We start from the raw sequence: 72,089 nt of genomic DNA on the forward strand, positions 1-72,089 counted from the left end.
CACTACATGTCCATGTGTCCAAAACAGTGATAGAACATGATAAAAATTCCAAATCAAAGCCAGAAATTCCAATCACATGTGAGGAACAAGCATGTCAAATTTCAAGCCAATTGGACAAATCATGAGCATTTCACAAGCAAATGAATGCAACATATCAACATGGCATCATGTTCAAACAACAATTCCCAATTAAAAATCCAGCCACAAGCAAATAAGGAAATTAACATCAAAAAAATAATAGACATCAACACAAGCATGTGAAAAAAAGTTTGGGTCAAATTGGATGAATCTACTAATTTTTATGATTTTCCAAAGTTGGATGAACAAAATGAGATAATATGGAAATAATGTGGAAAATGGAATTCAAAAATAAAATTCACAAAGTGCATTCAGCAGGATTCGAACCAACGCGCTCACAGTCAAAAAGAGCGCTCAAAAAATAAATGCTGAAACATGTAAATGCCAAGGCTCGAACTCAGATGTGCTAGGTTCAAGAAGTGCTCAAGATTAAATGAAATCAGAAATATCACATGCCAAGAATCGAACAGGTGCACGCATGGTTCAAGAAGAACGCTCAAAATAAATTCACAAACCACACGAGGCCAGGAATCGAACACAGGAAGCAAGGATCAAGGCGCGCTTATGAAACACACGTTTCACTAATGCGCTGGCATCCGAATCAGCGTGGTCAATGCACACGCAGGCTAGTCAAAAGGATCCTGGGCAACAGAAATGCCACGCGAGCGCACAGTAAGCGCTGATAGGGCAAAAACCCTAGCGCACAGTTGCAGAGCCGACGACGGTGGTTACAACCGTCTTCTCCGGCCGTGTACACGACGGAGAAGCAAAATTTTTTCCAGATTTTGTCGTACCATACATCATTCGAAAGGTCTCGCCACGAGGATCATGAATATCATAATATCTAAGCCTAATTCATCATAAATCAACTGGATCGAACGAAAACATTATGAACATCAAAAATTCAAATCAACATAACATGCTTGTTTCTCAACCAAATCAAGATCTAATCATATCAGAATTCTCAGCAAAGCAAGATCTATCTAATCATGTACACGAAACAACAAATGGTGAAGATCGAATTTCACTTACTTGGAACTTGCAGTGTTCAAATTCACGTGTTCAAGCCTCCAAAACGTCTAGATCTTCTTCTCTACTTGTATCTTGAAGCTTTGTGTGCTAAATAGCAATTGAATCACCTTGAATCCAGCTCAATTTGAAGCTTCCATGTTCATGTTCAAGCTTTGGATCTGCACGATTCTGGACCAAATTCTTCAAACCAGATGATGATTCTTCATCAATGATGCATGATAAACATGATTATGCAAGAATTTTGTGGAATTGGATGAAGAAATTTGAAAATTGAAGAGAGAGAAAATGGAGGGAAAGATGAATTTTCAGATATAGAATATGTTGTTATGGCAAGTTCTGTTATGATTAGGCTTTTATATGGCTTGGTAATGATGTTGTTAATCACAATTTGCAAAGGCTAAACATGATTAAGGAAATATGAGGTGTAATGTAAAATTGCCAAATACACCTAGCATGGCCAATGCATACGTGAACAGTGCCATGTTATGCTTCAATTCCACTTAAAACCAGCCAATAAACATAATGGAAGTGGTATTTTGTTTGTATAATCAACCAAATTCAAATTATGGATTTTCCCTCCAAAAAGCACATGTGTAAGCCAATGATCATATGAGCTTCTTTCACGCAAGGCAATGGTTGATTTGGAAAGTATTGGTCAAGACAAGCATTTTGCAAAAAGAGTGGACCAATTTGGAGTTCTGAATCAAAAGTTATGCCATGTTGAACTTCCATGTACACTTTGTGATCATTTGGCCATAACTTCTCAACCAATCATCATATGATCATGATTTGGGACTTTTTGAAAAGGGAAGAGAAAGATCTTTAACTTTCATATTCACCAAAAATCCACTTGAAGCTTCTTTGATGTTGATAAGTCATGTTGAATGTGGACCAGAAACTTGCCATTTTTGGAAACTTTAAATTACAAGTCACTTTCCATTTTTGGAAACTTTTGCCATGACTTCAAATTCTTCAAGATAGATGTTTGAAATGACAAATGGACCTCTTTTTAACATGATTGAGGTGTTGAAACTCATTTCCCCACCTCACAGCCCTCAGTTGACTGCACAGTTGACTTTCTTGGTCTTTAGATGACCTTGACATGCCTTGATCAACTTGAACCTCTACCACTTGGGAAAAATGCTTACAGATGAAACCCTAACTCATGTAAGCTCAAAATAATGATCATATGATCCTCATCATCAGCAAATACCTTATCTTCTTGAGAAACCATGGCTGAAAGAATGGCATTGATTAGGGTTGACTAGAGGTCAAAACCCTAATCCAAAGGAAACTTGAGCATGAATCATGAAACCCTTGATGATGATAGAACCATGATGATGGTAATATATCCTTGAAAACAAGATAATGCCCAACCTTCTTGAAGAACCAAGAAAACCCTAATTGAAGTCCATGCCCTCAGATGGTTGACAATCAATTCATATAAACCCTCAGGCTTGAATCATGTAACCTCTCCATCTTCTGAAAAGACTTTGGAGGATGATCTTCTTATTTTCATATGATATGCAAAATGCAATGCCTAATGTCCTAAAATGAAATGCAATATGCTAAACTAGTCCCAAGAAGAGGAGGGCAAATTTTGAGGTGTTACAAAAACCTATAAGGATTGGCACGAAATACTACCCTTTGCACTGCATGGATACCGAACTTTTGTCCGCACTTCAACAGGGGAAACTCCATTTTCTTTAGTATATAGGATGGAAGTTGTTCTCCCAATCAAAGTGGAGATACCTTTCCATGAGAAACTTGATGGAAACTAAGCTAGAAGAGGCTGAATGGATCCAAAACAGATTTAACCAGCTAAATCTCATAGATGAGAAGCGCATGACCTCTTTGTGCCATGAACAGTTGTACCAGAAGTGGCTCAAGAGGGATTTTGACAAGAAAGTACGTGTTCGGGAATTCAGAGAAGGAGACCTCATGCTCAAGAAGATCTTGCCAGTACATAAGGACTCACGTGGGAAATGGACTCCCAATTATGAAGGCCCATATGTTGTAAAGAAAGCCTTCTCCGGAGGTGCCTAGATTCTTACAACTATGGATGATGAAGAGCTCTCACACCCAGTGAACTCTGATGCAAAAGTTAGGGATAATAAAAATGATAGCTCGCTAAGTTGAAAACTTGGAAGGGCGACTTAGGCAAAAAAGAGCATCCTGGTGGATTGAAAACCCGAAAGGGCGATCCAGGCAAAATTAGGGACAAAAGGCGTAGCTTCATCTGAAGGAGAATAGTGATCCAAAATGCAGCGGAAATTAAAAATTTCTCCTTTAGTGATCGTTACGAATGGGCATGATCAGTGATAGAATCATTACCTCTTGTGGTGATTGAAACCCTTGATACAAATCGAAGGAGTGATCACGAATGTTGAATGGTGATAATGCCTCTACTCAATCTACACGAACAGATTCCTTCAATCTCAGTGCTAGCTGCTACGAATGAAGGCTTTGAGTGAGAGAGAGAGAGAGAGAGAGAGAGAAACAAAATGTTCATCTAATCAAATGCTTGTGCACAAAGGTTCTATTTATTGAACCACTTGTGTGGGCTGAAAGCTAAAGATCCCACTTAAGTGTATGTGGCCCATGTGAGGGCAAGTATGCCTAGTCCTTATTTTAATGATATCAAACCTTTCTAATCGCCCATAATGTGTACTTTGCACAATATCATCATATCATAGAATGCATTCTCCTCTAACATGTTCAAAATATAGGTTCAACATGTCCAGACATATAGGAACATATCATAGATGTGAATCATGCACTTGATCATAGTAAATATCCTAGGTTCATAAGAGATCGGTTTAAATTGGTCAAAATACATCTCAAAACTCATTTTTGGGAGTTTAAGACCTGTGAGTCGACTCATGACTCGGAGTGTAACTCTCCGATCTGATAAGGTTGAGTCACAGGACGACTCAATGACTCAGAGCGTAACTCTCGGGTTTGAACAGGTCGAGTCACATGTCAATTCAATCATGGGAAAACTGAATGAGTCGACTCATCCATATGTTACGTCGACTCAATGCCTATTTTCATATGAACCATGCAGTCACAGATCTGAACAGGTCGAGTCATAGATCGACTCAACCCTGGAAAAACTCTGTTTGAGTCGACTCATCGCCTATTTTACTTGAATAATGTTGCCTCGGGTCCATACAGGTCGAGTGACCTGTATGAACACGTCGAGTGGCCGCTGCTTAGACTTAATTTTCTGTTGTCTAATTTTGCAAAATAATTCTGTTATGTCTGTTAGTTGGTTCATGCATCATATAAATATTTTAGATTCTCTTCTTCAACATTCTAAGAAGAAAAGTGAAAGATATACACCAAAGTGTTCCTCATCTTCATTCTTCATTGCATTTCTCAATAATCACACATAACAATCTTTGTTGAGCATTGTACATTGCTATGGTGATAACGTTCAAATAAGATCGTGGAATCTTAGTTTAGGTTGAGGCTTTGTGTGAGTTTTTCTTGAATAAAACCATTGGGGTTTTGTCCTCCAAAAATTGGGGGGTTTTTGCACTAACCTTTACTTCGCAGATTCAACCGAGTGAAAAGTTTGAAGAATGGAGGGTCCGGTCAAACAAGTAACGGTAACTAGAGGATTGTGAAGAAATCTTAGGGTTCAAAGTACTTGCGTTCGAAATCAGTTGAGCTGAAGTTTTAAAGAAGGTGGCGTTTTTGTAATAATGGTAGCTGTAACCGGAGGTTTGTTCGAAGCATTTGAAGGACTTGTTCTCTCTATCTCTTATCTCTTCAAATTCTGTAGAAATTAAGCTTTGTGTGAAATTAATAGTAAAATCAATATCGCTGAATTATTGTGCATAGTAACTGTTCGATAAATTGGTTCAATCACCTTGATTGCAACTGAGTAAAATTCTGCACTTTCAGTTTGAGTGAAATTGATACTTGGTGTGAAGTGCACACCAAGTGTTTGATAAAACTAATCTCACATAAATCTATTAATATTTTACTTGCTCTCTTATTGTGTTAACACATTATTAGAGGTAACGATATTAAGGATTATGGTAGTTAATCGACTGAATTAGATAGTGGATGATTTTCTCTATCGTATTTATTCCATTCGATTTCACGCATATCCGATCTTTCCATTAACTGACCGTTTAGACGATTAAAATCTAGGGTGCTTCCACAACTGTTGAAAACACTTTTAAAAAGCACTAAATTTCAAAGACTGGTCTATTCAACCCCCCTTCTAGATCGGTACTATCGTCTAACAACCCATGTCTTATGATATGCCAAAATCACTTAAGCGCGTGGTACCTTACCATATTTCATATTCTACATAAGTGCATCGTACCTTACGATGTTCTACAATTCACTTAAATGCACCGTAACTTACGATGTTCCTTATTTACTCCATCTCTCATCAATCCGTCCTTTTGTGTGTGACCCCGTAGGTTTTCGCGACATTGGTAATTATATTAAATCACGTATTTAACATAATAAATAGTGAGCGGTATCTAGCAACACATAACTGCTACCCAAGACACGAAAATGTCATGTGATATGACAAATCCTTTTGTGATAATACTTATGTGTACAATTACCCTTTTGCCCTTGTGTCTATATTGAACACAAGGCATATACCGTGTCATCCTTTTCCAGTTCAATATTGGGCCCTTAGACATTTATCATGTTACGCAGGATGGGCAAATTCCATCTAGGTCACTCATGTTCTTCAACATGCTTTGTGGAGTACCCATCAACTGGCTTTATGATCATCCAGTTACGGATAATGTTTAATCAGCAGTAAGGCACTCGACTCTATATCTAGGGTCCATAGTGGTTTCAGGTTGAAGGGTGGTATACACCACTATCACCATGAGAATAACTTATGACACTTTGCATAAAATTCTATATAGTATTCTTATAGCGGGTCAATCAATATAAATGTTACTCCTAATATTCATACCTATGTTTAAGACTTGATAACTCCTTATCCATGATCCATGATATGTGATCATCAGTCTATATACATAATAGTCTTAATGCTTTAATATTATCCCACTTCACAACAAATCTTGACTACATATACTTTAAGAATAATGTCCTTATGTTTAATGGGATCTCATGATTAAGTCACACTTGATACATTAAAAGGACTAGCTATTCTAGGGACTTTATTAAACAAACATAATAAAGAAAAATGCCTTTTATTATTAATAAATAATTCGATACAAGTACCAAAATTATTGGCCTCTAGGGCATACACCAACAACATCAACTTGTTGTTGATCAACACAGAAGAATCTGAGGTAGAAAGTCAATACTATTACTCCCTCTAGAAGCAAGATTTTGGGGAGTCATGCTATTAGGGATAATAGTTGTCATTGGATTCAATATAAACCTTTCCTCATTTCCATTTTCAAAAATTGTAACATTCCATGGAGCTACACCATTTGCGTGCTACCATTCTTAATAAAATACAAGTTTTGCCTATCAATCATTGTTAATTGTGTTCTTTTATGTTTTTCTTTGTTATGCAAAATGTCATTTATTTGTTAATAATGAAATTATGAAACTTGAAAAGAATTAAAAATGTATTGAAAAGAAACAAAATTGCTTTGATATATATGAAAATCAAGAGAAAATCATATGCTTTCTTGGAAGTCTCAAGGTTACAGAAGTAATTCTAGATCACCAACAGAAATCTCCATGGAGCACAACTTATTAATCCTCTGAAAGGATCCCCTTGGCTAGTTGCATCTGCCTCTTGATATATTTTCCTTTGAATGTGCCTATTATATTGCATTTGGTTGAGTTATTGGTGTTAAGGAATCATGACCTCTATAAGCAGTCCCTACAAACTCCCAGTCCGCCTAGCGTTAACATTGCATATCATGATCATTCATATATCATGCATAAAATCAAAATCAAGTCATGCATGGTCCAAAATGTACTTTACGTCGCCCCTTGGTCTCGTTGTTGATTTTTATCCCTTGAATCCAAGTCCAGTTGCCACTGGCATTCCACCCAAGGTCCAATCATATTGGGAATTCTGAAGAATCCAGTCGTCACTGGTGTTATTTCTAAACCCGATTGTTATTTGTATGTCTGGTTTAGTTTGACACTAATATCTTGCCATAAATCCAATTGTTATTTGGTACCCTTAAAATCTAGTTGTCACTAGTATCATTTCAAAAGCTCAATTATCATTGGATCTCTAAAAATTCAGTTGTTACTGGCATTATCTTCAAAAAAATCTAGTTATTACTAGTATCTTCTCAAAATCCCATTGTCATTGATATCTCTAAAAATCCATTTATAACTGTCATTCTTTTTGAAAATCCAATCATAATTGGTACCTGAAGTTTCGGCTGTCGCCAATATTATTTAAAAGTCCAGTTGTCACTAACACTCCATCTAAAGTCTAATTATTGTTAGCATATGCAAAGAGTTTAATTACCTTGTCTTTCCTGGTTGATTCCTATAAAGTCATGTATGACTCGTCATTTTAAGGAATTCCCCAAAGCTTGGATGTTATTCTAGTTAGAAATAACTCCAATGATGTTTACCTTGATTGATTTCTTCATAAAGAGTCATCTTAGTCTTTTACATGGATGATCTTCTCATAAAAAGATTCCTAATATGTTGTGTGGATGATTTTCTAATAAGAAAACTCCAATGTATTATGTGGATGATTTTCTAGTAAGAAAACTCCCATTTATTTTTGTCTTGGGTAAATTCCATATTGGGAATCTCCAAAATCTTTGATTGGATGAATTTATTATGAGAAGCCTCCAAGAATTGTCAGAAGTATTCTAAAGGGGTAGGTCATGTCTGAACCTGTTTGATAAAACATATGTTTATATTTCTTATAAGAAATCTCTAGAACTGTCAGATACATTCTAGAGTGTCAGGTCATGTCTGAACCTATTGATAAATCGTACTTTGAATGTTCCCCAATGTCTTTTCCCCAACAAATTATCATTCTTAACGAGTCTTCACACATTGCCTTTGACATTTTCTATGGATTACCGCTACCGCATTTACATCATTTCCCACAGGTATGTCCATCACCCATTATAAAAATCACGTTAGGGTTCACCATATCCCTAGAAAACAAAAAGGGTACTTCAGCTCATAGCATGACACGTCATTTGCATCCAGGGGAAAAATTTCAGGTCTTATATATTTAAATACCCTTCACCTTGACTTTATGAGGATTGTCATTACTCATGATATCAAGTGACATATTTAAATAGGGGAAACTGTCATACCCTGAATTTTGTCCCACCTAAAATCATTCATATGCATTTTAGTCATTTATATTCACTCATTGGTATCCATTCATTTGCACTCCTGATTCACTGGCATTTCACTTTGCATCATTTCTCATGACCATTACATTTGGTCATATAGATGTTTCCACGCATAAGTTTGATAATCAAATACTAAGCAGCCCTAGGTGTCTCTGCAGTATTAAACTTGGATAGCTCATGATTCTTTTGGATGTCATTTTTTGTTTAAAGGCTTGACTTTCAATCACCTTTACTTATAGTCATTTTTGAACTTTGTGATTCATTCATTCATGCATACACATATACCGTATCATTCATATAGTTGTTTTTCTTCATGCATTATTTCTATCGTGCATCCATTTGGAATTCCATTAAGTGCTCTTTAACTATACTTTCATTGCATTTTAAATTCAATTCAATTAGGATTTTGTTTTGTTTTAATTCTTGTTTTATTTTATGGTTTGGAAATAAAGTTAATGTGTTTTATTTTTACAAATTTGAATTGAAAAATAATCATGATTTAAATTACATGGCCACTTTTAAATTACAAGTTTCATGTTATTTACAAGTATGAAAATGTGGACCTTTGCATCACCTATGAGAAGGGCTTCAACTTGGATGAAATCAACAAGTATGCCACTAGCTTTCATAAGTGAAAATGAGACAATAATATTCACATGATACCATGAGGATTAGGAGACTTACAATCTCACTTATGAAAATGACTTACTTTCGAGACAAATTTAGCGCTATGTTAAGCAATCGTACTTGGACTTATTTAGAAGTCACAGCTATCTGAGGTCGGTCAATAATAATGTTTGTGTTAATACATGCTAGAGAAATGATATGTATATAATTCTCCTAAAGCCACACCACACAAAAAATAAAAGGGGAATGATCAAGCATAAAGGCTAGGAGGATGGTCCTTTACTTCAATCCATACTTCATGATATTTAGGACAAACTTATGCATAAATCCAAAGTATCTTAAATGATCCATGATCAATTAGGAGGTAAATTTGAAATGATGAAAGTTCATCAAGCACCAATCCACACATCATGAATAAGATGGACAAAACCTATCCAATTGATCAAGAGGAAAGAAAGAGATGAAGAAAAAGAGTACAAGAGAGATCACACCCAAATTGGATCAAAGGTTTGATCAAGTCATCATCAAAATCAATCATCCATTTTGGTGGATTAGAGTTTTCACCCCTTCAACACCCAATCCATTGAGCTTGATGAGACCTATGATTAAACAACCATGATCCAAGACCAACAAAAGTCAACAAAGATCAAAAAAGTATAAAAATACAAAAAGATAAAATAAAATGCATCAAAAACATTTTAAAAATGAATTTTAAAAGGGAAATAAAAGAGAAAATCCATAAAACCCTTCAAAACACCAAAGAAATGGCCAAAAAAACTATGGAAGGTTGTAAATAAAATAAGAAGCATAAAGTAATTGTTCAAAATTTTTAAATGCCTAAAAATATTTTTAAACCAATCAAAACAAAGGAAAAAAGAGAAAATCCATGAAAAATAGAAAATCAAGAAAATAAAATATGGAAAAATAGAAATTAGATGAAGAAAAATAAAAGAGAATTTTAGAAATTATTTTGGAATTTTTTGGATGTAAAATAAATTTTATAAGAATTTTAAAAGAAAATGCAATTAAAAAAGAAAAAAAGAAAAAGAAATTAAATCAGAAAAAACATGGAGTGTTGTATCTGACCTCATTAATTGACGTGGCATATCCAATAATCCTCAGGCTGGGACCCACGGTAGAAATTAATCAAAATAAAACACGAGATCTAATTCAAATTGGGTCAATCAAAACATTTCAAATGTCTAACGTGTCCAGCCAAACTCAGATGACCTGAGATAACTCTGATCATCTTCCCCGATGGTCCCTCACCGGAGCTTCATCATTTGGTAAATTTAGAACGCGAGACCACCACCAGTGTGATCGCCTCCTCATTACGAATTCAACCCCGTGCTCCAAATTCATTTATCTAAACTGAGCATGGGGAATTTCAGAAAAGTTTTAGAAACAAGCAAGCCACGAAAAATTAAATTAAATGATGAACACAATCAATCAACACCAGATAAGTTAGGGGAAAGCATCAAAGACTGAATGACTACATTGTGGTAACTTATTTGAGTTCAAATGATGCTCATAACTATCTTGTCCAAGTAGTGATAAGAAGTTGATGAAGCTCGGCCTGGTCAGAGCACTTCAGAAGATCCTAGAGCTTGGGAACTATTGCAAAATCTTCAGAGAAGACCGAAGGTGCTAATGGAATCAAGAAATTAGATTGAAATAAGATGGAATTCAAAACACGATAGTTGAATTTTTCTGGAAAATCTCAAATTGAAGCAAGGGTTTCTTGGCTCTCAAAAGCTTGGAAATGAATGCATTAGCTTCCTCTATTTGTAGGGAATGTGTTTGGATCTAAATACGTGTGGAATCAAGCTTAATTCTTGCAAAATGAATTTCCTCATGAAGTAAGAAAATTATGACCTCTAATCCACCAAAACTCAGTCAAATGACGTGTTTTAAGAGTCAATTAACTTCTGGAGACTTTGTTAAATATGTTTAAGTCCAAAACACGTGGTAATTTGGCTTGAAAATTAAGATTAGTGAAGTTCAAATTTCAGACCATGGTGATTTCTTCAGCTCAAAGTCACCATGTTCAACTCAATGGGGCATCTTGCTCATGGGGCTTTTTGATCCCATTCTTCTTACAATTTGTTGACATCATATCAAAGATCAAAATGTGCCAAGAAAGGTTTCATTTGGATGCTTGAGCACAAAGTTATGACATGTTAAAGTTGGCACGAAAATCTGGTCATGTAACTTAGAAAATTCTATGTCCCAAATGACTGAAAATGACCTGTAATGTCTCAAAGAATTCCATGGCTTTGCAAGAATAATTTGACTTTGATACTTGAAGAAAACTTGTAGAGGTAATCACAAATGATATTGTGCAAAAAGAATCAGCCTCAAATGTTGAAAATTGAAGAAGTTATGAACCTTGAAAGTTGAGGAAAAGTCACTTGAAAATAGGTCAAATTTAACTAAGTCCACAAGTGACCTATAATGTCTCCAAACTTTTGATGATCCTCCAAGCATAATTGGCTCTTTTTATGCAAATATAAGTTGTAGAGATATCGATAAGTGTCATATGCAAAAAGAAGCATTCGAAAATGTTTAAAATTGAAGGAGTTGTGATCCTTTGATCTTTGACTTTAAATGTTGACTTTTTGGTCAAACCTCTTGGAACAAACTTGTGCATTTGGACTTTTATAGCATTTCAAGGTACATGGATGATCATATGAACTAAAAATAAGGTGTCCTTGAATGTATCTTGATTAATTTGCTAAAAGCTTGAGGTAGCTTGTTGAAGAAGGCATGGAAATAAACACATGAACCTTTGACTTTTATTGAGAAGCAAACAATCAAGCTTTGAGATACTCTTGATCAAAATGAGATTGAAAGATGCTTTAGGAACTTAGAGATCATGTCTTGAGAGATAAACCCTTTATAATTAATGGTTGACCATACTTTGACTTGAGGAATCAACAAAACCCTAGCTGAGGAGCCATGCTTGATGTTCTTGATGAAAAAGCCATACCTTGCACAATAAAATTAAATAAAACAGGACATATTTTTGGTATTTTGATTAGTGATTAGATAAGCAATAAACATATATACACAAAGGTAACACACCAATAAATAGGTGCTTGATAATCTCTATAAAAGAGGCAAACCCAAAGATGAGAGGGAGAGGACAAAGATGTGACATTGTTTGTATGCAAGGATTCAAATGATATATGGGATCTTAGGGTTAAAAATTAGGGTATGACACTGTCAAACAAGCTCTTACCTCACCTAAATGAACTCAAGCAATACAAATTGAGTATAATGCTCTTATGACAAACAACATTTGGACTCTAACGTCTCTATCCACTAGAAAAATTTCTGTAGGATGTAAATGGGTTGTTCGTGTCAAAGAGAAACCGGATGGCTCTGTGAAAAAATACAAGGAAAGACTTGTAGCTAAGGGTTACCTTCAAAAGTATGGATGTGACTACACAGAAACCTTCTTACCAATTCTCATGCCCATCACTGTTCGAATTATTCTAACCATTACCCTTACAAACAATTGGCCTCTCAAGCAAGTTGATATGAACAATGCTTTTATTAATTGCTATCTTGATGAGGATGTTGTTGAAGCGGTAAAGTAGCGAGCAAAAGTAATTATTTGTATTTTTATCGTTTCCACATGGATTAGTGTGATATCAATGTCGTTCAACGGTCTCTACGATTTTAAGCTTGGGTTTGTAAAATTTATTTTAAATATGAAAAACGAATGAATAAATAAATAAAGCTTCGGAGAGATCTGAGAGCTTTAGAGGATTCAATTTCATCCATCATACGAACATATAATTTACCAATCAGTTATGCATAATCTAAACATCCATCAATATCACCACGTATCGCTCACAATAAGGTTCATGTCTAAACTTTCTTTGAGAGTTCTACCGTATTATTTAATCGATAATATCTCAGCCTATCAAACAATATGGAGCATTAAGATTCGATACTCACATGTGTTGGTGTAAGCCCTAGAGGCCAATACTTTTGGTACTTGTATCGAATTATTTATTAATAATAAAAGGTTTTTTTCTTTATTACGGTTGTTTAATAAAGTCCCTAGAATAGCTAGTCCGTTTAATGCATCAAGTGTGACTTGATCATGAGACCACATTAAACATATGGACACTATTCTTAAAGTATCCATAGTCGAGCTTTATTGTGAAGTGGGATAACATTAAAGCATTAAGACTATTATGTTTGTAGACTGATGATCACATCTCATGGATCATGGATAAAGAGTTATCAAGTCTTAAACATAGGTATGAATATTAAGAGTAATATTTATACCGGATTGACCCGCTATGAGAATACTATATAGAAAGTTATGCAAAGTGTCATAAGTTATTCTCATGGTGATAATGGTGTATACCACTCTTTGACCTGAAACCACTATGGACCCTAGATGTAGAGTCGAGTGCTTTATTGCTGATCCAACCTTGTCCGTAACTGGATAACCATAAAGACAGTTGATGGGTACTCCACAAAGCATGCTGAGGGACATGAGTGACCTAGATGGAATTTGCCCATCCTGCGTAACAGGATAAATGTCTATGGGCCCAATATTGAACTGGACAAGGATGACACGGTCTATACCTTGTGTTCAATATAGACATAAGGGAAAAGGGGTAATTATACACATAATCATTATCACAGGAGGTTTTGTCAGATCACATGATGTTTTCGTGTCTTGAGTAGCAGTGATGTGTTGCTAGATACCGCTTATTGTTTATTATGTTAAATGCGTGATTTAATATAATTGTCAACGTCACGAAAACCTACAAGGTCACACACAGAGGACGGATTGATGAGAAATAGAGTAACTAAGGAACACCGTAAGGTACGGTGCACTTAAGTGGAAGATGAAATATGGTAAGGTACCAAATACTTAAGTGATTTTGGCATATTATGAGATATGGGCCAAAATACACTTAAGTGGGCTTTTTAGATTGAAGCCCACACAAGTGGTTCTATAAATAGAACCCTTGGGTAGAAGCATTGTCACTCAGACTAACACTCAAGTGAAGACTTGGAATTTCGTTTCCCTCTCTCTCTCTCTCACTCAAAGCCTTCATTCATAACAGCTAGCACTGCGATTGAAGGAATCCGTTCGTGTGGACTGAGTAGAGACGTTGTCATCGTTCAACGTTCGTGATCGCCACAAGAGGTAACGATTCTATCACTGATCATTCCCATTCGTAAGGATCACTAAATGGAGAAATTTTTAAATTCCGCTGCGCCTTGGATGGCAATTCTCCTTCAGTGGTATCAGAGCCACTTACGAAACCATGAATCTGATAACTATTTTATTCTGTATTAATATGATTAAAGATAGAATGAATCAAAGATTATATTGAGATCGATCAAGTTATATATATATATATATATGATATATGTAATCCTGATGTAAAATACATTATATATGATATAGTGTTCTCATTTCGTTCATTCAAACACTCAATGGTTGTTTTCCTTTGAGCGACCAATGGTCATTTGCTTCTTGATCCGACATTAGTATGGTGAAGCAATGACGTGTTGATCAATCATATTGAATCAACAATCGAGATGTGTTTGACGGTCTGAAATTGGTGTATCAGGGTTAGTGACGACACAAGGGTTGTGTTGTCAGAGAGTTATGCAATTGGGGTTGTGACTGCACAAGAGTTGTGCTTTCTAAACACTTTTCCGAACAGTGTTAACCGGTTAACGCATATGGTTAACCGGTTAACGCATATGGTTAACCGGTTAACGCAACACGAAAAAAAATAAAGATTTTAAGGTTTTCAAACAGTGTTAACCGGTTAACGCATTTGGTTAACCGGTTAACGCAAGACGGAAAACAGTTTTCCAAGAGATTTTCAAACAGTGTTAACCGATTAACACATTTGGTTAACCGGTTAACGCAAGGCAGAAAATAATTTTTGGACAGATTTCAAACAGTGTTAGCCGGTTAACGCATTTGGTTAACTGGTTAACGCAAGGCAAAATTCACCCGTTCGGCTAAATCAGTGTTTTAAAGTATCAAGTGTTGATGTGAAAAACAACGTCAATTTTAAATGAATTGTTCATTAAAATTTTCGAGCAGGGGCGCTTCCCCTTCGACCCCCCACCGTCCGCTGACCGGGCAGCGGACCCCCGGCTAACTCGGTGTAGTGTGATCGGTCGTCGAAATTTAATTTGATTTTAATTAATTAAAGGAATTAATAATTATAATAAAGTGTTTATTATTGTCTTGTGGTGATCCGTTATGGCCTTAGTTTTCCTTTATTTTGCTTTGGGTTTTAAAATACGACCTACGTGTCGTGCCTCTCTCTTAATCTCTCAAATGTAACTTCTTTTCTCATCTCACTCCCTCGTATGTAAAACGCGTTTCTTTATGTAATGTAATGGTGTGAAGAAAGCAAAGAAGTCAGTGCCAAAGGAGGACAACCTTGAAGATCTTGCTTGGAGAAGCTTAGATCGTTGTTAGGTTAGCTTAGGTTCTCTCATTGGCTTGGGAGAACAATTGCGCTAGGGGCCATAACTGTTTCATTATGTATGTATGTATGTTGATGCATGTGAATGTATGTTGATGCATGTGAGAGGCAATTTATATGATAAATAAGCCGGTGAGATCAGAAAAATTGCAATTCCCTCAAATTAAATATTAAGTTTATGCTTTCCAAGTTTTAACACTCATCAAGACTAGTATCGAATAATGTAGGTTTCGCCTACGCGAGGTGCATGTTCTATATTAGTAAGGTGCGATGGGATAATTGTAATATTCAACTGTTAAAACAATGGGTCAAACTTAACTAAACAAATTATAATAAGATTATATATATGTTTAGAAGCAAGAGTTGGGAATGATCCATATGATGGATTGGAATAAGGAGTTATTCACCCAACTGAAATTTTCAAGAGTTGTATGAGATACAATTGGAAGGAGTTCCTACCTAAATAACCTAGTTTTGTGTAATCCGCCTACGCGGACTTAGAACGAAGTGAAATATGGATCTCGACCCACTAGAAAATCTTCCAACGGGATTTTCCGAATCAAGTGATGAGGGTCATTTGTTTTGAGTAAAATAGTGGGAGCATATTTGATTAAAGGCCTAATTAAATATGTCAATGATACTTATATTTTCATTAATCCTAATGTAGATTACCATGACAGCAAACACCTCTAACAACATCCTGCGATCAATCCTTGATAAGGAAAAATTGTTTGGGACAAATTTTCTGGATTGGCACCGAAACCTGAGGATTGTCCTCAAACATGATAAAAAGCTGTATGTCTTGGAGACACCTGTTCCTGAAGAGGAACCTCCTAGTTTTGCACCTAAGGCAAAAAGAGATGCTTATAAGAAGCATGTCGATGATGCCAATGAAACTGCTTGTCTCATGCTAGCTACCATGAACTCAGAATTGCAAAAGCAACATGAGAACATGGGACCGTTCGATGTGATCGAACACCTTAAAATGCTCTATCAAGAGCAAGCAAGGCATGAGAGGTTTGAAGTTTCAAAAGCCCTTTTTCAAGGCAAGTTAGCTGAGGGAGCCCCTGTAGGTCCCCATGTACTCAAGATGATTGGGTATGTGGAAAATCTTGAGAGATTAGGTTTTCCCCTCGGAAAGGAACTTGCGACTGATTTGATCTTGCAATCGTTGCCAGATGGTTTCAGTCAATTTGTCCTAAATTTCAATATGAATGATATAGACAAATCGCTTCCTGAACTGCTCGCCATGTTAAGAACTGCCGAGCAGAATCTAAAGTCAAAAGGGAAGTCCATTCTGATGATCGGAAATGGAAAGAGACAGAACAAAAGGCCCACTAAGCAGGGTGATAAAGGGAAAGGCAAGGAAGTTGCCAAACCCAAACCCATCGTTGTTGCTTTAAAGCCTAGTGGAGGCATATCAAAAGAAGGCACTTGCTTCCATTGCGGTAAGACCGGAAACTGGAAGAGAAACTGCCCAAAGTACCTGGAAGATAAGAAGAATGGAGTAGAGACTTCAACTTCAGGTATTTTTGTTATTGAAATTAATTTATCTACTTCTGCATCATGGGTATTGGATACTGGATGAGGTTCTCACATTTGTACAAATGTGCAGGGACTAAAAAGGAGTAGAGATTTGGCAAAAGGTGAAGTTGACCTACGAGTTGGCTATGGAGCAAAGGTTGATGCTTTAGCCATAGGAATTATGAATTGACTTTACCTAGTGGTTTAATAATTCAGTTAGAGAACTGTTATTATGTACCAGCAATTAGCAGGAATATTATTTCCGTTTCTTGTTTGGACAAGTTCGGTTTTTCATTCATAATAAAGAACAATTGTTGCTCAATTTATTTGAATGATATATTCTATGCTACTGCACAAATAAACAATGGACTATATGTCCTTGATCTTGAAATGCCTATTTATAACATTAATACTAAAAGGATGAAACCTAATGAGTTAAATCCAACTTACCTTTGGCATTGTCGATTAGGCCACATAAATGAGAAACGCATTTCCAAACTCCATAAAGATGGACTGTTGGACTCTTTTGATTATGAATCATATGAGACATGCAGATCTTGTTTAATTGGAAAGATGACAAAGTCTCCATTCACAGGAAAAGGTGAAAGAGCTAATGATCTTTTGGCCCTCATACATACTGATGTATGTGGACCACTGAACATGCCAGCCAGAGGAGGTTTTCAGTACTTCATCACATTTACTGATGATTTCAGTAGATATAGTTATGTGTATTTAATGAAACACAAATCATAGTCCTTTGAAGATTTCAAGGAGTTCAATAATGAAGTACAAAAACCAACTAAGTAAGAATATTAAAACTCTTCGATTAGATCGAGGTGATGAGTATTTAAGCTTAGAGTTTGATGACCATCTGAAAGAGTGTGGGATCCTATCCCAACTTACTCCTCCTGGAACACCCCAATGGAATGGTGTATCTGAGAGAAGAAATCAAACCCTGTTGGACATGGTCCGATCCATGATGAGTCACGCCGATCTTCCAAACTCCTTTTGAGGACATGCACTATTGATATCAGCTTACACACTTAACCGTGTTCCATCCAAAAGGTTGAGAAGACACCATATGAGATATGGAGTCGAAAGAAACCACATATGTCTTACATGAAGATTTGGGGTTGCGAAGTTTATGTGAAACGACAAATTTCAACTAAGCTTGAGCCCAAATCTGACAAATGCTTATTTGTGAGGTATCCTAAAGAAACAAGAGGGTATTACTTCTACAATCCTTCTGAGGGCAAAGTGTTTGTCGCTCGAACTGGAGTTTTCCTAGAAAAGGATTTTATTTCCAAAGGAATCAGTGGGAGGAAAGTAGAGCTTGAAGAAATTCAAGAATCACAAGGCATTGATACACCTATGGATGAATAAGAGCAGGAAACACAAATAGTTGTGTAAGAGCAACCTGCTCAAGTAGAACAAGACCAGCGTAGGTCAGGCAGGATACGTCACCTACCTGAGATATATGGATATCTGATCAAGATGATGTATTACTCATGGATTCATCAAAAACGAAGATGAGCCTTGTGTCTACAAGAAGGTTAGTGGGAGCATGATCGTTTTCCTGATATTATATGTAGATGACATATTACTCATTGGAAACGATATCCCTACCCTGCAACAAGTAAAGTCTTGGTTGGGGAAATGCTTTTCAATGAAGGACCTAGGTAAAGCAGCCTATAAATTAGGAATCAGAATCTATAAGATAGATCACAAAATGCTTGGCCTAAGTCAGAGTACATACATAGACAAAGTGCTGAGATGCTTTAATATGCATGATTCCAATGGTTATGTGTTTTGCTTAAATGGTGGCACTGTGAGCTAGAAAAGTTCAAAGCAAGATACAGTTGTTGATTCTACAACCGAGGCCGAGTATATTGCTGCCTTAAGTGCAGCAAAGGAAGTTGTTTGGATCAATAAGTTCATTAGTGAACTTGGCATAGTCTCTAGCATTGTGGATCACATTGGTCTCTATTATGATAACAATGGTGCTGTCGCACAAGCTAAGGAGCCTAGATCTCACCAACGATCCAAACACATACTTAGGCGTTATCACCTCATTCGAGAGATAATAGATAGAGGAGATGTGAAAATATGTAGAGTACCTACACTTGACAATGTTGTTGACCCACTAACAAAGCCTCTTGCGCAGCAGAAGCATGATGGCCATACTAGATCAATGGGCATTAGGGGAATGCCTGATTGGCTCTAGTGCTAGTGGGAGATTGTTGGTGTAAGCCCTAGAGGCCAATACTTTTGGTACTTGTATCGAATTATTTATTAATAATAAAAGGCTTTTTTCTTTATTACGGTTGTTTAATAAAGTCCCTAGAATAGCTAGTCCATTTAATGCATCAAGTGTGACTTGATCATGAGACCACATTAAACATATGGACACTATTCTTAAAGTATCCATAGCCGAGCTTTATTGTGAAGTGGGATAACATTAAAGCATTAAGACTATTATGTTTGTAGACTGATGATCACATCTCATGGATCATGGATAAAGAGTTATCAAGTCTTAAACATAGGTATGAATATTAAGAGTAATATTTATACCGGATTGACCCGCTATGAGAATACTATATAGAAAGTTATGCAAAGTGTCATAAGTTATTCTCATGGTGATAATGGTGTATACCACTCTTCGACCTGAAACCACTATGGACCCTAGATGTAGAGTCGAGTGCTTTATTGCTGATCCAACCTTGTCCGTAACTGGATAACCATAAAGACAGTTGATGGGTACTCCACAAAGCATGCTGAGGGACATGAGTGACCTAGATGGAATTTGCCCATCCTGCGTAACAGGATAAATGTCTATGGGCCCAATATTGAACTGGACAAGGATGACACGGTCTATACCTTGTGTTCAATATAGACATAAGGGAAAAGGGGTAATTATACACATAATCATTATCACAGGAGGTTTTGTCAGATCACATGACATTTTCGTGTCTTGAGTAGCAGTGATGTATTGCTAGATACCGCTTACTGTTTATTATGTTAAATGTGTGATTTAATATAATTGCCAACGTCACGAAAACCTATAAGGTCACACACAAAGGACGGATTGATGAGAAATAGAGTAACTAAGGAACACCGTAAGGTACGGTGCACTTAAGTGGAAGACGAAATATGGAAAGGTACCAAATACTTAAGTGATTTTGGCATATTATGAGATATGGGCCAAAATACACTTAAGTGGGCTTTTTAGATTGAAGCCCACACAAGTGGTTCTATAAATAGAACCCTTGGGTAGAAGCATTGTCACTCAGACTAACACTCAAGTGAAGACTTGGAATTTCGTTTCCCTCTCTCTCTCACTCAAAGCCTTCATTCATAACAGCTAGCACTGCGATTGAAGGAATCCGTTCGTGTGGACTGAGTAGAGACGTTGTCATCGTTCAACGTTCGTGATCGCCACAAGAGGTAACGATTCTATCACTGATCATGCCCATTCGTAAGGATCACTAAATGGAGAAATTTTTAAATTCCGCTGCGCCTTGGATGGCAATTCTCCTTCAACATGAATGTTAGATCTAAATCTATGTATAGAGTTTAGCGTTTGATAGATAATTATCCTATATCTAGACTCGAAGAGTATTTCTCAATAACGATTCAAATCAACAGATAAACATGTAAACAAGGATAACATCGATATAGATTCATGAATAGATTATACATAACACCATGATTAATTAAAATACAGACTATAAAAGTGAACTTACATACAAACCCAACAAGAAAGGGATTACAAGGAGAAGAATGAAGATGAACAAACATCCATCGCGACTTCCCAACGATAGAGAAAAATCCAACTCCAAATCTTCAAGAAGCACCCTCTAATTGTTGTTTTCTAAATACCTGCCTCTCATAACTAAAAAATAATTTATTTTATGGAAATGGGGTTAAAAGTTCTTAAAACCATACCTAAAAATATGATTTGGACCTATTTATACAAAATTGGGAATTTCTTGTCTCGCCCGGCGAGCAGGGTCTTGCTCGGTGAAAGTCACTTTAAGTGCCTTCCATCTAGCAGAAATGCAGCAAACCGTCATTGGAAAAAATATATTTTCTTGCCCGACGAACTCAAAATCACAAGACCTCGCCCGACGACCAACGCAAGTTTTGCTCTTAGAATTCATTTCTCTGGTCTCTCCCTGAGCTTGCCAAAGATTTCTTGGAGAGCTCGTTTTTCCTTTGCCAACTCACGCCCGACGGCCATGCCAAAACTTCCCATCTTAGCTTTGTTCCTTGTGCTTTGTCTTGTGTCTTTTTCTATGGATTCATACAATAATTCTTGCACACTAACACACATATCAAGGATACCGAAGCTAATTGTAATTTTTATGACATTCGGTGGTAAATATGGGTAATTCAACAACGAAACCGCAAAATAGAGTGAAAAATGCCAAGTTTTTACATATCAATTATAACCCAATTTGGCACTCATCAAACTCTCCCCAACTTAAAACTTTGGTTAGCCTCAAACAATGGTCAATCAAACCTAAAGAAACAAGAGCAACTACCAAGAAATCATGATCAACATGTTTTAGAAACGAAAACAAATCTATGGTTCAAATTGAAAAAGTACAAGCAAAGTGATGCTTACCACTATACTACAACGAAACCATGATTATTAAACAAATTCTAAGTACAAAACACATGTCAAAATTTTAATGCAACACAATTTCAAAAATGAATCACACCTAACACACAAGTTCATCGATGGATGAAGAACAAATATGAGGGACTTAAGTCACGCCCAACAATCTTGCTAACATCTAGATCAAATTATGCATTTATCCAAAAAAAAATCATATTGAAAGCATAAAACACAAATGACAAGAACTTTCAAGGGTTGTAATGTGGCTTGGCTAATAAAGAAGGATCATGTATAAAGGTAATTGAAACAAAAACTTGCCTAATAAAATGAGAGTGATCATTTCTCACAATCTCAAGCATTCACAAATTTCATTCACCTTTTTCTCATTGCTCAAATGTTACACCTTTGCGCACAACTTATTAACCTAATTTATTTGCTATATATTTTTCTTTTTTAATACTTTTTCTTTTTCTACTCTTTTTATTTTTTATTTTTTATTTTCTTTCTCTTTTTTTTTCAAAATTTTCTTTTTCTTTCTCGACCTCTTAGCAATCAACATTTTCTCCCCAACTTGAATGTAACCAATCATTGTAATGTGAATGCTCCCAAAATTTCTAAGGAAAGGGTAAAAATTCAAACCATTATTTATGGTTGAGGGTTCAAGAAGAAAGTTCAAAATCCAATCTAAAATTAACAATGAGCTAATTAAGTATGTACAAGTTCCAAAAGTTAACATCAAAATGAATCCTGGCACAAGGCTCAAAGGGGGTAAGCAAATTCTCACTCACTCACAAGGTAGGCTACTTTTTAGTCAAGTGGTTGTGCTCAAAATCAATAAAAAGTCCTTGATCATTTTCATGCTTTCATACAATTCAACACAAATGAAAGATTAAACATAATAAAACCGAGTTAAAACAAGGATTGTTGGTATCCAATGCATATAGTAAACAATGGAAAGTTTCCTCACATTTGGTTATGATCTAAAGTGATTCAAATATGAACATGTGTTTAAAAAGAATGAATGATATGATATGTGTACAAATTACAAGTTTCATACCCATGCTATGTTCTAGAAAGTATTAAACATGTACCTTGACAATGTATCAAATTTTCAGCTCATATCATTACCATACAAATGCAAGTTGAAAATTTTAAACTTGAAATAATCACTCAATGCTTTTTCAAGCCATTCAAAAATAAACTTTGAGAACAAACACAAAAATTTCTAAAACTATTGAAATTAAACTAAACTACTATACTATCTATTTGAAACAAATTAAACTAAACAAGTACAAAACAAGTATTTATACAAGTATCTATACACTATACACAAATGTACAAAGCTTAAAAAAAGATAGAAACTATTGCGATGCTTTCAATATCTAAACACCAATCCCTGACAATGGTGCCATTTTGTTGAAGTGATAAAGCAACAAGAAAAAGTAAGTATTTTGATTTTTACCGTCTCCACAGGGATTAGTGCGATATCAATGTCGTTCAACGGTCTCTACGATTTTAAGCTTGGGTTTGTAAAATTTATTTTAAAAGCTAGGCTATAAAAAACTATTGAATAAATAAATAAAGCTTTAGAGAGATCTGAGAGCTTTATAGGATTGAATTTCATCCACCATATGAACATTTACTTTACCAACCAATTATGCACAATCTAAACATTCATCAATATCATCACGTATCGCTCACAACATGGTTCATGTATAAACTTCCGTCGAGAGTTATACCATATTGTTTAATCGACGGTCTCTCAGTCTATCAAAAAATATGGAGCATTAAGATTCGATACTCACGTGAATGTTAGATCTAAATCTATGTCTAGAGTTTAACGTCTAACAAATGATTATCCTAGACCTAGATTCAAAGGGTATTTCTCAATAACGATTCAAATCAACAGATAAACACGTAAACAAGGATAACATCAATATAGATTTGTGAATAGATTACACATAACACCATGATTAATTAAAATACACACTATAAAAGTGAACTTACATACGAACCCAATAATAAAAGGATTACAAGGAGAATAATGAAGATGAAAAAACATCAACCACAATTTCCCAATGATAGAGGCAAATCTAGGTCTGAATCTTTAAGAAGCACCCCCACTTGTTGTTTCCTAAGTATCTACCTCTCATAACTAAAAAATGGTATTTGATGGAAATGGGGTTAAAAGTTATCAAAACCATACCTGAAAATCTAATTTGGCAGAAAGTCACTTTAAGTGCCTTCCATAACACAATAAATCATCATTGGAAAGAATATCTTCTCTCGCCCGACGACCAAGACCTTGCCCGAAGAACTCAAAATCACAAGTCCTCGCCCAATGACCAACATAAGTTTTTCTCCTGGAATTCATTTCTCTAGTCTCGCCTCGAGCTTTCCAAAGCTCGCCTGACGAGCTCGCTTTTCCTTCGCCAACTCACACTCGATGAACATGCCAGAACTTCTCATCTTAGCTTTGTTCCTTGTTCTTTATCTTGTGTATTTTTTTATGGATTCATACAACAATTCCTGCACACTAACACACATATAAAGGATACCAAAGCTAATTGCAATTTATATGACATTCAGTGGAAAACATGGAGAATTCAACATTGAAACCGCAAAATAGAGCAAAAAATGCCAAGTTTTTACATATCAATTTTAACCCAATTTGGCACTTATCAGATGTATACATGACTCAACCTCCTGGTTTTGTCTCCAGTGATACCTCTCTGGTTTGTAAAGTTAATAAAAAAATTATGGGTTAAAACAAGCGCTAAGGGCATGGTATGATCGACTCACAAAAACATTGATTAATTTTGGTTTTCAACAACGCAAGTGTGATCCTTCTTTACTCATATTCAACAACAAAGATTGTTGCATCTACATGCTTATCTATGTCAATGATATTATACTAAATGGTTCCTCACCTATTATGATTCATCAACTCATTACCAAACTAGGCAGTGTTTTCTATCTCAAACAACTGGGTGTTCTAGATTATTTTCTTGGAATTGAGGTTAAGTTCACTTTCAACAGTAATTTATTGTTGTCTCATGAAAAACATGTGAGAGATCTTAAGTAGAGAGCAGAGATGGATGACTACAAAAGTATTACTACACCTCTCCCTACTACAGTTAAACTCTTTAAAGCTGGTACTGATTTCTTTGAAGATCCAACACTTTACATGAGCATTGTAGGTTCTATACAATATGTTACAATCACCAGACATGAGCTCGATTACTCTATGAATAATGTGTGTCAATTTATGTCTCAACCTTTGGTTTCCTATTGGTCTACAATAAAGAGAATCTTAAGGTATCTTAAAGGCACAAGTGATTATGGATTGGTGTTCAAACCAGCTAGTTATGTTGCTCCTATTCATCTCAGGCCCTACTACGATATTGATTGGGCATCCTATATAGATGACAGACGTTCAACTTCTGGTACTTGTGTATTTTTGGGACCTAACCTCATCTCTTGGTGGTCTAAAAAGAAAACTCTTGTTGCCAAGTCTTCTATTAAAGCATAATATCGCAACCTTGCTCTTGCTGCCTCTGAAATTCTTTGGGTTTAATCGTTACTTCAAGAATTATGTTTTCCTATTACTACTCCTATCATCTATTGTGATAATCAAAGTATAGTTGCTCTTAGCCACAACTCTGTGTTGCATTCAAGGATAAAGCATACAGAGTTAGACATATTCTTTGTCGAGGAAAAAGTACTCAACAAATTGTTGATAGTTGAACATGTTCCTGCACAGTTTCAAATTGTAGATATTCTCACAAAATCTTTGGCTCGTCCTCAGTTTTGTTTCGTTAGAGACAAACTCAGAGTGTCAAACACCGTTGAGTTTGGGGTAGGGGGGAGTAATAGAGAATATGATGAGTCCTACTCTTATTTCACATTAATAGCCTAGACTTAATTTTCAGTTATATCTTAGGATATGAAAGATCAACACTATATTAAAATAAGTAAGACCGACCTTAATTTAATAAAATAAGAAAGATCATTCTTAATTGTAGAACTTGAATGTTAAACTCTTCTTGTATAAATAGAGAATCATGCTCCATTCCATATCAATCAAAAACAGATTCACATTATACAAGTTTCTGAATCTATTATGTTTAATATTTCAACATAAAATATATACAATAAAGTCACTTGATCTTTGTTATATATGGGCTTCAAAATGATAATTTTGTTGATAGACAAAAAAAAATGTTTTATTTTGATTATTGACAAAGAAGAAACAAAACTCAAAAAGTAGTTAAAGTAATCTCATGCATCAATTAATGCATAAGAATTTTATTCTTTTTATTTAGTATCATTTACAAAACGAAAAAAAAAACTCTCATTAATAAAACATATGTAGGCCCACAATCACTTTTATTTTGTTAATTATATACATAATAATCAAATTAGAAAAATATTAAAGCATTCATAAGATTGACTATTTTTTAAATACATTTAATTAAAATACACTAATAATATAAAAAGATTTTACACCGTCAATTAATCATAGATGTTGAATATTGTGAGAAATTTAACTTTTATTTTAACCACCTTAGTGCAAATTAATTATGGTGATGAATTGACAGTGTAAAACTTTTTATACTCACAATACATAGTAATTAATCATTTTTTAAATATATTAATTAGTAATAAAATTAATAAATACTCCCTTTATTCTAAAATATAAGAGAGAAAACATGTGTCTTTCTTGTTCTAAAATATATTTAAAAAAAAATCAATTTTTATATTTTTTAAAGATAAAATTAAAGTAAATGACATTTAATTTATCCCCTCTTATCTTTTCTATAACCAATCACGAATTAAAATTGATTTTATATTTTTCTAAGCACTTTATTTAAATAAAAACTACAAGTTAAATTATTATATTTTTACTTTTTTCTTAGTAGGTGTGATTTTTATTTTTTTGTCTTATGAGTAGAATTTAATAATTAATATTAAATAAATTTAAATTATTAATTATATTATAAAAATTATTTGAAGGCCTAGTAAATTTGATGTTTTAAGGTTATCTTTGGTACTTGCACACTTAACTTTCCCCTTTATTTTGTCTTTGGATAATACTCTTAAATAGTCTATTAATCATTGTTCGGCAAAATATCTTTTATCTTTATCTCAGAGTCTATTTCTGATCTCTTAACTTTTAAAAACACCAATATAGTCTTTTATGTCTTCAAATAGCGTCATTTAAATTATTTCCGTCTAATTCTCACAAACGACATTTATAAGTTCACCTGCTTGATAGACAATTGCATTACCACTACGCCATATAGATTAATCAATACTTGTAAATCAACATCAACATTTATTTTCAGTTTGTTATGCCATTGTTAAGCAAAAGAATACCAAAATCGAAATCATCAACAACAACAAGCAAACTGAAACTGAAGACGACAAACGGCCATACACAATATAATCAAGTTTTAAAGTTGTTCATATAAGTACTTAAAATGATAAAGTTTGAAATTACATACACTCAAATAAGATTAACTCAACAAGAAATCAAAAACTAAATGAAAAGACAATTGAAGTTGTTCTAAAAGTACTGCAAAACAAACATGTAAGAATTAATTGGATTATGAAGAAAGTATTCGATCAATATTGGGCAAGCATATTAATTATCTGGAGACTCAAATTTGATTTTGACCCCAATTGGAGGAGGTGAAGCTATCTGATTATGAGCATTATCATTGACTGAAGTAACATGTGGATGAACCGTCGAAGAAGAAACAGGAACAAGAGTAGTTGTTCCATCATTGAGCTTATGAATTTGAAGATTTGGTCTCTTTCGAATTCTGGACATGTATCTTTTTTTCCTCTCTTCTTCACTTTCGAACCTGTAATGACTTGATGCATGTGAAGCAAACTTTTGTGATGTAACAAATACTTGGTTGCACTTTGGACAGATGTACGGTCCATATTTCTTACATGATAAACTGTGTGTTCTACCATCATCAATATTTTTCTTGTTCTTTATGTTGTTGATCTTGCTATGATCAGTGCCAACATGAACATCATAACCATCACCAATAACACTAGAATCGATTGTCTGAGATGACATAATGTGTGATTTAGATGAGCCTGTAATGAGATCTGAATGATAAGAAGTATTATTCATCGTCATCATCATATTGTTGTTGTTGATGACATCAACAACATTATTATTAGTTGACGATGTTGATGATGTATGTGAATTCCCAAATTGAATTTCTAGAATCTTCATTGCTTTTTTGATTCCAGCAGCATGACTTCCATAATTATTGGTAGCAGTTGTTGATAATGAAAGGTTGTGTGCATGTGTTTTCATGTTGGATTTTGAAAGTGGAGAAGATGTGTTTTTGGAAGCCATGGATGAAATACAATTTCAATAAAACTAAAGTGACTATGAAAAATGTTGCCTATAGAATGATGTTACTATGACTTGAAGCTTTGCCCCTCCCTCAATTTATAGTACTTTTTTGTTTATTTTTAAATTTTTTATTCTAAGTAATATTAATGTAATTCTTTAAATTAATTATTATACTTTTAGATATTTAAATATTATTTACTTTAAATTTTTTAATTTCCTATCATAGGTTGGATATATGAATTTTACTTACGAAATAATAAAATAAAAAATTAATATATATAAATTTTATATTATTTATTAAGAGTATTGTTATAATGTATTATTGTATTCATATAATATTACAGTATATTGAGTGATTCAAATAATATCAAATAAAAAGTATAATAAAGAAATAATAATTAATATTGTATAGAAATTTGAAATGAATAAGTCAATTTTGGACAACTTTTTATTATATGAAAGTTTGAAAATGAGTTGTAATTCTAATTTCATTATTAATTCTCCGTGTAACTTTTGAATTTCTAAGCCTCATAAATTTGAATATATCTTTGGAATAACTTTTTTGACACCTCATTTAAAATATATTATATATTTTAATTCATTTAAATTTCGACTAAATCACCAATTTTAATTAAAATACATGTTTTCGGTCAAATTATACATTTTAAAAACACCTATTTCAAAAGCATTACTAATAAAGATTTTTTTTTGTCGGTCTTAACTTTAATGATATTCTTTTAATAATTTTTAATTAATATATTTTTTCGCTAATTTACAAATGCATCAATGTCATGTCTTTAATGCAAGAAGTATTAAAGTTTGACTCATCACATATACTCAATAAAATATTAAACCTTCTGGTCACTATTATAAGTAAATTTAACTTTTTTTGATACATTTGACTGTTAATGTATCTAGTCCACTAATGAGTTAAATACATTGACGGTCAAATGTACCAAAAAAAAATCAATTTTGTTTATAATAATGATAATATGATGTATTAATCAAAGATGTGTTGTGCTGTATTATCTCGTTCATTTCCAATAAAATATGCATGTTTCACGATTCATCAAACAAACATGGATTATTTTGTTCATTTTCAATAAAATATACATGTTTCCCAACACATAAAAGATGTATTATCATGTTAATTTTCAATGCAACTTTAAATATATGTTTTTAAAATGGAAAATACCAATGAGTGTTGCATAAACATTCTTTAAGAGTTTAAAAAAAAGTGTTTAATACATATCTATAATGTATTGAAAATTTAAATAAACAGCGTTTAAAAAAAACTATTTTTTTAAATTGAAATCCTTAAAAAGTGTCTATGTGACACTCGTTACAATGACCCTTCAAAATATATTTTTTCACACATTTATAAGTAAGTGTTCTCTTTTCAAGTTTATTGAATAATTAATGTATTTGGTCTATATCTAAATCAGATACATAACTTATTCATTGAACCTTAAATAAAATATTTGTTAATAATAGTGATATGATGGTGTATATAATACAAATATCTTTTAATGGGTTTAAAATTGATTAAATCACCAACTTTAATATAACACATGTTTTCAATACGACTTACACATTTGAAATACGATTGTTTCAATGCATACATTATATCTTAATCAATATTGTTTAATTGATTAAAAGAGTATTATGAACAATATTTTTTCCTTATAGCTTAAACTTTAAGGTATTTTTTTTAATTATTTTAAAATATATTTTCACTTACTCACAAATGCATACTCGGGTCACTATTATAAACAATTTTGGTTTTTTTGGATACATTTGACAATCAATATATCTAGTCCATATAAGGACTAGATACATTAATTATCAAATTTATTTATAATAATAACCAAAAAGTGTATATAGTTGTTGTCACGTAATTTAATGCACTCAATATTCTACAAAGTTCAAAGTTTAAATCCATTGCACATTTCCAATACAAAATGCATGTTTCACAACACATGAAATATGCATTATCTTTTCATTTTCTAATGCAACTTTTGAATTTTCAAGACTCTTCGCTTTGGATATATTCTCAAGATAACTTTTTTTACATATCCAATAAAATATTTAATATGCGTTTAATATACACACATTTTAATGCATACATTATTACAGAAAAATCCTTTAACATCGGTTGAATATAATGTGTTACCTCAGTTTCATATGCAAGGTAACAAATCACATCCTTAGAAGTGCACCACTTATCTTGGTTGAAAATCTATTGATTATAAAGATGTAATGATAATGAGTTCAATCCCCATCGATGAGTTTATTATCTATATTGTTGATTTCTTATTTCACCAAACTCTAACTATTCAAAATGATTATACTAGTCAATAATTTTCGAGCATCCTCTAGCTCATTATTCATATCTCATTTTTTAAATATTAGAATTTCGTTTAATGTTTTAAGTGTTGGAATAAGTTTGATTCTGCAACTATCTTTGAGTTTTAATGATAATAAAGAATAATATGTATAGAGAATAATTTTGTACTCCAATACTCCATCCGTTCCTTTTTAAGCGTCACTTTTTTTATACATTTTTGTTTATTTTTAATTGTCACTTATAAAATTCAAGGTAGTATTAAATGCATTTTTGTCAAAATTACCCCTATTCAATTATTACAGAGAGAGAAAAAGTAAAGTGAATGTAGGATATAATTAAGGGTATTATAGATAAAATGAGAATTATTGTTTAAAAAGTAACAATAATGATTAACTTTCTTGGTATGTGTAAAAAGTCAAAAAATGACACTTAAAAAAGAACGGAAGGAGTAATTTTGTTAAGCGCGCAGATCAAAGAAAATCGTTTCTGACTCTGAAGAAATCAATTATGGATAAACCAAATAAAGAAACAAAGACATATTTTAAATGAAACATGTGTTTTAAATGAGTAATTCAAATAATATTACATAAAAAGTATAATAAAAAATAATAACTAATATTGTACAGAAAATTGAAATGAGTAAGTCATTTATAAACAATTTTTTGTCATACTTAAAAAAATTTGAAAATAAGGAATTCTAATTTCATTATTCATTCTCCATACAAAATTTTGAATTTATAACACTCATATATCCTTGAAATAACTTTCTTCACACCTCAATTAAAATATGTTATATGCACATATTTTAATTCATTTAAATTTTGACTAAACCATCAATTTTAATTAAAATACATATTTTCAATCAAATTATACATTTCAAACACTATTTCAATAGAATTTTTAACAAATATTTTTTTGTTGGCCTTAACTTTAATTATATATTTTTAATTAAAATATTTTTTCGCAAACTTGCAAATGTATCAATGTCATATCTTTAATGCAATAAATAAATATTAAAGTTTGACTTCATCGCATATACTCAATAAAAATGTATGTTTCACAATACATCAAAAATGTATTATCTTGTTAATTTCCAATAAAACATGAATGTTTCACAACATATAAAAAAGATGTATTATTATGTTCATTTGCAATGCAACTTTAAATATATATTTTTAAGATGGGAAATGCTAACAAGTACTCTACCTGGTCTCATATATAAGCAACTTAAAATAAAAAAGCCCCCTTTAAGATAAATGTATAAATCTCTTTAAAAAAACTCCCTACTTTTTACTTTGAAAATCGTTAAAAACATATAAATGTGAAAAAAGTAGAGGTACATTTGAAATAATGACATTGAATGTGATAAATATAGGTGATTTTTACTCATATTTAAGACCATTTAATTTTTTTTTGCTTATATTTGAGACCGGAGGGAGTACTTCATAAGCACTATTTAAGAACTTAAAAAAATAAGTGTTTTTGAAAAATACATATACTCAGTGCGTTGAAAATTGAAATAATTAACGTTTCTAAAAACTCATAGAGAGTATGATGGACAAGCCCTTCCAAGAAGCTTACCAACTCATGGAGAATATGACCCAGAATGGTTATCAATGGGGAAACGAACACACTCCCGTTGAAAAGGCACAACCAAAAGGTGGTATTTATGAGGTAGGCAGTTTCGATCACATGAATTCTAAAGTAGATGCTCTCACTCAAAAGATCGACAACTTGGCCATTAACCTTGCGGCTACCGTAGCTGTCGTGACTCCCAACTGTGAAATCTGTGGAGTCCAAGGATATGTCACTGTTGACTGTCAGTTATTAGTTGAGGCTACCCCTAACCAAGTTAATTATGCGCAAGGAAACCCTTATTCTAACACGTATAATCCTGGATGAAGAAATCATCCAAATTTCTCCTACAAGAATAATAATATTTTGTTTGCACCTAGCCCTATACCCACTCCTCCACCTAGTTTTGAAAACCATAAAGGAACCCCTGTTGCTCCTACTGCCCCCAAAAAGTCTAATTTAGAACTAATGATGGAAAACTTTGTATTGTCTCAGACTCAGCATAATAAAGAGTTTATGAACCAAAATGTTCATACCAATGGACTGATTAAGAAAGTGAGAAATAAAATGGATTATATGGCCACTCATAATAAAGTGCTAGAGACCAAGATCTCTCAAGTGGCCCAGCAACAAGTAGCTACCACTTCCCCCACTGAAATATTGCATGGCCAGTGGCAACCTATACCCAAGGGACACATTAACGCCATAACGCTGCAAAGTGGGGTGAAGTTAAATGGCCCCGTGGATAAGAGAGTTAGAAAATAGACCGTAGGAAAGAGTGTGGAGAAAGAAAAAGACCCTGAGATAGAACCACAAGTTATTTATAACAGGTAGACATTAAAGGAAAATGAGGTAGTAGATAAGGAACAACCATATGTACCTCCCCCTCTTTATAAGTCGCCCATTCCTTATCCTCTAAGACTTGCAAAGTCTAAAACAGATGGGAAATATAATATGTTTGTGGAGCTCTTGAAAATGCTCCACATCACTATTCCTTTTTCGGGGGCAATAACCCAAATGCCTTCGTATGATAAGTTTCTGAAAGATATTTTAACAAACAAAAGGAAACTCGGTGATGGCAGTACGATGGAACTCACTGAAGAGTGCAACGCCATTATAGAAAATAAAATGCCGACTAAATTGAAGATTTGAAACCTTATGTCATCGATATGTTATGACATATGAGCCTTATGTAACTTAGGAGCTAGTGTTAGTTTTATTCCTCTTTCCATCTACGAGAGGCTCTATTTAGGAGATTTGAAACCAACAAAGATGTCCTTTCAGCTGGCTGACCGATCAGTAAAATACCCAGTAAGAATAGTAGAAGACATCCTAGTAAGAATCAGCCAGATGTATATTCCTAATTTTTTAGTGATGGACATTATAAAAAACTCTCATATCATGATCTTGTTAGGTAGACCTTTCTTAGCTACTTCCGGTGCTATAATAGATGTAAAGAGAGCAAAGCTTACCTTCGATGACACATGTTGCTTTGTAGACATAATAGACAAGTGCTTAAAGGAGTTGTTGTTAGAAGCACTACCGACTATAGAGTTAGTTGTGTCTCCGACACCAACAACAGAACTAAAGGAAGACGAGGTTGGGATTTATTTAGATGAAGGTTTAGAAGAATGACCCGCCCTTACTCCTGATCTGATGCCTGACACAGAACAATTGAAAATTGAGCTTAAAGAGCTTCCTCAAAACCTTAGATATAAGTTTCTAGATAGTGAGCTTAACTAACATGTCATAGTAAATGGCGATCTAGGTAGAGAAGAAATTGGAAACTCCTTGATGTTTTAAAAGGATATCCCAAGGCGATATGATACACCGTCAGTGACCTCAACAGGAATTAGCCCATATGTGTTTCAAGCACCAGATTCTACTTGAAGAGGATTCCAAAACCTCAAGATAGCACTATAGGAGGCTAAACCCCAATATGAGCGAGGTGGTAAAGAAAGAAGTACTAAAGCTTCTTGATACAGGGATAATCTACCCTATCTCTGACAATAAGTGGGTTAGTCTGGTACATGTAATACCAAAGAAAGGTGGAATAAAAGTAGTAAAGAACAAAAAAATAAGATTCTTTAGCCATACGTACAGTAACAGGGTGGAGAATGTGCATTGATTATAAAAATATGAATAAAACCACTAGGAAAGATCACTTCCCTCTTCCATTTATTGATCATATGCTTGAGCGCTTAGCCAAGCACTTTCACTTCTTCTACCTGGACGGGCATTCATGATTATTTTAAATCCCAATTCACCTAAGTGATCAAGAGAAAACTACTTTCACATGCCCTTACAATACTTTTTGTTACTAGTGAATGCCATTTGGGTTGTGTAACGCTCCAACTATGTTTCTGAGGTGTATGATGAACATCTTTGTTGACTTCATAGAGGATATCATGGAAGTTTTCATGGATAACTTTTATGTGTGTGGGTCAAACTTTGAAAACTATCTTGATAACCTAGAAAAAGTTCTTAAGAGGTGTGTCAAGGTCAACCTTGTATTAAATTGGGAAAGGCAACTTCATAGTGAAGAAAAGCATTATCCTCGGACATCTGGTGTTCACAATAGGAATTGAGGTTGACAGGCCTAAGATTGAAGTGATTGAGAATCTACAACCTCCCAAAATCGTAAGAGAAGTCCGGAGCTTTCTCAGACACACTGGTTTCTACCAGAAATTCATAAAAGACTTCTTTAATATCACTAAGCCCTTGACTGGTCTCTTGATGAATGGCGCTGAGCTCATCTTCAATGAACGATGCCATGAGTACTTCCAACTGTTGAAATATGAATTGACCTTGTCCCCTATAATGCAACCTCCAGATTGGAGCCAACCCTTTGAGATCATGTGTGATACTAGTGACTACGCAGTAGGTGCTATTTTAGGAAAGCACAAAGATAAGAAACCGCATGCCATATATTACGCCACTAGGACCCTAGATGAAGCTCATATCAACTATGCTACTTGAAAAAGATCTTCTAGCCATCGTGTTTGCAATTGATAAATTTTGTTCCTACCTAATATGACAGAAAATTGTCATATACACGGACCATGCAACTATTAGGTACCTACTAAGTAAAAGAGATATGGAGTCGAGACTGATTCGTTGAGTTTTACTACTACAAGAATTTTACATGGAAATTCGAGATAAAAAAAGGAATTTAAAATGTATTGGCAGATCACTTGTCAAGGATCAATGATGGTAAAGCTGAAGAAATACCCATTAATGATTATTTCCCCTACGATAGGCTGGTAGCATTTGTTAGAGACGCAACTCCCTGTTATGCTCATCTCGGTGATTTTCTCGAGGATGACAAATCTAACATAAAAAAGGAACCATAAGAGGCATCATCTATAGCTAAATCTACAATTACGTGGTATGATTATGTCAACTACCTTGTCGCTGGTGTCTTGCCTCCCGACTTGACCTATCACCAAAAGAAATGATTCTTCCATGACCTGAGTCAGCATTATTGGGATAACGCTCTCCTGTTTAAAATAGGTGTCACCTGTATTTTCCACCAATGTGTTCCTGAGGAGGAAATTGAGAGATTTACCACCCATTGTCACTCTTCGCCCTATGGAGGGAACCTGAGCATATCAAAGAATGTTGCTAAGATTCTCCAGGATGGCCTTTATTAGCCCACCATTTTTAGAGATGTTCATATAAAGGCCATCTCTAAAATAGAGATTAAGAAAATACTTTAGAAAATTATTTCCACCTCAAGGAAGTACCAATACACAAAGTTGAATGATGTGTTCTATGTATATAGGATGACTTATAAAATTCCTATAAGAACCACACCTTTCAAGCTTGTCTATGGTAAATCTTGCCATCTCCTGGTAGAATTAAAACGCAAAGCCTATTGGGTAATCAAATCCCTAAACATGGATCATACTTCTGCCAGGAGAAAAAGGATGTTAGATTTACACGGGCTAGAAGAGTTGCAGTTAGATGTGTATGAAAATGCCTTTATCTACAAAGAGAGGCCGAAGAAGTTGCATGACAAACGCATCACCAGGAGAGAGTTTAATGAGAATGAGCTAGTATTGTTGTTTAATTCTAGGTTGAGGTTGTTTCCTGGGAAACTCCAGTCCAGATGTTTAGGACCATTTGAAGTAACCAAAGTCAGTTAGTCAGAAGCAGTGGAAGTATGGACTAAGTCCACTGGGAAATTTTTAGTTAACATTCAATATTTGAAGCACTACCATCCTTCTGGTAATGTGTTAGGACAAGGTTGTACCTTAGTCCTTTGCTCCCCTTGAGGACCGAGCCTTATTGAGTCAAGATACCAACATAAAACGAAGCATTGTGTGGGAGGCAACCCACGAGTTTCTAATTTTAGTTTTCTTTAAGTACTAATAATAAAATCTAATTAATTATAGTAAAGGTAGAGAAAATTATGCACCTAATGAGTGAAAAAGGAGTGAGCCATGACTTTCGCCCACCGAAGCTGAAAAATGATGCTTTACTTGCATGACAGACGACCCTTCATGATGCTGACAAATATCATCTGAATTCAAAAAGATGGCAGTCAGTCCTTCACGGTCATGATGTCTGTCAGGATGTCAAAGTCGCGTTTGGCTGAATTGTTTCGCCTCTTTTCCCATATCACCACTTTTAATTTCGTTGAAGCATTTTTAAACTACACTAAACACCAAATTTTGATTTTCTCTCCCCTTGTCACTTAAAACTCGTGCCCCACCCTTTTTCATCATGCTTTCTCTTTTCAAAATTCATCTTCTCCAACAAAACTCTCTCTATTTCCTCCATTGAAACATCTCCCAAAAACTCCATATCTCACTCATCTCTCACCCAAATCATGAAATGTAACCACCATAACCACTACCATGTTCTCTACAACAACAATCCCTCTTCAAAAACCAAACTTTCCCCCATTTTCCCCCAACCCTGAATTTGGGTTCTCCACCTTTTTACCACAAAAAATCCAAACTTTTCCAAAATGCCTCTTATATATGCAATGGATTACATGGGAATTCAATTCATAGATGGAGAAACAGGAACATAGCAGAGAAAGCAGTTTGAATATCTTTTTCCACGGGAGCTAACACCAACCAGGTATTTGAGATAACCTATGTCCCATTAGTGAAATTCTAATTAAAATTTAGAAATTTAAAAAAAAAATACGAAAAATTTAAAAATTTAAAATAACAAGACTAAATTAATTAAAACATACTCCTTCACATATATATGCTTCCAATATATTTTACATAGAGCTTGACACCGTTAAGACTAGTGGCTTTGTCACATAGATAAAACTTAAAAGAAAAGTACACAAAGGAAACTAAGAGAAGCATAAGAAAAAAGACCTCTTAAGTCCAACGGGACTGACACTTATACTGACTGTACATAATATTACATAGTAGTAGCAACAAAAAAGACCTCTTTAGGACCATTTACAATTGATATGTCTCTTTTAAGATCATTTCTTAAGTCATTGTTATAGTTATTCCATGTTCTTGGATCATAAATTTCCAATAGAATAGACACGTTAGGTTGTTCATCAACAAAAACATGGATATGTTCATTTTCATTATTATAACCTTCATCATCAAAATTTCCAGCTTCACCATAATCTTCATTTTCATTGTTTTCAACCAAAATATTTTGCTCTTCAACAATCCTATTTAGTTGTTCATTCTCTAAACTCTCAGCTTCAAGGTTCAAATTACCTAGATTTGCATCATTTGAAATAGAAATTGTAGGGTGTTTTTCAAAAAAATTATGAATAACACCCTTTTGAGATTTATTATCAATTTCAATTAGTTTCTTTCTTTTTTGTTTTAGATGACTAGTCAATTTTTTCCAGACAATATTTCAAACAATCAAAGAGATGAAACAATAGTATCTGATGTTGATTTTTAACCTTCAACTTAAATTTTGATCAATTTGTTTCAAAAGTCTTTGAACACTAAATCAAACTTAATCCTGAAAAGTTAAAATCAACATGACAATTAGTATCTTGTAAAAGTTTTTTTTTACTAATAAGTAATATAAAAAAAAAAAAAAACACACACACATATATATATATATATATATATATATATATATATATATATATATATATATATATATATATATATATATATATATATATATATATATATATATATATATATATATATATATATATATATATATAAAAGATTTTTCCCCCAAAATTTATGGTGTCTTGGGCCCCCACCCGTGCTCCGGGTCATCCCTGATCAACACATAACATTTTTGACATTTGTTCATCTTCTCCCCTCTTCTCCTTCTTTCTCTATATCTTAACCTTGAATAAATTCATATCAAAATCCATAAAAATTTAAAATAAACCCAGAAATCTTTTACTCATAATCAACTTAACAATTAAATTCAAAATTTTTAAAACACAAATCCAATCAAAATCCAAATTTTTGGATAATTATTTTTAGATTTTATTGATTCTAAATGAGCAAATAAATCGATGCAATTTGGTGTTTCCTTTGAGATCCATTTTTTGTTCAGAAAATTTAGGCATTGGTAATGATTATGATAAAGATAAATAAGAAAATTTAGGCATTGGTAATGATTATGATAAAGATAAATAAGAAAATTTAGGCATTGTTAGCGATTGGATATAAAATGTGGTAGTTGAATGTGAAATTAAGGAAGAATTAAGATAAAATTGGAAGTGAATTATTATGAGATTTTTCTAGGGTTATGTAATGAAATAGCTAAAAAAGGCATATAAATAAAGGATGAAGAATTTACTGTAGCAGCGGAAACTAAACATTGAACATGAGTATTGGTTATGGTTGTTTATTTATTTTTAATTGAATTTCTGTTTTAAATTTTTTAAATTTTCATTTTCAATTGCTTTTATTTTTTCCACCATCAAGATCTAAAAGTGTGAAATTTGTTTAAAAGATCAAATGATTAATATTATAAAAATTATAAAAAAATTTGATTATTATGGTTACAATTTTTTTTATTAGGGGTGACAAAATTGAACAGACTCGCCCCATTTAGACTTACCCCACTTCAATTCATCGAAAAAACGAGATTTTTAAGCCTAAAATTTCACTTGTCGCACTTATAAGAAAGTAGCGAGTTGGAGGGTTGATCTCTCAAACAAATCATATTTTTAAGAAATTTTTTAACTAGAAATCAAAGGTAAACATTTAAAAGTTTGATAAAAGTTAGACATTTATTGTCAAAGACAATTAATATGATTTTTATATTGATAATTTCAACTCATAATTTAGACATATTTTTCTATGATTGAAGTAATGGGGGATCATATAGATGAATAATCTTCATGATTAAAAATAACAATAGAGTAAAACAAATAATCATCTAAAAATTCTTATGAAATTAATCAAACACAAATGGCATAATTAACAAATTCAACATAACAATTAATAGCAGCAACTCACAATTACAAATCAAAGAGATTGCATCACACATAAATAGTATGAAGAAGAACAATATAGAAGTAAAGAAAAATCTGAATGACAAGTTTGTGAGATATGAAGAAGTAACGGAAAAACCTAATAACAAATTTGTGAGAGAATAAAAAGTTCATTTATGTTAATGCGAACATTCAACGCTAATCCTAATTTCTAATAAACATAATGAATACAAACTCTTTAAAAAAACCATACCATTTGTTTTTTGTTGGGTTAATTTATTAATGGACTACCATTTGCATAACTTTTATAAATTATAATCAACAAATATATATAAAGTTGTGTGTATATTTTCTCTTTTTTCTTTTTCTCTCACATATAAATTCTATAAATATATTTTTTAATTGTTATTTATTTATTTGTTAAATTATGATTTTATTTGCAAATAATTAATTATCTTTTAATTTTATTTTTTGATTCAACTTCAACCTTGTGTATTTGGTTCAAATTCAATGAAGCAGATTTAATCAAGAATAGTGAGAAAGTTTAGGTTTTAATTTTTTTCATTATTCTATTATGTCTCTTAAATTACTTGATAAGCTTAGAAAGTTTGATTCAGAATATGAGAAACGTATCAAAAAGGAAATACTTAATGAGCTAACTCAATCTCAAGCCAGAGCTCTTGATAAATTTCTTATAAAAGAACCACAAGTTTGTGTTGAAAATTCAAATGTTGATAATATCAATTTAAGAAATTTTGAAGAATTAGTTAGCGCCGAAACTATGGAGGATAATATTCATTTTGATGCTACTGAAATTCATCATTTAGATACTAAGAATGTTAACAGTGTTAATGATAATTGTGAAGATATATTTGATCCAAGAATTTGGGATTCTCTTGAGTCTAAAATGATTAATTTATTAGCTTTAAAAGATCCTAAAAGAGATTTCTATATAGTGAAGGGTCCTAAATATAAATCATCTAGGTGTTTTATAATTAATTTGTATATTAGAGTTTTATCAAATGCAGAGAAGTGTGATAGAGATTGACTTGTTTATACAAAAATGTTTGATAGAATGTTCTGTTTTTGTTGTAAATTTTTTTAAAAAGGGATTGATAAAAGTCAATTAGCAAATGAAGATTTTGGTGATTGGGCACATGTTGGTGAAAGGCTTAGAGAGTACGAGACATGCATGTAACATGTTAAGAATATGATTACTTCGAATGAGTTGCGTCAAAGATTGCAAAATTTTCAAACAATTGATAAAACATCTCAAAGATTGATTAACAAAGAAAAGGATCATTGGAAAAGTGTTTTAAAAAGAATTTTCAACAGTGAAATTTCTCATTAAACATAATTTGGCCTTTTGTGGTTTTAATGAGAGATTATACCAAAATACCAATGGAATTTTTTTGAGTTTAATTGAAATGTTGGTTGAATTTGATCCAATTGTCCAAGAATATATTAGACGTATTGCAAATGATAATGTTCATGGTCATTTTCTTGGACATAACATTCAAAACGAATTAGTACTTTTGCTTGCTTCTACAATTAAAAATGAAATCATTAGAAAAACCAAACAAGCAAAGTATTCCTCATTGATACTTGATTGTACTCTAGATGTTAGTCACCAAGAACAAATGTCTTTGATAATATGATATATGGATGTTTCTTCAACTTCTATTAGCATTGTGGAATCATTTTTAGGATTTTTGAATGTGAACGATACATCTGGACAAGGGCTTTTTGATGTTTGGTAAAATAAAATAAAAAACTTTGATCTTAATATATTTGATGTGCAAGGACAAGATTATGATAATGGATCAAATATGAAAGGAAAACATCAAGGTGTACAGAAGAAATTTCTAGACATGAATCCGAGCGTCTTTTATACTCCTTGTGGTTGTCATAGTCTTTGATTTGGCATTGTGTGGTATGGCTAACTCATGTATTAAAGCTAGGGATTTTTTTTGGAGTTGTTCAACGCATTTATAATAGTTTTGAAAATTCTTCTAAGAGATGACAAATTTTAAAAGATAATGTAAAAGGGATGACTCCAAAATTATTATCATCCACTCGTTGGGAAAGTCATATAAATAGTGGAAAAGCTATAAGAACTCAAATGTCAGATTTTAGAGAAGCCTTGCTTGAAGTGTTGAAAAAGGACCTTGATTCTAAAATAAGAAGTGAAGCTAAATCCTTAGTAACAAACGAGTTTGATAACTTTGAGTTTTTAATGACTACAATTATTTGATTTGAATTATTATTTGAACTTAATTTTTTTAGCAAACTTTTACACTCAAAGGATATGCTTATTGGCGTTGCTATAGAAAAAATAAAGTGTATGATTTCATTTTTTTGAGAGGTATAGAGAAATTGGTTTTAATAAGGCATCGGAATATACTAAAGAAATTGCTATTGAATTGAATATTGACCTTCCTCAAAGACGTATAATTAGAAGGAAAATACAGTTTGATGGGAATTTGAATACCCCGTTAGTTGAGGTATCTGAAGAGGAATCTTTTAGGGTTCATTGTTTTCTTTATCTTCTTGATCAAGCTATTGTATCTCTTAAGAAGAGATTTGAGCAATACCAACAATATAAAAATATTTTTGACTTTTTGTTTACTTCTCACAAGTTATAATCATTGGAGAGTGCAACTTTGGAGAGTTATTATAATCATTTTGAAGAGACATTAAAACATAATGACTAATCTGATGTTTATGGAGAAGAACTATGTGTGGAGTTAAGGTTACTAAGGGATATATTGTCTGAAGAAAAAAATCACCTATTAATATATTACAATTATTGAAAGGCATGGATTGTTTCCCCATATAATTATTGCTTATAGAATTTTACTTACTATTCTTGTGACAATTGTTTCTGTCGAAAGAAGTTTTTCAAAATTAAAACTGTTGAAGTCTTACTCGCGATCTACTATTTCACAAAAAAGACTTAATGACTTATCACTAATAATAATTGAGAATTATTTGTTAGAGACAATTCAAAATGAAAACTTGGTTAATGAATTTACTTCAAAAAGTGTTAGAAGGACGACTCTTTTTAAATATGTAGAATGTTGATGATAATATTAACTTGGACTTGAATTTTAATGTTATTGATTAGAGTATAGTTCTTTTTTATGATACTTACAAGCATGACTATTCTTGATATTATTGGTTTTATTTAAAAAAATTATTAGAGATAATTATTTTACGAATTGTATTTTTTTAGGGGTCCACTTTTAATATTACAATAAGGCCTTCAAATTATTTGAGTCGGACTTAAGAATTAGATGACTATGTTGTGTTGAGATTATTTAAAAGATGACTTTAATTATCTCTAACATTTATCTTGAAAATAATCAGTGTGATAATTGTATTGCTAATATTGATTTATTTATTCATGAACAATGGTGGGATACTATCCCTGATAACATTTGTGATATTCTTTTCTAGAAATAAACATGACCTTCCTAAGTATAGATTCTCTTAAGTTTATTCTAGGAGTTCTGCACTTTTTTTCCTTCACATTTCTTTAATAATTACAAGCAAAGAATTTTAATGAAACTGTTGGTTTATTTTGAACCAACTCCTACTTGGATTTTGGTCTACCCTACAAATTTTTTATATTCTTTTTTTCATTTTTAATGGTATCGAAGGATAACCTATTTTATAACTTAATTTATTATCTTCTGATTAAAAAAAATCTATAAACAAATAAAGAGTGAACCTGACTAAACTATAATCAGAATAATGATTTTATTTATGTGAATTTAAAAATCCTTTTATCAATAATAAAAGTTAAATCTAACATATCGAACTAGTTTTAATTCAGCGTTGTGTCAATAAAAATATTATTCAATCATACATGTTATTTATATATATATATATATATATATATATATATATATATATATATATATATATATATATATATATATATATATATATATATATATATATATATATATATATATATATATATATATATATATATATATATATATATATATATATATATATATATATATATATATATATATATCCATTGTTTCCAAACAATAGTTTGCATTAACTTAACATCAGAGTAAAAATATAGCAAAATTTGCATACAAAAGTAAATATATAATATTCTATGTGAAATCTATACAATAATAAATCATATGATATATAATAAACACATAAGTTGGATATCCAGATATTATGTTACCACAAAAGACTATTAACTATGATTTTAGTTTTCTTTTTAAATGGAAAAACAATCTAACCATAGATCAAAATTAAAAGAAAAAAGAACTGAAAAAAAAAACCTCACTGAAATATCAAGTAAAACAAATCTTACTAGACAACTGTCCATTTTTACCTCTTATGTTTTTTTTTTGTTTTTTTTTAATAAAGAGACATCTTTTATTTATTATATTCTTCTTCTTTTTATTTAGTAATACACCTCTAAAATTGAATAATTTAGATATACACCTCCAATAAAAACTCAATTTGTTACTCCATTTGAAATTTTGTCATCCTCATCTTCATTAAAAAAAAAAATTATTTGACATTATCGTTTTGAAACCTCTTTTTCATCAGCCTCATTTACATAGCAGAAAAAGATTCTTTTTGGTTTTATTGTTTTGAAATCTCATCTTCATCATTTCATATCAAATTTGAAAAGAGTACTCTTAGGTTAAAAACAACTGTTATCTTTTCAATTTTTTCGAGATCTATTAACATTCAAATTTTGATTTTGTTGAATCTTATAGGAGCATTATTGAGTCTTATTTGAAATGAGTTATAGGTTTTTTCATGATATTGAATGTAGTTGTCAAAGTTATTTTGTGTAATATTTGTAGGTAATTGCAAGAGTTCCATTGATATTGAGGAGATTCTAGATATTTTTAAGGGTGCACAATGCATTGAATTTACCGATGTTGACTCTGTGAAAAGTTTAAAGTGGTCACATGTTATTAGTTATGTTGGTATCGTCAAGGATGTTGAACTTTATTGACTGATTTGCAATCAATTTGTAGGGAACTAACTATTTTGTTGAGAGTACAGACTCGTCATCCTGTGAAGATGAAGTATTAGAGGCAGACAATAATGGAAATGGGTACAATTTTGATGCTGAAAATGCAGTTGATTCGATGGATGATTTAGAGAAAATAAACTTCAAAGAGACTTGTTCTATTTAAATGATGAGGTACCACTTTGCTGATCGTGAGGTATCTTTTAATTTTTATAACTAGTACGCATGTTTACATGGATTTGCTGGTAGAAAGAATCATGTTGTTAGGAATAGCAAATGCGTAGTAGTCCAACAAACAATTCTTGATTTTAGTTCAAATCGATGATATATTAAATTGTTTGATGATGCCCACAATCATTCGTTTGTTAGTAACTAGTACGAGACGATGCTTCCTGCACATAGGTAGATGTGCGAGTACGACAAATATCAAAGGAAAACAATGAGAAAATATAGCATCTCAATCTCACGTACCTATGGTTTCTTTGCAATACAAACGGGTGGGTATGAAAATTTTGATTATTCTAGAAGAGACGTGTACAAGAGCTTTTTAAGAGAGTCAGAGATGTAACACCTTAAATCCATGATAATTTTTTTCTTAATTTTATAAAACATTTGCATTAAGGTGTCACATACCATAACACTCAACTTTTATTGCAAAATAAAAAAATTTAATTTAAATTCAAATACAATATTAAAACGCGTTTTATTCCGTTCAAGACACAATAAAGAACATAATAAATATCTTCAATTCGATCCATTAAACTTGCCTAATTACATTTTAGGTCTGGTTCACTTTTTACTTAAAATCTTACTTAGCCTTTAATTTAATTTATGATTTCATTTTCATCTCTGAGTTAATAAACATTACTTTATAGTCCTTTAAATATAATTTTACTGAGTCAAGTTACTCTAATTTATTAACATTTAAGTGTAAATATCTAAGATAGAATAATATTATTGAGTGTTAATAATGAACCTTATTATTATTTTTAAAATTTAACTATTTGATTCGATGTTGAAAATTAAAAGTCCATTGAATCTAACAATGCATCACCAACACGTAATATTTTTTTACATTTGTTCATCTTCTTTCCAATTCTCCTTCTTCATCTTTATCATAACCTTGAACAAATTTATATCAAAATCCATAAAAATTAAAAATAAACAAATTTAACTCATTCTCCATCTAACAATTAAATTCAAAAATTTTAAAACACAAATCCAATCAAAACCACAAATTTTTAGATAATTGTTTTTAGGTTTTATTGATGCTAAATGAGTAAATGAATCGATGCAATTTGATGTTTCCATTTAAGTTCATTTTTTTCTCCAAAAAGTTTATTTATGGGTAATGATTATGATCAAGATGAATAAGAAGATTTGAATTCATATGTTAGCGATTGGATATGAAATGTGGTAGTTGAATATGAATTTCATTTAAGAATTTAACAAAGTTCATAATTAAGGAAGAATTGAATAGAACCCTAAAAGATGGAATTGGAAGTGAATTATTGTAAGATTTTTCTAGGGTTATGCAATGAAATAGCTCAGAAGGGTATATAGAAAAAGGATGAAGAGTTTTTTTTAGTGCGTAAGACACTTTTGTGAGGAGAGAAAAGAGAAAGAGAATATGAACATAAGGATTCTATTGTTGAAGAATGATTGTGTTACAAACTAATTTACATTTACATGTATTTATATACAAAGTTACTTGACTACTAAGTAACAACTCTTAATCTTAATTATCTTTTTGGCCTTAGGCTACACACAACTTGGATTATATCTTACATCTCAACACACCCCCTTATAATCCAAGTTATCGTACATATGCTAATCATAGTCGCTATGAATTATTCCTAATTTCTTTCTCAAATTTAAGAATTTGCCGATCTTCAATATTTTGGTGAAAATATTGGTCAACTGTGCTTCACTTGAGCAACGTCTTACTTCAGGTTCTCCTTGATTTACCTTCTCCCTAAGGAAAAAAAATCTAGCTTCGATGTGCTTACTCCTTCCATGAAAAACCGAATTCTTCACAAGATTTATGGCTGACTTGTTGTGGATCTACAACACCAGAGGTTTCTTCACTTCGACATCCATTTTTTCCAGCATAAATCTAATCCAAATTGCTTGACACACATCATAGGATCCTGCTATATATTCATCCTCACACGATGACAATGCGATCACAAGTTGCTTTCTCGAGTACCATGAGATTGGGACACCAAATACTTGAAAGAAATAACCAGTTATACTTCTTCAATCTTCCTTATCTCCACACCAATCAACATCTGAATAGTAAGTAACCGTAACTTATTTGCTTTTAGAGTCTCATCGAAATAGAATTCCATATTTTATCGATCCTTTTAAGTATCTCGGGATTTTTCTTGCAGCCTTCATGTGTGAAACCCTTCATTCACTCATGTATCTACTCAGTAATCTGACTGAGAAACTTATATCAGGTCGATTGTTGCACACATATCTCAGAGATCCGATAATTTGTTTGAACAAAGTTGCATTGAATTTGTCTTCCTCTCCATGCTTCTCCAACTTCAAGTTTGGTTCGATATGTGAAAATGTAGGAGTCAAATCATCCATCCAGAATCTCTTGAGTATCTCTGTGACATAATTTCTTTGATGTCGTACCTTGCTTCGACATTTGAAATTCCATGCCTAGGAATTAAGACAACTTTCCCATATACGACATTTCAAATTTCTTCTTCATCAGCTCTTTGAACTTTAACAAGTTCTCCAAGCTATTTCTAGTTACTAACAAGTCATCGACATATAAGCAGATTATTGTTATATCTTATGCCATAACCTGAACATAGACATCATACTCAGATTTTCATTTGACGAATCTCAATTCGACTAAGTATGAGTCGATCTTCTTGTTCCATGCCCTAGGTTTCTGCTTGAGACCATATATCTCTTTGTGCAACTTGTATACTTTTCCTGCTTCCTCCTGAATCACAACCCCAAGAGGTTGTGTAACATATACCTCTTCATCTAGAGGATCATTCAAAAATGTTGATTTCACATCTAAGTGAAATGTCGTCCAACCTTAATTGCATGCCAAGACGACGACTAGTTGAACAGTCTCCAATCTTGCTACTGGTGCGTATACTTCAGAGTCGTCGACTCCTTATCTTTGAAGAAAACCTTGAGCTACCAATCTTGCCTTATGTCTTACTATCGACCCATCAACATTGTGCTTCAACTTGAACACCCACTTCACTTTAATAGCGTTTGTATGTGCTGCCAATTTGACTAACTCCCATGTGTTGTTTATTTTGATTGCTTGTAACTCTTCGACCATAACTGGATTCTACTTTTTATCGTTTAAGGCTTCCCTATTGTTGATTGGTTCAACACATGCAAGTAAGGAGAAATGAAATAATTCTCCATCTGGCGTGATTTCATCATCATTATTCACTTCTTAGTCTTGAAGTCTTGTTGGACGAACTCTAGTTCTTTAAGGTCTTTGACTAGTACTAGCTAAAATATCTACGACTTCGACTGTGTTGGGCATGTCAGCAACTGCTTCTAATTCGACTAGAATATCAATAATATCTTTGACTTTGACATCATTACTTGCTTTGTCGAAATCATAGCTCATCAATGGCTTGTCATTTGGATCACCAAAATTTCAATCCCAGGAAGAATTTTCATCAATCATTATATCTTGATTTATCATGATCTTCTGATTAATTGAATTGAACAGCATGTATGCACCAATTTTATGATATCCTACAAGAATCATAGGTTTACTCTTGTCATCAAGCTTCCTTCTTCTAGCATCAGGAATATGCTCGTAACAAATAAATCCAAACACCTTCAGATGACTCACTGGTGGTCATTTTCCACTTAAAACTTCTTCAGGAACCTTGTTCTTCAACTTCTTGATCGGGCACCTGTTCAGAATATAACCAGCAGTGGAAACAACTTCACCCCATAAGGATTTTGGAAAATTCTTCAGCTTCAACATGCATCTTGCCATGTCCAATATGGTCTTGTTTCTAATTTTTTTCTATTCCATTATGTTGAGGCGTGTAAGAAGCAGTTACCTCATGATCAATTCCATGTTTTGCATAAAACTCTTCAAACATTTTGGATGTGTATTCGCCACCTCCATTTGTTTGCAGAACTTTGATCTTCTTCTCACTCTAGTTTTCGACAAGCATCTTGAATCTCTTAAAGATTTTGAATATTTCATCCTTTCTCTTGATCACATAGATCCACGATATTCGACTAAACTCTTCAGAAAAAATACATATTTCCACCAATGGTACGCTCCTCAAAAGGACCACATACATTTGAATGTACAACTTCGAATATGTAGGAGGATCTCATTGGCATAGTCAAAAGAAAGACTTTCTAGATTGCTTTCTGACTAGACAACCTTCACAAATTTTGTCGGTAATCTCCAGACTTGGTATACAAATTACCATATCATGAGTAATCATTTGATTGAGTGATCTAAAGTTCAAATGTCCAAAACACAAATGCCACAACCAACTATTCTTGTGGTGGACAACAATTTTTAGACATTGTACTGCAGTCGAACTAATCATGATTTTGAATTTCTTATTCTTCGACAAAGGAGATTTCAAGACCAAATTATTTTGAGTGTCAAATAGTTCTAAGGATCCATCTTTCATAACCACTGAGAAACCTTTTTTGACCTGTTGTTCAACACTTAGAAGATTACACTTCATTCTAGGTACATATAGTACATATTTGATCATAGATTTTCCTTCATTGCTCCTTTGAATTACTATGTCGCCAGTACCTTCTTCTTGCAACATGCTATTATCAGCAAGTTTGACCTTGCTCTTCTTTGACGAGTCGAAATCTTCTAACCACACTTTTCGACCAATCATGTGATTTGAGTAGTCTGAGTCGAGGAACCAAATCTTGGAGTCGACATGGTCATCTGTAACTACAGCCTCAACCATCATATCTTCATAATCATCTGAATCTTCGTGTACAAGGTTAACTCCTTCATCCTTTCTTTTGTCGCTCCCTTGTCATTATTGTACCAACAATGTTTGGCCAAGTGATCCCACTTTTCACAGTTAAAGCATTGCACACCTTTTTTCTCTTTCTGATATGGGTTTCCTCCTCCTCTTTTCAAGGATTCAGAAGCCCTATCATCGACCTTCTTCTTTTTAGGGTTCAACCAAGACTTTTTGCTCTAAGTCTTGTCTCTTTTACATTTGAATTTGTTGGAACCTTCATGCTGCTTCCATGCTTGAGCCTGCAATGCTTGAATCGAATCTTGAACCTCTTTCCTTTCAACATTCCTAATTTCATGCGCCTCCAACGAACCAACCAAATCTTCCAATTTCATGGTTTCAAGATTGTTGGATTCTTTAATAGCTATGATAACATGAGAGGTCAACATACACATTACCTTATCAACTATCATCTTATCAGTTAGGGTTTCACCATAACCTTTCATAAGATGGACGATATCCTGCACCTTCGACACATAACTTGTAATCTTTTCATCTTCTCTCATCTGTAGCAATTCATACTGTCGTCGTAAAGTCTGCAATTTGACCACTTTGACTTTCTCACCTCCTTCATACTACTTGACAAGAATTTCCCATTCCTCATTCTCTGATTCACCATGATAGATCTTGTCAAAATTTATCGAGGTTACCGCCGATTGAATGAAACACACGACCTTGCAGTATTTCTTCTTTTCCCCCTTGTTCGCAACTCTCTGAGCATCGGTTGCATTTGCAGCAAGCTCAAGGACGCCATTAGTAACAACTGCTATGGTTTCATGAAAGCCAAACAGAGATTACATCTGTTTTCACCATCGGATCCAATTCTTACTGTCAAGAATTGGAAGAGAATTCAGAATGCCATTAGTACCATTCATCTTTGCAGCGATTGATTAACAATCCACGATCACGGAAACACGATCATCAACATGTGATTCTTGAAAACACGATCAAGAATCTAATTGAAGCTCTAGATACCAATTTGTTAGTGCGTGAGACATTTTTATGAGAAGAGAAAAGAGGGAGAGAGAATATGAAAATAAGGATTCTATTAGTAAAGAATGATATGTTAGAAAATTGATTTACATATGCATGTATTTCTATATAAAGTTACTTGAATACTAAGTAACAAATATAACAAACTAAGTGACAAACCTTAAACACTAATTATCTTCTTGTGCTTGAGCCACACACAAATTAGATTATATCTTATATCTCAACATTTATTATAGCAGTGGAAACTGAACATTGAACCTGGATTATTTGTTATGGTAGTTTATTTATTTATAATTGATAGTGTTTTAAATTTTTTAAATTTTATTTTCAATTGCTTTTATTTTTCCCTCCACATGAAGTCATACCAATTGTTAAGTGTCGCATTCATTGCTAAAAATCTGTCAACTATGATTTTACTTTTTTAAATGGAAAAACAATCTAACCATAGATCATGTATATGTGACATGGGAGAGGGGTAACCTCGTATAATAAAAATCTATGGATCTATCAATGGAAGCACCCCTATCCAAGTACCTTTTCATACATAATTAGTTAGTTCATTGCTTAACTTCTTAATAATACTTTGAAAGAACCATTCCAAACTTAATCAAGCTTAGCCCTTAGAAGTCAAATATCTCTTCACTAAGAATGGGAATCAGTCGAGGGCCAAAAGTAACCATCTTAAAGGGAGTCTACCAATTGCTTTTATTTTTCCCACCACATGAAGTCATACCAATTGTTAAGTGTCTCATTATTTTTTCTAAAAATCATTACTCAATATAAAACAAACAGAACACTATAATAAAAATGGCCCAGATAATATACAATTTATTCATATTACCTTAATTTTGCTAATGCATCTCATTTCAGACACAATAATTTGTGATCTAAGTATTAATGAGAAAAATTGAAAATTACCATTTGAACCTAAGAGTGTTTTGGGATTTATTTGGATGTTTCAGTTTTACCTTGCATTGATGCTTCTAGTGTGGTTAATATTAAAATACATATTACAACGACTATTATTAGAAACCGTTATGAATAATACATATATTTTATTATGGATTTGTTAAGAGAAGTGGTGATAAGTTTTACACACACATATAAGAGAAGTTATCAAGCTTTCGCACATAATAACTATCACTCTCAAAATAAAATCCTAACATATCTCTCTTCCACATGCAGCGAACTCGTTCTCATAAGCTTCTTCATACTAAAAGATATTCAAGTTCTTACACTTTATCATTCTTCTTCTTCTTCATAAGCTTTCTTCCATGTTATTCATAAATTTTCTTCCATTTTTATGTGTATGGGTTCTTCCATTTTTCTTTGTTTTTCATACGCTTTCATTTGGCAGAAATCTTAAGGTTTATGGTTTAGGATTTGGCATGACTTTCGTGATTTTTGGGTTATCTCTACTTGAATATCTGTTATTGAAATGGATCTCCATTGCCATATTTATTCCATGTATGACACTAGTTCTTCTTAAAAATCTAAAAATCTTGGTTTAATAGAGACATCAGTATATTAGACATTACTTGGGTTTCCATTTATGTTAACATGTTGTTAATGTCATACTAGTTTACTTTTCCAAATCAAGCTAGCATGTTGTTTGTCGGATTACAATTTTATGCTAGTTTATGTTTCCAAATCAGGTTAACATGATAATATACATTTTGACTTGTAGGTGTGATTCACAAATTGTTTGTGTTGCAATGAAAACAATATACAGGGAGGAAAAAGATAATGTGAAAGTGACATGCTTGTGTGAAAGACCCAGATCATGGGCACACATTTGCCACTCTGACTTCAGCTTCATCCTCCTTTTACTGTGGATTCCATTCTCAGACAAATATATCATTTCTTCCTCTTCATTCGTCATAAATCTTTTCAACAAAATGTATGTTTGTGAAACATTTTATGAGTTGATATGTTGTTGTTTTTCAAAATGTTTGTCTCATTTTTTAATTTCAGTTGAGTTTATTATATCGTATGTAGATTGTATGTTTCACTAGCCCCTCACTAAACATGCATTCATTTAAATTGATTTAGAAAATGATAATCTAAGAAATAAGTTATATTTGAAACCCAACTTAGATGAATCAAATGGTAAAAGGGATCCAACATTCGATTAATGCATAATATTTTTTTATGGGGTTTTCTTAATACACCATATATGTTTCTTAGCCACCACTCGAAATTATTTAAATGCTTCTAGATTCCGGAGATGCATCCCGGAAACACCTAAACCTAAGTGAACGTTAAAATATTTTGGAGATGTATCTATAGAATAATGTCGGAGATGCATCTCCGAAATGATTTGGAGTTTAAATCGCGACATAACCCTTTTTCTTCCTCACTTCTCATATTTCTCAAAGAACACTCCAAACTCTCTCAAATTTATTCTCATCAACAAGTCCAGAATCAAACAACCAATGTCAAAGGAACTTCAATCAACATTAGAAACATCATCCAACACTAAAGCAAAGTGAAAAATTGTAAGTTTTTTTGATATTTTGAATAGTTTTTGAGTTTTTGTGTAAATGAGTAGAAATTGATGTATAAGTTAGGAAATGAGTAGAAATTGAATGATCGATAGTTTAGACATTTTGTAAAATATGATAGTTGACTAAAATGATGATCAATGCAATATTTTTTTCGTTTCCATGCTTGCATTACCGTCATTGACGTTCAATAAAAAATTAGTGCATCTGAAGATGTATTTCCAGAATCTAAGGACATTTAAAGATTTTAGACGTGATGGCTAAAAAATATATAGATTACATTAATTTTTTTTTAATTTAGTGTCGTTTGTTGAATGAAAGAAAAACTCTCATCAATAAAATACATGTAGGCCCACAATCACTTTTATTTAGTCATTTTTATACATAAAAAAATCGAATATGAATAACATTAACGCGGATTGACTATTTTTTAAGAGATTAATTGAAATACACTGTCAGTGTAAAAGGATTTTACACCATCACTTAATTATAGACGTTGGATATTAAAAGAAGTTTGACTTTTATTTTAAAAATCTATAAAGTAATACAAACGGGTGATGGTGATGAACCAACCGTGTAAAACTTTTTATACTGACAGTGTATAGTAATTAATCTCATTTTTTAATATATTAATTAATAATAAAGTTAATAAATATAATTTATTTCATTCATTTAAAAATAAATGTCATATATTTTCACAAAAATTAAAAAATATAATAAATGAAAGAAAGAGAATAAAAAATTTATCAAATTATTTTTTATGGCTATTGATATAAAGTTAGAGAAATAATAAATTAAAATTATTAATTATATGATAAAAAATTAAAATTGTATTAAAAATTAAAAGCGATACTTATTTTAAAACAAATAAGTTTTAATAAATATAATATTTATTTTAAGACGGAAGGAGTAATAATTAATAGGATTAATTATATTAAAAAATAATTTGAAGACCTAATAAATTTGAGGGTTATGGTACTTGCGGAATTTTTAAGATGGTCTTTGTTAAGTGGAGTTTTCATTTAGTTAATTTTAATTGCTTATGCTTGTTGGGATTTGTGTAAGTCTACAAGCAAGTCATTTTTTTATAGGCAAATAAGTTGAATTAAATGGAGTATAAGGGATACTCACCCAAAATAAGGAAGCGTTACTCATTCATAGTCAAACTAGCCAACAATAATTTATTTTAATATAAAAGTTATTCAAAAAGAAATTTTATAATTCTAAGTATCTTTCCCTTTACTTTTTATTTGAACAATACTCTCAAATCGTCTATTAATTAATATTTTTAATTGGGATTGTTAAGACGTTTTATAGACACATATATGAAGGAAATTTGAAAGATATGGAGATCTTTGTAAACGCTAACAATGGATTTTAATCAAGGCTGAAAATTATTCATATAAATACTCAAAATGATACACTTTGATATTACAGATACTCAAACAAGATTAACTCAAAAACTAAATAAAAGGACAATTATAATTGCTATAAAAGTACTACAAAAACAAACAACATATAAGAATTAACTGGGTTATGAAGAAAGTAATATCTGAATATTAAGCAAGCATATTAATTATTTGTAGACTCCAAGTTGATTTTTATCCCGGTTAGAGCTGGTGAAGCTATTTGATTATGAACATTATCATTGACCGAAGCAATAAGTGGATAATCACTCGAAGAAGAAACAGGAATCAAAGTAGTTGTTCCATCGTTGAGCTTTTGAATTTGAAGTTTTGGTCTCTTTCGAATTCTGGACATGTATCTCTTTTTCCTCTCTTCTTCACTTTCGAATTTATAATGACTTGATGCATGAGAAGCAAATTTTTGAGATGTAACGAACACTTGGTTGCACTTTGGGCAAATGTACGGTCCATATTTCTTATATGATAAACTATGCGTTCTACCATCATCAATATTTTTCTTGTTCTTGTTGTTGTTGATCTTGTTATGATCAGGGCGAACATGAACATTATAACCATCACCATTAACACTAGCAGCAATCGTTTGAGATGACATACTATGTGATTTAGATGAGTCTGTAATGAGATCGGGATGAAAAGAAGTATCATTCATCGTCATCATCATCATATTATTGATGTTGAAGCTATCAACAACATTATTATTAGTCGATGATAATGACGATGCATGTGGATTCTCAAATTGAGTTTCTAGAATCTTCATTGCTTTTTTTATTCCAGCAACATGACTTCCATAATTATTGGTAGAAGTTGATGATAATGAAAGGTTATATGAATGTGTTTTTATGTTGGATTCAGAAAATGGAGAAGATGTGTTTTTGGAAGCCATGGATGAAATGCGATTCCAATAAAACTGAAATGACTATGAAAAATGATGATGTTACTATGACTTGGAGCTTTATCCCTTCCTCAATTTATAGAATTTTTTTAATTTACTTTTAATGTTTTTTATCCTAAATAATATTAATATAATTCCTTAAATTAATGATTATATTTTATAGAATATTTAAATATGATTTACTTTAAATTTTGTACTTAACTATTTTAGGTTGGATATATGAATTTTACTTATAAAAAAATAAAAAAATAATTTATATAAAATTTATATTATTTATTAAATAACTCTCACACTAATGGTTTTGCGTAGCGTATATGCCAAAAAAACATTCTAGATAGAATATACGATTTTATCTTATAGATTTTTTTTTAAAATTTATTTTAGTAACTTTAATCAACATAAGTTGTTCTTTTCATTTTCTTAAATAATAAAACTTTTGTAATGAAAACTTTTCAACCACAATTTTAAAAAATATTAATTTTATAATAAATCTGAATAATATTAAACATGTTAAGTCTCTAACTTTTCTTCCTTCTCTTAATTTTTTTATCTTGGCTAATTTTGTTTAACAATAAATTAATAAATTTTTAAATATATCTCATACTATGATCAATATATTATCATATTTAAGCTGATCGCAATTTCTACCTCAACTTATGCTATTCTGATGAAAAGGTACTCCCCTCTATCTTAAAGTAAATGTCGCATTTGTAAAAATTATGTGTTACAAAATAAGCGTCATTTTAAGTTTCTAATATTATTTTTATTTTTCAATTGTATCATTTAATTAATTCTCTAAATTTAATACTTCTCTCACCTTACATTAATGCTAATAAAAATACATCAATAAAAAATAATGATAATTTGCTAAAATTCTTATTTTCTATTATATTTATTATATTTCTTTACTTTGTGAGAAAGTGTCAACTTGGACACTTATTTTAGAACGGAGAAAGTATAATTTTTTATTTTTCTCTATCTTCATTGCTCTTTAAAATCTTTAAATATTTTTTAATATATATATATATATATATATATATATATATATATATATAATTATGTAAATAATTTTTTTTGTTATAATGTATTATTTTATTTCACGAAATATTATGGAATATTGAGTAATTCAAATAATATTAAATAAAAAGTATAATAAAGAATTAATAATTAATATTGTATATAAAATTGAAATGAGTAAGTTATTTTTAGACACTTTTTTTTATATGACCCTTACAGATATATTTTTTCATACATTTATACCCAAGTATTCACATATTTTCAATGTGACTTACACATATTATATCTTAAACAATATTGTTTAGTTGATTTAAAGAGTTTTACGAACAATATTTTTTCTTTATGGCCTAAAATTTAAGGAATTTTTTTAATGATTTTCAAATATATTTTGAGTCACTCACAAATACAGCGTTGTTGTCATGTACTTTAATGAAATCAATATTCAACAAAGCTTAAAGTTTAAATCCATTGTATACTTCCAATATAAAAGGCATGTTTCACAACACATGAAATATGCATCATCTTTTTATTTTCCAATGCAACTTTTGAATTTTCAAGACTCATCACTTTGGATATATTCTAAAGATAACTTTCTTCACTCATCCACTAAAATGTTTGATACACACATCTTTTAATGTATAGTAAGTCAAAATTTTAACTAATGCTTCTAATGTGACTTATACATTTCAAGCACAATTATATCTTAAAATCTTAATTAAATTTTTAGTCCTTTAACTTAATTTATGATTTCACTTTGCTCCCTTAGTTAAAAAAACATTACTTTAAAGTCTTTAAGTAAAATTTTATGATACAAATTAGTCCATTTTGTTAACTTTTAACTATAGATGTCTAAGATGGAGTAATATTATTGAGTGTCCATCATGTATCTTATTATTATTATTTAAATTTAATCATTTTATCTGATTAAAAAATATCAAACAGTTGAAAATTAAAAGTCCATTTAATATAACAATGCATCACCAACATATAATGTTTTTGGCATTTGTTCATCTTCTTCCTTCTTCTCATCTTTATCTTTGTCATAACTCGAAAAATACGACCCTTCGCAAAATGCATCGCACGCTCGTGGAAAAAATGTTCAACAGAATCGCCACCAAACTTTATTTATCCCAATGAAGGATTAGGAAAATATCGATAAAACCTTTGGAAAAGAACATGATCGTGGAAACCATATTTGAGTTCGAGAGTCAATTACACAAGGGGGAGATATTAACATCCCCCACGTCCGTTGTACTCAACGGAAACCTTTTAGTTGAACTTGCGATTGAATGTTGGCTATCATTAATTATTTTCTTAGAGTAATGATAAGTGTAAAAGAAAAGAAAAGAGGTTGCGGAAATGTTTTTTTATTAACGGGCCTGACAAGATTGCGAGTCATGCTCCTACGTATCTTCGGGTGTAATAAAGAATTCAAGGCTACATAGTTCTGAATAGAAAATATTTTGTTTGTTGGTTGATTTTAGAGAAAGATACTTTGTTACCAACAATGGAAAACATTGCTACCCACATAGGCTTGGAGGAGTGGGCATCTGCGTCACGTCGAATGGATTTCTAGATATCAACATTGCGGGAAAAATATCACTTATCTTTACTCACGCATTGGCAGACAAACATTGTTTTGCATCATCTCTAGACTGAGTATATTTTGATTAAAAGAGATTAGACTTGTTGAATGTTTTATAGGTGAATGACAAATGTTTGATGAGAAAGAGGCATGAGCCACGAGGACAATCATTCGGGGGATCCATCAGAATGCTAGATTCTAATGGTCATTTTTAATTCGAAGTATTTATGAAAATTGTTTGATGGACAATGAACGCTCAATAAGAACAGGACATAAGTCTTGGAATTGATTGTTCAAGGGTTCCATCTGAATGCTATACTCCAACGGTCCTTTTAGTCCAAGTTTATTAAGTGTTTTAGGAGCGAAAGAAAAAATGAATGACTAACCCAAAACGTGTGCCTCGGGACCAATCATTCGAGGGTTCCATCAGAATGCTAGACTCCAACGAACCTCTTCTTTCGCATTTATTAACGAAAGGTTTTAATTTTACGCCTAGTTCGGAAAAGGACACTCGATGTTTATCGATGTTTGATTTATGTTGCGAAGGAAGGTTTGAAATGAATTGAGAATTGTGAAAATTTGAAAACTAACTTGATACGAATCAAGTGTTTTAATTTTATCATGAAAGATTGATTTTATTATGTTCGTTCATGTCTTGTTTAGTCATCCACATGGTCTAAGTACAAAATATATAAATCAATGATCAAATATAACATATAAGCATTCACTCTATTAGCGAAGAGCAAGCAATTCAAACCACAAATGCATCATAATTATTTCTAAGTCTAACTATTAAAAGGAAACTTTGGACTTTTGAAATTTGAAATTTGATGAAATAAAACCTAACTCATACATCTAAATCGATTTTAATCCTTTTCTTTATTTTTATTTTTAATTTTTAATTTTAATGAAGAAAAATAAGGTGATAAAGATATTAAATAAATAATACTAAAAACTAATATCCCTTTATATATCCTTTATACAAGGAACAAACAAACTAAATAAACCAAAAAGGTTTCTTGGAAATAGGTGTGGCCCATAACAGCATATGTGTAATACCCCAAAATTTACCCTTCACTTTTCCTGAAAAAAAAAAACGAAAAAAATAAAACGAAAAAAAAAAATTAATTAATTAATTAATTAATTAATTAAATAAAATAAATAAATAAATAAATAAAATATAACAAATTATTTTGGACTTGGGTCTCCCTCATTTGAGCCCACTACCCACGAAAATCAGTCTATAAATACTGAAGTTTCAGTAGAGGAAAACACACTTGGAGTTACACTTGGAGTTACACTGAAAAAAGATAGTAAGAGAAAGAAGACAGAACAAAGGGGGATTTTGAGGAGAAACAAAATACTCTGAGGTTTCCTTGGAACAAAACCCTGAGGAAAAAGATAGTGAGAGAAGACCTGACCGAGAATTCAGAGCAGCCTCCAAACCCTGAAGGGAACTCAACTTGTAAACCTCACGGGTGCAACTCAATTTCAATCAAGCTCTCCAATCAGGTTTGCCCTATATCCATCATCTTTATGCCTTTAATTTGAATGCTCTAAATGTATGAGGTATTATGGGTGAATTTGATACCTTTTTTGTGAGCCTTTTGTGAATTTTGATGGAATTATTCATGTGGTTACATTTTGATTTAGGGGCAACTCTGGGTTACCCTATTTTGTTTCTCTAACCTGTCTTTGCGTTGCCATGGCATTGTTTTCCCTGGATTTCACCTTTTTTGTCTAACCTTTCTGTGGAGTTTTCGCGAGGGCTCACATACTCTTGCAGGGATACCATCCGGAGGTTTATCCTGATTAATCGTATTGACTGATTTTCTTTGATGGTCTAGCTGGAGAGATCTCAGGGTTGCTAATCCTTTAATTGCTGTAACTTCGTATCTTTATCCATGTGGTAATTTTTTCCTTTTCTCGTACTTTATCGCTTTCTTAGCTGGAAGACCTCGATAGGAGGCAATGTTTGGGCCCCTTGGTGGCATTTTACTTTGAGATACATGTTTTGTGTTTTGTATTCATATCCCCACATCTAGCGCGGTTCCTTCGTCAAGGACTGCCTGTTTGCCCTCGAGCATCCCAAACCCTAAAACCCAAAGCAACACGTTTACTCCTTCTACTACAGGCGAGTAAGTCTCCAAAGGTCGAGCATCCGGTAGATTGCGTAGTGACGTCGTTCGTCCAAAACCCAATCCATAACCCCGTAGTTAGCCGAACTACGGCTTGCTCTGATTCTCATTCCAGATGAGATACGTAGGCATAAGACGCGATGTCTTAGCGAGCACACATCCCCCAACCCATAGGTCAGCCGAGCTACGAAGACTCTGATTCTCATATTCAGATGAGATACGTATGCAGTGGATGCAACATCCGCGCGAGTCATTTTCATTTAACCCTTTTTTGTTTTTTTTGGCAAACAGCACAAGATAAACCCACACCCTTTATACAAGAACTACAAAAGTGGATCCCGTAGAGTACTACGGATGCGTAGGGGTGCTAATACCTTCCCTTCGCATAACCGACTCCCGAACCCAAGATTTGGTTGCGAGACCTTGTCTTTTCCTTTCCTTTTTCAGGTTTACTTCGAGCGTTTCCTTTCCCTCCTTTGGGATAAATAACGCACGGTGGCGACTCTTCTGTCTTTTTCTTTCGCCGGTTGTTTTTTTTCGCACTGTATTTTTCAGGTTGCGACAGCTGGCGACTCTGCTGGGGAATCGGTTTCCCTAAGCGAGTCCCTCCTAGCTTTTGTAGTTTGTTTGTTTATTGGGTGTTCATGCTTTTGTACAGTTATTTATTTACCTGCTTTACCTTATTGCATTGTGTACATATCATTGTTGTATCTGTTGGCTGGCTATGGCTGCTTGGTGATCTTTGTGAGATGAGTTCTATACCCGAACTCGAGTGCACTTAAGATAGGAGAATGGCATAGTCCTGTCAACTTGTGTGGAGTATTCCTTAGCGAGTTGACTTGCAAGCCCATTCACTTGGTGGAGGTCATGTTGAGATCAATAATGTCACATAAGTAAGTTGTGGTTAGACATTACTTGTTCCAATATAGACCTAAGAAGCCAAGGACCTTAGTTTACCAAACCCATCTTGGCCTATTCGTAGGACGTAGTGCGAAAGTCGTTCAAGTGTAAGATTTGATACGATTGTTACGCGATACTACACTCATAAGAGTCTCTCTTGAGAATATTGTTGGAATACGAGTAGTCGTTCCTCTGATAATATCCGAAAGATGGGATTATGACTATGGGAACCTTTTGTAGAACATGTTTGGCAGGTTTAAACCTTAGTACACTCCTTTTGGGTGGTTCTTAACCTAAACTCCATGCTCGTGACTTGCGACAAACCCTTGATTCATGGTTGATCTGATCAGGTATCCTTAATATCAATGAAACTCGGGTATTGATAAGGTGTAAACCATAATCCGCCAAAATGGGTGGTTGATATTAAGGATAACATGATCCATCCCATGACCTTTGTTTGGTGTACTCTTAATTTCTCTCCAGACAGTGCAACCTGACAGATGTTCAAGCAGATACAGCAATCCTGATTGGCATGCCATTGCATTGCATTCACATCATCACACCATTTGCATTCATATCATTTAACACATGTTTATCCTTTTCAAGGAGGTTTAAATCTTCTTCTTGATTCTAGTCGGGGTTTTCTTCTTACACTGTTTATCAAATGTGAGACTGGAATCAAGGGGGTAGAATACTTTTGGAATTGATAAACATGTCATTGCATTTGCATAGTCATCCGCATGTCTTGCATAACAGGTACCGCCACAGTGTTCTCAGTTTGTTTGGTGTCCCACTAGCAGGATAGCTGACTCAGGCATTCACCGATACGGTACCCGGAGGAACCAACAGAGAGTAATGGAAAGCCTACAGGCAGAGCTCGCCGAGATGAAGATTCGCATAAATCAATTCATGGATTTGGTTCAAGGGGTGGCTCAAGGACAGCAGGAGCTTAGATTATTGGTGCAGAGGGATCCCCCTATTACTCAACCGGAGACGTTGGCTGATCCTCCAGCTGGAGAGGCTAATGGTCCCAATGGACCGGGGCCTATCCCAATCCTACATGTCACCTCCGGTCAATAACCCATTCAGGATGGTCAGGATGATCAGTTCCCCTTGCTTCAGGAAGACTTTGGCATGGACCCCATGTTTAGAAGATTGGAAGAAAGGTTGAAGGCAGTGGAAGGACAGAATCCTCTGGGAGTAGATGTTGTTGACTTGGGGTTGGTCCCAGGTGTGAGAGTGCCACCGAAATTCAAGGTCCCGATATTTGACAAATACAATGGCAGCTCTTGCCCCAAAACTCACGTGCAAGCCTATTTCCGTAAAATGGTTGCATACTCTGATGACGAGAAGCTACTTATGTACTTCTTCCAGGATAACCTAGCTGGGGCATCCTTGGAATGGTATATGAGGCTGGACAGAGCCCACATCCGTTGCTGGAGAGATTTGGCAGAAGCTTTCGTGAAGCAGTATCAGTATAATGCAGACATGGCTCCGGACAGAACTCAACTTCAGAATCTGTCTCTTAAAAGCAATGAGTGCTTCAGGGAATACGCTCAACGCTGGAGGGATACAGCTTCCCGTGTTCAGCCTCCTATGTTGGAAAAGGAAATGGCCAACATGTTCATGAATACGCTGCCTGAACCTTACTTGGAGCGTCTGGTAGGTTGCAATGCTTCCAACTTTGCTGATGTGGTCTCTACTGGAGAAAGGGTGGAGAATTACCTAAAGACATACAAGATCCAGAGTGGAGGTGGATCCTCATCAGGGGTGAAAAAGCCGTTCATTCAGGGACAGAAGAGAAGAGAAGGGGATGCAAATGTCATATCTTCTTATCAGAACAGGGATAACCGGAGGAATAATTTTCAGAATTATCATCAGCAACCGTATGTTGCGGCTGTGACCATTCCAGCTGCAGTGCCACTACAACAACAACAATCACAACGTCAACTGATAACATGAAATTATATCATATTTTAGGACTTAATTCAATTAAACTATATTATTATTTATTTCAATTTACTTCATTTTATCAGATATTACGCGGTATTTCCTTTCTATTTGTCTCAGGTGATCAATTTGAAGCAAAAGTAAAAAAAGGAAGAAAAGGAGGTGCAAAAAGGACTGAAAAGAAGCGAATATCAAAGCCCAGCCCAAAGCACAAGAACACAGGCGTTGTGCCTGTGACGAACGTCACAGAGGCTGTGACGAGCGTCACGCCTTGCACACTCCTGTAACGAACGTCACACCATTCCTACATTTTTGGCACCAGGAACGCATTGAACCTATCTGCACGCTTGACTCTTTTTCAAAGTAATGGCTATATTTACGGAAGACGCTTTGAAAACCGTTACGGAGGGCACCAATATAAATAGCTACTTTCTAAACCTACAGCAGCACGCTTTTTTCCAGATTTCGGCAGTTTCCAATTTTCTTTTTCTCAGCAGCTTAGGCATACCTTTTACATACTACTTTTGCAACTTTTATTATTTTCTTTTGGCAATTTTATTTTCTTCTCTAGCACTTAATTAGTTTTTCACATAATAGTTTCTACACCGGAAACTATTGTGTACCTTTTCACCGGATCTAACCTTACGTTAGAATCTAGTTTTTTTTATTCCTTCGTTTTAATTTGTTGGTTAATTGAAGAATTCAAGAACAAATCCTACCGGCTTGTGGTGGAGTGTTCAAGACTACTGTTTAAATTATTCAGGTTCTTTAATTATTGTTTAATGCTTTGTTTTATTATTTATTTATATTATTTGCTTGAGATGAGTCTGTTTATGCATGATAATTATCTAAGTTTGTTTAGCATGTCTGGCTAATTCGCTTAGATATCGGTATGTAAAGTAAGCGGAATGAAGGAATCAAAACTAAGTTGGTTTAATTAAGTTTAAAATTAAAATCACTCTTTTTACGGTCTCAATTTACAGGTTTTAATAACAAGGTTTTTGTACGAAAGTAAAAGACATAAAGAAGTTAAAATCAATAGAGCGAGAGTTTGAGGTTTTAACTGGACAGTGTAAATTGGACATTAAATCTAGATCAGGGCGAGAGCAATTTTTAGAGTTAATTAAATTCTAATCTTTTTCAAAAAGTATTTTTAAAGATTGAATGTGAGGACGAGAGTTAAGCATTTGAATTTAATAATATAACCTAAGTCAACAGAGCGAGAGTTTGAGATAAGGGTGTTTAAACGGTTAGTGTTTTCTTAAAAAAGAGTTTCTACGGATTCTATTGTTTTCAAAAAGTGGTTTTTGACTTAACTATAAGTGACAGCTACGTTAACATAAAATCATGGTTTATTCAACAGAGCGAGAGTTTGAGATAAAACTTTTAATCAATAAAGTCAACTGAAAAGATTTGTTTTAAAACCAAGGGACCGACAAAGAATTGATTCCCTAATTACGACGAACTGCATACCGATATCCGCTTTATTAATATTTAATCTAGATCTTAGTTTAGTTTTTAGCTTTTCCCCAAACAATCGAACATTATCCACCTTAGCTTTACGAAGTAACCTTAGATAACGGTATATCGATTCATAAGTCCCTGTGGGATCGATATCTTTTAAAACTACGCGATAGAACTGTGCACTTGCAGTTTGTACCCCAATTCGACTCATAAAGTCGAGCGATCAAGTTTTTGGCGCCGTTGCCGGGGACTTTTATTTAATCGATATCGTAACTCTTCTGTTACGCTGTAGAGACTAAGGTTTCTTTTTCTTTTCTTTCTTTCGTTGATTTGTATGCCACATACTCGCTCACAAGGCGAGCCGTTCTACTTACGAATCAATGATATCGAACTATATCTCTGAGTCTTACGACAAATTCGGGAATATCGTGCTGCAAACAATCTCCCTCCTGTCGAACTTCCTGATTTCAAAAGTATTTTCCCTTCGATACCCGAGATGGCAGAACCAGCTCTTGCTCTTAGAGATTACGCCGCTCCATCGCAAGATGAACCGCATTCAAGTATTGCTCCGCCAGCAATCGAAGCAAACAACTTCGAACTCAAACCTTCGTTGTTGCAGGCAGTGCAACAGAACCAATTCTCTGGAAATCCTACCGAGGATCCTAACCTTCATTTATCCGTATTTGTCCAATACGCTGATACTGTTAAAGCTAATGGTGTCACTTCAGAGGCAATTCGACTTCGTCTTTTTCCTTTCTCACTAAGAGATAGCGCTAGAAGATGGCTTCAATCTCTCCCCTCCAACTCTGTCACCACATGGAACGAGTTGAAGAAAGTGTTTCTTGCCCGATATTTTCCGCCAAGCAAAACAGCTATGTTAAGAGCCCAGATAAATGGATTTAAACAGAAAGATAACGAGTCTCTTTTCGAAGCATGGGAAAGATACAAAGACATGATGAGACTTTGCCCACACCATGGTTTAGAAGACTGGTTAGTAATTCACACATTCTATAATGGTCTCTTGTACAACACAAGGTTAACAATAGACGCCGCTGCAGGTGGTGCACTAATGAACAAACCTTATGCTGATGCTTACCAGCTCATCGAAAGCATGGCCCAAAACCACTATCAGTGGGGAACCGAACGAACAATGGTGGAAAAACCTCAAACGAAAATCGGCATGTACGAGATAAGTAACCTTGATCATGTTAATGCAAAAGTGGATGCTCTGGTCCAGAAAATTGAAAGTTTAAGTGTATCACCTCCAACCGCCGTGGTTGCTATAACTCAGAATTGCGAGGTCTGCGGAATCCAAGGTCACACTCCTACGGATTGTCAACTCTTGACAGGAATCCAAGCAGAGCAAGTGAACTATGCTCAAGGAAGCCCCTATTCGCATACCTATAACTCAAATTGGAAGAACCATCCAAATTTTTCATATAAGAGTAATAATGCTTTGTACGCACCTGGACAATCTCCAAACAAGCCCCAGCTATACCTCCGGGATATCAGAAACCGAACCCATCTACACATAATAATAACACCCCTAGGAAATCCAACTTGGAAATTATGATGGAAAACTTTATAGCTTCTCAACAACAAACCAATAAAGATTTCTTAAACCAGAATGTACACACTGGCGAACAAATCAAACAACTAGCAAGTAAAGTGGATGCCCTGGCTACCCATAACAAAATGTTGGAAACACAAATATCACAAGTAGCTCAACAACAAGCGCCTACTGCTGCCCCAACTGGTACATTTCCTGGACAACCCCAACCTAACCCGAGAAGCCACGCTCATGCAATCATATTAAGAAGTGGAACGGAAGTGGAAGGACCGTCTGATCCAAGGATAGGAAACCAAAACCCTAAAAAGTCAACTGAGGAAGAAAGTAGACCTAAGGAAAAGGAAGAGAGTAATAAGGAAACCGTAGAAAAGAAGGAACCTTATGTACCTCCACCACCTTATAAACCACCTATCCCTTACCCTCAAAGGCTTGTTAAAACCAAAGATGCGGGCCAATTTAAAAAATTTGTTGACCTCCTGAAACAATTAAACGTCACAATTCCGTTTACAGAAGCTATTACGCAAATGCCCTCATACGCCAAGTTCTTAAAAGAAATTCTTTCTAATAAAAGGAAACTTGAAGATAGCGAAACCGTTACACTCCCCGCCGAATGTAGCGCTATAATCCAGAACATGCCTCCTAAACTCAAAGATCCGGGTAGTTTCTCTATACCCTGTCACATAGGAAAATTTGTCATCGACAAAGCCTTATGCGATTTAGGAGCCGGAATTAGTGTTATGCCTTTATCCATATGCAAGAGACTTGAAATGGGAGAATTAAGACCAACTAAAATGTCTGTGCAACTAGCAGATCGTTCCGTCAAATATCCTGTAGGAATTCTTGAAAACGTTCCCGTACGCATAGGTCAATTCTACATTCCAACTGATTTTATAATTATGGATATTATAGAAGATGAAGTTACACCCATTATACTGGGAAGACCATTTTTAGCAACTGCCGGTGCAATCATAGACGTAAAACGAGGACGACTCACCTTCGAAGTAGGAGAAGAGAAAATTGAGTTCATTCTTTCCCAATTTTTGAAAGCACCTGCAATAGAAGATACATGTTACTTTATGGATATCATCGATGAATGCATAAAAGAAACAGAGTTAGGAGAAGACAAATCATCTGACTGTCCTGTAGAAGACAAACTCAACCAATGTTTGGCAATAACACCGGACCCTACGCAGTGTCTTAAGAAACCAACCCTAGATCTGAAAACACTTCCCAAAAATCTGAGATATGAATTCCTAGACTTAGAACTTGAACGACCAGTGATAGTTAATGCAGACCTAGGAAGACTCGAAACAGAAAAACTCCTACATATCTTAAGAAAGTATCCGACCGCACTAGGTTACAACATCACCGATCTTAAAGGAATAAGTCCTTCTATTTGTATGCACCGCATCATGCTAGAAGAAGACTGCAAAACTTCTAGAGAACACCAGAGGAGACTAAATCCGATCCTGAGTGAGGTGGTGAAGAAGGAAATAACCAAGTTATTAGAGGCAGGTATCATATATCCTATATCTGATAGCAAATGGGTTAGTCCTGTACACGTAGTACCAAAGAAAGGAGGCATAACCGTTATTGAAAACGAAAAAGGGGAAACTATAACCAAACGAATCGAATCGGGATGGAGAATGTGCATTGACTATAGGAAACTAAACAAAGCAACCCGAAAAGATCATTTCCCTTTACCATTCATTGACCAGATGTTAGAACGATTGGCAAAACATTCACATTTCTGCTATCTGGACGGTTATTCAGGCTTCTTTCAAATACCAATTCATCCTGATGACCAAGAAAAGACGACGTTCACATGCCCTTTTGGTACCTTCGCTTATAGACGAATGTCGTTTGGCTTGTGTAATGCTCCTGCAACCTTTCAAAGATGCATGATGGCAATTTTCGCCGACTTTCTCGAAAACATCATGGAAGTATTTATGGATGACTTTTCCGTATGCGGACAAAGTTTTGAAGAATGCCTTGAGAACCTAGAAAGAGTTCTTGAGCGATGTGTAAAAGTAAACTTAGTACTTAATTGGGAGAAATGCCACTTTATGGTACAAGAAGGAATTGTTTTAGGACACGTTATATCAAATAGAGGAATTGAAGTAGACAAAGCCAAAATAGAGGTAATCGAAAACCTTCAACTCCCAAGAACCGTGAGAGAAGTACGAAGCTTCTTAGGACACGCCGGTTTTTACCGACGATTCATCAAAGACTTCTCTAAAATAACTAAACCTTTAACCGGACTATTGATGAAAGATGCTGAATTCATATTCGACAATAACTGTTTAGAAGCATTTCAAACGCTTAAGCAAGCATTGATCTCCGCACCCATAATGCAAACACCCGACTGGAATGAACCATTCGAAATAATGTGCGATGCCAGCGATTACGCTGTAGGTGCTGTTTTAGGACAACGAAAGGATAAAAAGCTTCACGTTATATATTACGCAAGTAGAACTCTAGATGAAGCGCAGATGAATTACGCCACAACCGAGAAAGAACTCCTAGCAGTTGTGTTTGCGCTAGATAAATTTCGTTCTTACTTGGTCGGAGCCAAAATAATAGTTTACACTGACCACGCTGCTATCAAATACCTCTTAACAAAAAAAGATGCTAAACCTAGACTCCTAAGATGGATCCTGTTACTACAAGAGTTCGATTTGGAAATCAAAGACAAGAAAGGAACTGAAAACGTAGTAGCAGACCACCTCTCTAGACTTGAGAACCTTGAACCGGAAAGAACATCAATTAATGATGATTTCTCGTACGATAAACTCATAGCTACTTTGGAAGAGAATAACTCTGACAAGCAAGTAGAAACCACCCTAGCTATATCTGTTACACCGTGGTACGCTTGTAACACCCCAATTAAAATAAGCTAATTATTTAATTTAAATTAATATTTTATTTATTGATTTAATTGAATAATTGGAAGTTTGGATTAATATTATTATTTGTGGAATAATAATTATTGGGATTATTATTATTGGATTATTATTTTATAATTGGAATAAAAGTGGAAATCAGTAAAAAGGTCCCATTTGGTAAAAAGGTTTATTGTTTTCACGTGAAAAAGGAAAAAGAGGCAGAACGTGGAAAAGGGCAAAAAGCCAGAGAACGAAGGTTGAAGGAAGGAGAAGCTTGGAGCTCGGAAGCCGCCGGATTAACTCAGGTAAGGGGGGTTTATCGTTGATTAACGGGTATTATATGATAATATGTCATGGGTAGTGATAGACCTTTAATTTACCTTTGAATTGGATGAGTATGGTGAATTTGTGAAAATGATTGATGAATGGAATTGGATGATAAATCGAAGCAAACCCGTAGAAATTAGAGGGAATAGTGTTAGGATTTTGTGAGATTGAACAGGATATGAAGTGTATAAGACGATAGGAGTGATTTTGTGTAAGAATTGAATCGTGGAAGGTTAGATCGAATAGAACTCGTAGCAGAAAAGCCATTGCAGATCTGAGAATGCTGGTTTCTGGTCATACGCGTATGGCACTAGGCAATACGCGTATGAGATGGCTGGTACGCGTATGGCGCTAGGCAATACGCGTATGGATGAGGAAGATGATGTTTTTAACGTAAAATGGTCTCTGTTGGTACGCGTATGAGAAGTTGGTACGCGTAGCATACGCGTATGGAAGTGGGCAATACGCGTATGGCTTGGTCAGGATTTGGGCAATACGCGTATAGGCATAGGCAATACGCGTATGGGCAGGATTGTGATTTCCTGTGCTGCTGTTGTGCAGTTTTTGACTGTTTAGGCTGAGTAGTGAGACTTAGCTGAGGTATGATGTTGTAGGGATCATTTCCCGTTGTTTTGAGTGGTATAGGTATTAGTAGAACGGGCTAATACTGTGGTTGATTTTGTGGCATGATATGATATGCTTTTGTGATTAATTATGTTGATAATGTGTGATGGTACACATGATGATGTGAATGTATACATGTGTGAATGGACTGTATTATGGCTTAGAGTGTGAGCATGTGTCTATTCTTGATTGTTGTTGATGTTGCATTGCTAGATGATTAGCATGCATATTGTGGCCTTCGGGTGGTAGCTAATTCCCATGGTGAGGAATTAGTGAGTAGATCATTTTGATTATGGTTGTTGATGTTTGCATGCTAGGTGAGTAGCGTGCATTTCATGGCCCATTTGGGGTGGTAGCTAATTCCCATGGTGAGGAATTAGTGAGTGAGTCACTATGTCTCAAATGAGTGGGACTAGTGAGCTTGGTAGCCGTGCCTGGATTTGGACGGTGAGGTTGAACTATATGTTCACAAATAGTCGGTACCGCATGCATAGAGTCTCATTGCATAATAAATGTATGGCATATAATATGAATGGATGTATTCCAGTATTATATGTGTATTGTGTGTTATATTGTTGATGATTGAATATGGTTGAGAATCTACTGTCGAGTATGATGTTTGAACGAATATTGCTGTTGCTGAATGCGTAGTCTGATTAGGGTGAATTAATGTGTTAATTACTTGGCATTACATATTGTTCTATAATGCTCATTATATTGATTTAGATACTCACCCTTACACCTATTTTTCAGGTAACGAGAAATGAGTTGAGTAGAAGCAATTGCTTGGAGTCTAGAGTAGTTCTTATGGGTCATGCTCTGATAGATGTAACATCGGGAGGGGATGTTTTAATTTATTTGATTTCTGTTGTTGAATGATTGACATGTATTGTGTTACATGTTTTACATTGATGTTGAATTATTCCGCTGCGATTTATGCAAAGAATCTTATTTGATTAAAGAAATGAGCATGACAGGATATTTTAATGATTTTTGTGAAATGATTGTGTGACACCCTTCGGGGCATAATTACTCTGATGAACATATTGTTATTTTAATTATAATAATTTGGGGTATTTAGAAGGGTGTTACATTAGTGGTATCAGAGCATAGTTGGTCGTGTTGAGTCGTAGTTATTCTGTTCCTCTGTACGGGATAGGTGTTGTGTAACCCTATCAGTACTTATTTGTTTAGCTTGTTTGGGTTTTCAGAATAGAGATGGCTGGAAGAGGTAGAGATGATGCTGCGATTGCTGAGGCTCTGGGTATGCTAGCTGGAGTACTTGGAGGAAATCCGAATGTTGTGGGAATGGGAGCTGCTCGTCAGTTGAGTGAGTTCCAGAAGAACAATCCTCCAATGTTCAAAGGAGCATACGATCCAGATGGTGCTCAGAAGTGGTTGAAGGAGATCGAGAGAATCTTCAGAGTAACTGAGTGTGCTGATAACCAGAAGGTCAGGTTCGGTACTCATATGCTATCAGAAGAAGCTGATGATTGGTGGGTTGCTACCCGCACTGAGTTGGAAGCTGCTGGAGATGCTGAGATCACTTGGGCTGTGTTCAGAGAGAGATTTCTGAGGAAGTACTTTCCAGAGGATGTCAGAGGAAAGAAAGAAATAGAATTCCTGGAATTGAAGCAGGGTAACCGGTCTGTTACTGAGTATGCTGCTAAGTTCACAGAGCTGTCGAAGTATTATACTCCCTATGCTGAGGCTGCTGGGGAATTCTCCAAATGTGTGAAGTTTGAGAACGGATTGCGTCCCGAGATCAAGCAGGCGATTGGATATCAGAGGATCAGGGTGTTTTCTGATTTGGTTGACTGTTGCAGGATTTTTGAACAGGATTCCAAGGCCAGAGCTGAGAGCTATCAGCAGAGAGTTGATAGGAAAGGCAAGAATCAGATTGATCGTGGAAAACCGTATGCAGCTGGCAAGGGTTTTCAGAGACAGAGTGGGATGAAGAGGCCTAGTGGGGGAGACTCTAGTGCTCCTGTTAAGTGTTACAGATGTGGTCAGGCTGGACATCGTATCCATGAGTGTACCAGTAATGAGCAGAAATGTTTCAAGTGTGGAAAAGGGGGTCACTTGGCTGCAGACTGCCGGTTGAAGACTGTGACTTGTTTCAACTGTGGAGAGTTGGGTCATATCAGTCCACAGTGTCCTAAGCCGAAGAAAGAGAATCAGTCAGGAGGCAAGGTCTTTGCTTTATCAGGTTCTGAGACTTCTGCAGATGATCGTTTGATCCGAGGTACGTGTTATATTAATGGCTTTCCTCTTGTAGCTATTATTGACACCGGTGCTACTCATTCCTTTATATCTTTGGATTGTGCTGTGAAACTTAAGTTAGAAATATCTGAGATGCATGGAAGTATGGTGATTGATACTC

General features: G+C 33.6%; 2 protein-coding genes and 1 non-coding gene across 3 annotated transcripts; 1 reads left to right on the plus strand and 2 right to left on the minus strand.

Annotated features, from left to right (window-relative positions):
- Window positions 1–27,123: 27,123 nt before the first annotated feature.
- On the minus strand, window positions 27,124–28,109 carry LOC127093093 (uncharacterized). The gene has a single exon (XM_051031991.1). The coding sequence runs from the start codon at window positions 28,057–28,059 to the stop codon at window positions 27,325–27,327; it is 735 nt and encodes a 244-aa protein (XP_050887948.1). The 5' UTR covers window positions 28,060–28,109; the 3' UTR covers window positions 27,124–27,324.
- Window positions 28,110–32,998: 4,889 nt separating this feature from the next.
- On the plus strand, window positions 32,999–33,616 carry LOC127096513 (uncharacterized). The gene is made up of 2 exons (XM_051035073.1): window positions 32,999–33,062; window positions 33,183–33,616. Exons 1-2 carry the CDS (start codon window positions 32,999–33,001, stop codon window positions 33,614–33,616), a joined length of 498 nt encoding a protein of 165 aa, XP_050891030.1.
- Window positions 33,617–65,174: 31,558 nt separating this feature from the next.
- Window positions 65,175–65,281, minus strand: LOC127099669 (small nucleolar RNA R71). Its single transcript, XR_007794148.1, has one exon. It is a non-coding gene; the product is annotated as a small nucleolar RNA R71 (small nucleolar RNA).
- Window positions 65,282–72,089: the final 6,808 nt, after the last annotated feature.

This window comes from Lathyrus oleraceus, chromosome 6 (genome assembly GCF_024323335.1).
Source record: "Lathyrus oleraceus cultivar Zhongwan6 chromosome 6, CAAS_Psat_ZW6_1.0, whole genome shotgun sequence".
NCBI lineage: Eukaryota > Viridiplantae > Streptophyta > Magnoliopsida > Fabales > Fabaceae > Lathyrus > Lathyrus oleraceus.

What these genes read in the sequence shown, in the direction of transcription:
- LOC127093093 (XM_051031991.1), bottom strand. Translation starts at nt 28,059, where the DNA reads ATGGCTTCCAAAAACACATCTTCTCCACTTTCAAAATCCAACATGAAA.
- LOC127096513 (XM_051035073.1), top strand. Translation starts at nt 32,999, where the DNA reads ATGCCTTCGTATGATAAGTTTCTGAAAGATATTTTAACAAACAAAAGG. An exon ending in AAGGAAACTCGGTGATGGCA is followed by an intron (nt 33,063 to 33,182) that starts GTACGATGGAAC and finishes TATGTAACTTAG; the next exon opens with GAGCTAGTGTTAGTTTTATT.